Raw genomic sequence first — 60948 nt, forward strand, 5'->3', positions numbered from 1 at the left:
AGAGACGTTAGAAGGAATTTGATGCTTTCTTCTTCCAGATATCGTTTCCTTGGCCCGGTATTATTTGCAGCCCTTGATACTGGCTTAACGTTTAACGTTAACGTTTGACAGAAAAGTTTGGCGATCAAGGTTATAGAGTCCGATAATCCAAAGCCTCGAGCAACAACAGTTTATGCAAGAGTTTGTTCACGAGATATAATCGGTAGCCAGTAAATCCGTAGAAAGTAGATGGTAACAAGGAGGAGAACACATGCGTGGTGTGTGCGTGGTGACTGTGTTACCTGTCCGTTTTCATTTAGGTGCCTCTTAACACGTTAGAGCTTCCACACTACCTATCATGATAGAGGCAAACGTGTCAGAAGTGGTCCTGTGAAAAGACACAATGAAAGATAACAGCTCCTCAGTAACCCCGCATCAGAGACCTTGTCTACTGGGGGGGTAAGGACACACTGTTGTACTTAACCCTGGCTCTGTAAATTGGAAACCCTAGGGGTGCACCACCGACACACAAAATGTCAAACAACAGGTGTGTGCTGATGCACAGGGTTGAAGGAGTTGTATAAGTATAGTATATATACTCTTTTGATCCCGTGAGGGAAACTTGGTCTCTGCATTTATCCCAATCCGTGAATTAGTGAAACACACACAGCACACAGTGAGGTGAAGCACACACTAATCCCGGCGCAGTGAGCTGCCTGCATCAACAGCGGCGCTCGGGGAGCAGTGAGGGGTTAGGTGCCTTGCTTGCTTGCCCTCCGGTTACAGGTCCGAAGGGCTAACCAGTAGGCCATGGCTGCCCCCAGTTGTGAGGAGATCTGAAGGGGGAGGTGTAGCCTATTTGGTTGTTGAGTTTTCTCCAGTATCTCTAACTCCCCACCATAAACTACTAAGCCTGCATATGCATAGACCTACACTAACCTGATGTAAGGCTTTGTCTAGCTATGCTGTTCTTTTTACTTTTGTTGAGGCTAGAAAATGCTAAAAGGCTTTCTAGCTTCCTGTGCAAGGGAATAAAGCTATACAAAGTATCACCAGGCATGATAAATATAGGCCTAGGTAGGCTAGCCTGTGATGCATTGTAGGCCTACAGGCTAAATCAACAGATGCTCCTCCATGTGTAGGACATAGATTAGGCTATTGTGTTTCATCTCTTCTCAGTAAAAACGTCCTACCATCACCAGCATAGAAATTTAAATGTAGGCTTGTGAATCTTAACATTGAGAGCGGCTTTACTGTTTGTGGTTTGTGTTCCACCAGTGGGGAGAGCGAATGACGATGTGAATCTTCATTTTCCGAATTTTGTATTTTTAAAATGAAAATCAAATACGGGTAGTCATTTTTTGATGATCAATTTTCACTTTCGAAACGGAATCGATTGGCCAGATGATCCACTGACCATCTCACTTTAGCTGTAATGATTGTGCGTGCATGCACTGATCCCTGAATTGTATGTAAGGAATTGGACAAGAGAAGTCAAAATGAGCTTTACAAATTGATTGAAGAAATGTGTTGATTATGTCCAAAGACGGTGAAGGAGAATCAACAGGCTCTGATATACTTCACAGCTTTTCTTCTTCTCTTTTGGCTGAATTGCTTTGTGTTTTGTATCCTTTGGTGGTTTTTATATATTTAGCCAAGGACTTTTCATTAATCCTTTATGAGGCTGTTTAAGCCTACTTTAAAGTTACCGTCCTCCATTTTGAGCCTCATTAGGAGATATGAGAAACATATCTGAGGCAACTAAGGAGCTTGACAGGTTTGATATGTGACTGTATCTCCCTGACTTACACCTTTGAAATAATTGTCTGACCTATTGAATAATTGACTAGAACTCCCTTGGGAACACTTCTGCAAAAACTCTTTTTAGATAACATTTTCAAGCTTAACCAATGGTTCTGTTTCTGTGCTTTGTGTGACAGCTGTATACTCCTCATATCATATTATTTAAAATTCTCAACACTTTTTGACCTCATATGAGTGATGCTGTTGCAAGGTAATGTGAAGTTTTATGAGTCGTGCCTGCATAGCAACCGTCATTCCATGAAGTGCAGAGGCTCTCTCAGCAATGACTGTGTTGGCACTTGGCCGCCCATTCACAAAAAGTATGAAATCCTTTCAATGACTGTCACAACAGCGCTGTGGCCCAGAGGCATGGCTCTGCTGTGGCAGGATGGCTAATGTTCACATTCTTCCCTTTGGTAGCTGACTGACTGACTGACAGCAGTGGCTCTCGATAGATGGGATTAACTGGCAGTCACGCTGCGTCTGAGGTATTCACTCTGTGTTCACAGCATTCAGGGCCTCAGCACAGACGTGAGGGAAATACTTGAATTCGCTGCAGACTTCACCAGTGTGTTGGAAGAGGTCATGTCTTTTTCAATCATGACATTTTCCCCTACAGGCACCAAAGTTAAAAGTTAAAGTTGACTGATATTTAGCAGACGTGTTTATCCAAAGTGACACAGACTCGTAACGGCAGGTGAGGGAGTTGACCCCGGGTTGACCGATTATCAGTCAGTGACGTTACCGTTCTCCACCATGTCCGCAGTGATATATAACAATATACAGAGGTTGCTGTCAGGTAAATCTGTCCATAATCTTCCATTCATAACTTTGCGTTAATGCCCTCTGTGGATTAGCACAGTTTTTGATCTGTCTCCGGTGTGTCTGCCCCCCCCCCTCTCTCTCTTTCTCTCTCTCTCTGTCTGTCTGTCTCGCAGTCTCTTTTTCTAAATCTAACATGTGGATGAGTCACTTCCATTGGTATGAATGTGGGAATGATAGGAAAGCCCTGTCACATTTCCGTCAGACGTGTAGAGACACAAAGCTGGAGCTTGAGACCCACTGAGAGGAGGGGTGGGCGGGTGGGCAGGCCGAGATGTGTCCCTGTGCCACCACAAGCTCCTGGCCCCAGGAGGGCGAGAGCTGTCTGCATTTCCTGAGTGTGAATGAGGAGACTCTCACTGTGGCTGCTTCCCACCACCCAGTGATTCGTGTACCCTCAGTCTTGCTTTTCTGCAGTCTCTCTTCCTTTCTCTCTCTATCAATCTCTGTCTCTATCTCATTACCACCCAACTCTCTCTCTTTCTCTCTCTCTCTCACGTCTCTCTATCTGTTTCTCACACCTACAGCATCTTTCTTTCCAATTTATCTTCTGTCATTCACTTGTCTTTTGCTGTTCTTTTTTCTGTCATACTTCTAGATTATTCACTACTATTATGTAATATTACTCTAAGTTTTTATTAACATGCAGGGTCATATTACTGTAAACATGGCCATATTACTGTAGTAAAAATGGTCCTTTGGGAATTATGGTGTCTGCTTATCTATATGTTATTGCACCAAAACACAACACAGCATTTCATGTTGTGTCAAAACAATGACAAATGTAAATTACAGTAGGATGGAATAACTATATTCCTAAAGGGAGATACTGCAAGTGGCCTGTCCAAAATATGAACAGTGGTATCTGTAACACATACACCTTCTAAACATATGATTTGCCAGGCATAAATGTGCCATGTCTTTGTTTGTGTGTTTGTTAAGGCTGAGGAGACATAGATAGATAGATAGATAGATAGATAGATAGATAGATAGATAGATAGATAGATAGATACTTTATCAATCCCCAAGGGGAAATTCAATTCATATCTCATGATGAGATATCATGTTATTTCTCACACATCACAAGTATAGCATACACTTTACTTCTGACCCGTAGCAGCTGAGACACACTCATGATGGGGGTATAGTTGGTGTCTTTCTTCTCTATGGGCTTACATTCAGGAATGGGGCCATGGCCACACTCCTGGGACTGGTCTTTATTCCTAGAACCACGGTGAGGCATCAGGCTGTAGATGGACACTGCTTCTCCTGGAAATGGTGCCAAAGGACATTATCAAATGAGTGGTGCTCATGTCTATTCAGTGTGGCTGTAGGTGTCCTATTCCTCAGTATCTCGCTAAGAAGCTGTTTATTGAAGATGTTTTAAATAGGACAGAAGCCCTGAACACAAATGCAGATTTATTAAGTTCAAACGGAAAGGAAATGTTCTCTATAAACTTTTCTGTGGTAGTCATTTTGTCCAGGAGGAGTATACAGCGACTTTGCAATTCCCATTTGTGAGCAACTCGATAAAAATCTGCATGTTTTTACCTCCTATCGCAAACTAAAAACATTACTGCCATAATGATGTAAACACGCTTCCAGCCTCCTGAAGCACCAGGATCCCAGATTGGTTGGGTATCTTTGTCTTTGGGTGCCCACCTGCCGTGCTGCTTACGTTTGTCACAGCCGGATGACAAGCTTTTGTTGAGGAAGAGCCCTGGTGCTAGATACATCTTGGCGAAGGAAGAAAAATATGTTTTTGATCTTTGAGAGTGTTGAGCAGAAAACGAGGAGGATCTGTCTTCCTGTGAAACACGGCTCTGTGGAGCTGGGGGCAGGATTGAACATTTGTGAGGAGATGACTGAAATGTGTACTTCATAAACTCCCCATGTCAGCAGGTAAAGGAAATCAACCTCAAATCTGTCTCGGAGACAGAGAGATGGATAGCATCTATTTGCCTCTGTCAGTCAGCTGATTTTTACGCTATCAAGGTTTTATATGATGTTGCTTCCATGGTGTCTGTCAGTCCACTGTTTATATGAATGTTGTCATATTTGTAGCTACATCTTAAACTCCCTAAATAAATCAGAAAAAAAAATAAGAATTGTGATTTTATCATTATCTCTACAATGTTACCAGGAAAAGTTTTTATTTCTTGAAGACCTGTTTAAAATCCTTGTTTGAGACAAGATGTGGCACAAATATTCACTGACCATGGAGACTCTGGAGATATGATTTGGGCCACCACTCTAAAACTTGTACCCTAATTGTATCCCCCCATCCCCATAAAATAATGGCAATTAATCCAGGAGCAAAGCAGCCAGGTCCAAAGTCTGCCATATCTGCTTCAGAGCAAGACTGCTGATCCAAGCTTGGTTCATTAGCGCTTACCTCATGGCCATGAACAGCCAGGTCCCTTGCCGGCCCCTCCCAGGCTGAGAGGCCCACAGTCATTAACACCAGAGGAGGAGCTGGCAGCCATCAGCACCACGGACAGCAGCCCTGTGAGCCCCGCATGGCGCATGAGCAGATGTCTCCAGCTCTCGGGAGTGTGTGTGTGTGTGTGTGTGTGTGTGTGTGTGTGTGTGTGTGAGGGGGTTGGGGTGTCGGTGCAGGAAAAGGGCTGTGCAGGGCAGTCCTGATGCCCCTTTAGTATTCATGGTGATGCTCACCAGAGCAGCCTACTCTGCCATGATACAAATATTAACTTGAACTTGCGCCCTCCCTCCCCTCCTCCCGATTGACCCGGGGACGTCACAAAGAGCAGCATTCTCTTTCCAGACAATGTGTTTCCATTGCTCCGTGCTTGTTGCCATGAACACAAAAAAACACAGCCTTCTGATGTCCATGCCTATAAGATAGAGAAAGAGAGATAGAGAAAGAGAGAGAGAGAGAGAGAGAGATGCCTATGAGATAGAGAAAGAGAGAGAGAGAGATTGCATGAAATGTACTCCTCTATTATTGACCCAGTTTCATGATCACAGGGTTTACCCACTACAGGTTAAGTGCCTCTGTGAGAGGCTAATCGGTTAGGCGCAGGCAGAGAGAGAGAGAGAGGGCGAGAGACAGACAGACAGACAGAGAGAGAGAGAGAGAGAGAACCCTGTGTGTTCTGGCTTCTCACATTTGACATCCGGCCAGCAGCCGAAGTGTGTGTTGACGTCGGGCCCCTGGAGAAGAGGACTGTGGGTTATAGTCGGCTTCCTGCCTGCCCGGCCGAGTGACAGCATTCGTGACGGACATGGACTCTCAGCAGAGATCTGGAGGAGGAAGCCCCCCACCCCCAACACCCCTGCCCAGCCCCTTCCTATCTGTGGCCCTCCCCATCAGCTGTTAGTCTGGATCCCCCCCAATCCCACCCACTCCATAACCCCACCCTTCCCCACCCGACTCCACCTCACCTCTCCTCCCCCGCTACCAGCCACCCCCGGGGCTTTTAGCCGGTGCCACTGAATGATTTATGGCCAGAAAGGAGATGTTGCGTCACGGACAGTGTCTCTGTGAATCGCTTGATCTTGCTGGAGTGCATTATTTTTACACAATGGTCTGACCCCTCCAAGTATACTTCTGAGATTGCCACTGCCACACACACACACACACACACACACACACACACCACACACACACACACATACACAAAGCACCTGTATATCCTCCAGCACAGAGCACCACTATGCCAACTTTGTGAATGAACCATCAGGGACTAGATGTTAGAAACAACCAACACAACACATACACAAACATGCATACACACACACACACACACACACACACACACACACACACACACACACACACACACACACACACACACACACACACACACACATAACAACACCAAACCCTTCCCCCCTGCTTAGTAACCAAAGGACACCGGGCTACCTTTGACATACTCCTGTGTCTGCAAATTACTTCCCCTAGGTGTTCCTGCTCATACACACAAACACACACACACACACACACACATAGAGGCAGATGTACATAGTGGTTAAACGAGAGAGAGAGAGAGATTTCATTTTTACACCAACACAAAGGTGGAGGAGGGGGGTAAAAATATTGTGTTGTTTGTTTGGAATTCCCTGGAGAAGTAGCATGTGCCTCCCCCCTCTGCCTTGAGCCTGGCAGCCCCTCCAGCCGGTCTCTTCCAGGGGGATCAGGTGGGAGCGAGGGGGGTTAGTTTGATGATTAAACACTTGCACGCGCACAACTTATGAGCTGCTAAAATGGAGGCTACCAGTGTGGGGTATACTGCTCCTGTTTATTTTACAGCCTTTGCTTAAAGAGAAGGGATTCTACCAAATGCCATTGTTCTGAAAGAATAACAAATCTTCTGAATAGAATACAGTCAGTATGTAATCCAATGTAGGAGGAAAAATAATAGATTTACATTAGAATAGAATAGATTGTATTTCTGGTTGATGTTCCGTGTGTGTGTGTGTGTGTGTGTGTGTGTGTGTGTGTTATATATATTCTGCGTAGGATAAAACCAGTTTTTTTTTTTATTAGCATTTCTTTGTTAATTGAATGTTGATCATCAGGTTCACCATCAGGTTCACACATTTAAACATTCTCTTCTTTTCCTTTGTGAGCAATAGGGAGTGTCCAAGAAACAATATGCCAAATATATCTGTTATGTATGAGGCAGCTCTGATAGGATGTCAGCTTCGTCAATCATAACTCTGTCTATGTGCCTTTTATATGCAATTGTCAGCTGACAAGCCAAAGATGAGAGCTTGTGTGTGTGTGTGTGTGTGTGTGGGTGGCAATGGCAGCAGAGCACATGCAAATAAATGCGGGACTGAGATGAATAGCAACTAAACATAGCCACAGGGCTACCCACCAACAGACAGTTAGGTGCAATCTACTGAACTGAAGGCAGTGCAAAATGCAAGAAGCATTGTTGCTTTTTTGTGAGATTGATTGAACTTGATTACATTCCCAGTCAGTTTATAAAATGTAGATGGGGGCAGAACTTGACAACTGTGCCCATGATATGGAGATCAGGTCAGTAGTCAGTGGAGAAAATCTGCCTTGACCCCGACGGGAAAGAGACTAGCAGTCTACCTGACAGCATCGGGAAGATAAAGTCTCATCCCTGCTGCCCTGTGTGGCTCTCCAGACAAGTCACTTGGCTTTAGCCTCCCCATGCTGTTACCCACCTTTGTTCTGTCAGTTGGAGCATCAGCGTGATGAATGGAACTATTTTTTTTCTCTCTGTTCCATTCTCCTCTTTTACTCTGAAAACTGAATGCTGACTGGAGGATGAATTCTCCTGCAGCGTCTAAGCATAGGTGCACATATTCATCTCTAAACATAGGTGCACATAGTCTCAAAACACACACACCCTATGCTTTCATGTACACGCGTGTTCCTCTGTGGCCTGTTGCTCGGCAACACTTCCCTGATTGGGTTAGGCTCGGGGAGGCAGGCTCTGGCACCGTCTCAGGCCTCAGGATCTGATCAGACTAATGGAGCTGCGGCCACCGCCACACCCACCGGCCTCAGCTCCCTCAGGGCCGCAGCCACTCCCACTCCCCCTCCCCCTTAACGCACCGGGCAGGACGCACAAGCAAGTGGCCACTGTGGCACACAGGCGTACTATTTGTGAGGGATGTCGGCTTGGGAGAGTGTGACGTGTTGGTTGGTCCCATACCTCCGCCCGATTTTACCGACTGAGATTGTGACTGAGAGGGTACCCGACTGGAGCTGCCTTGGGATTGATCCAAATTGTGTGTGTTTTAAGAGAGGCAGCCTTGACAGCAGCCCCCTCCCTCATTTACCCCCGCCCCGCCCCATTGGGGGCATCTCCCTGTGCTGTGTGTGAAAGCCTCCCCGTAGGAATGTTTGTTTTTGACATCCAGCAGATTTCTCCTTCCTCTTCCCCGTAGGTCCACATCTCTCCACAGCACCAGCCATCTGGGGAGCATCCACTGCTTAATGTGCATCTTAAGTTTTTGTTTTTTTTTAACTCGAGGTTGGTCCTGCCTGTCTTAACAGCATAAGAATAGCCATTTGCTCGTCCCTCCGGGCCTCCATTTGCAAGACTAAGTGTGTAAAAGTTATCAAAGGCCAATTTGAGCCGGAGTGGGAGAGTGCTTTTTCCCCCAACACAGACAATAAACACGTCGAGCTTCCCTACTCCATCTTGACCACACATCCTCCAGGGCTGCAAAGATAGACCTATCCCTGGGGGAGGCTCACCAATGGAAAAACAAGGGAGGGAGAAGGGAAAGTAGATAGAGAGAGAGTGAGAGAGAGAAATAGCAAGAGGGAGGAGAGGGGAAAAGGGGGCAGGGGGTGGCAAGGCACACAGGAAAAGGGAAGGAGAGAGAGAGAGAGAGAGAGAGAGAGAGAGAGCTTTGGTGTGACCTCGGTAAAGACCTGCATGAGGAGACTGCTCATTTCCCAACTCATTGCGTTAGGAGTGTGACTGCAGGAAGCTCAATTTGAGTTCATTACCTCTAATCTGGGAAGCTGCGTGCCTCAAACTATTGGTCTGTTTTGCTCTACACTCTAAAAAAGCTTTGGTCTGCTTTGTTGTCTCACAGCCTCATCTAAAGCTTTGTGTGTGTGTGTGTGTGTGTGTGTGTGTGACTGTATCCGTGTCCATGGACACAGGTAGGTACAGCAATGGGAGAAATCATTTCAACAACACGATCCTGGTTAAGAATGTCCCTGAACTAAAGGGTCCCTTCATTTGCGGAGGCAAATGAAACAATATTGAGACTTGTTCTCATTCTACCACACAGTCCAAATTCTTTGCAGCTGTCCCTTTATCTGTGTCACTTTATCTACCCTTGGAAGGTAGGCCTGACAGACAGCTGGTGCTCAGTGGTGAGGTGTGCAGTAGTAGGCCTACTGCTGGAAGCCAGTGTTTTTTAAATAATAGCACTTCCTATCTATTTCTGTTTCATGAATGGATCAAGGAAACACTTTGCATATCACAAAGGAATCTTGGCACATGTGTCTAAGCACATAGTATATCAAAGAAGTAACTATTTTAAGGAATACCCAAGTTAATTCCAACCATTGGAATGAGACCAAAAGGGATTATTGTAGACCAGACAGTAAAAGCGATGCTTTTAAAGACAGGATATGCCAGGCTTTTGAGTTGCTTTGGGTGCTGTAGAAGTTAAAGCTGTCAACACATGGACTCAAATCTGTTACAGCCTCTGGTCCATGTCTGGCTAGGCCATTGCATCTCCACCTATTCCCATTCAATTGTCCTATTTACATATTATCTAATAAACACCATCTTGTAAGTCAGTCATGTTGTGATGCTCTCTCAGGATGCTCCAACTATAATAATTATATTTCTATATTAGTAAATGTTGAAACTTTGTTTATCTTTCTCATATTTAGAATGTTAATTTTCCCACATGACCTATATTATGACTTTGTTAGTGGTCAACCAGTTAAAGAGCATGCTTTTTTTTATTTTAACGTGATGTGCAATGCAATGCCATTATCTTTGTCTCTGAACTGACAACTGAGTCTGCATGCATTATATGCTGAGAAAGCTTGAGACGTTGTCCTTTATGTCTTTGTACGTATGCATGTATGTTTGTTTGTATGTATGTAGGATCAAATATTCAAGTACCTAACATATACTAAACTGGTCTTCTGAAAACAAATATCTGTGAACCATCTGTATGCAAGACTCTTTCAATTCAAATTGTGCATTTACATTAAACTCTGTCAGTCAGTTCTTGGTTCTGATTTAATTGTACTTTTAAGATCACCAATCTTCACACATCTTTGTACATAAAGATACAGACATCTAAAGTGTTGTGTTTCAAAGATTAGACATCCATTAGAGTTTGTGTTGTTTACAAAAATTTATTCATACAAATCTTACAACACTTCTTTAACATTTAAAAACGTTACCCCCTCCCCCCCTAAGGAGTTATATGTGTAAATATGACGATGTCACTTAGCTAATTTTTTTACTTTTCACACATTGTTGGAGATATAGAGAAAACTTCCACATTAAGGCTTCTGGCGCTTTCATAAGTGTGTACAACAGGCTGTGCTGTGAGCTGGGTACCACAATGCTTTCCATCAATGGTCAAGAAACTCTATCAATGCAACAACACGACAAAAAAATGCCCTAATGGACTTCAACATAGATGGGTCCAATATGCATCAAGTGATGGCCAATGCAAACACAGAAACACTTCGCTTGTCACAATTAAATATTCATGAAAACATCCCTGAAACAATTAATACTTCAGCCATTAACACCAGTTTATAAGATTAGATAGTCTCACTATGTTTGGCCATGCTTTTCGAGTCTAGATTATATTATAGGTCAATCCAGGCTTGAAATAAAAGAGGAAATAATGTGATGATTAAATGTAAGCTAATAGTCTGCAGCATTGTAGGGCCACTGAAATTGCCATCCATGTTTTGTGGCGATTTTTGATTTACATTGAAGCAAGGCACCACAGTCAAAGACTGTGTTCTCTTCCATACTCAACATAGTCTCACATACTCACAAAAACAGTCACACGCACGCACACAAACGTGCACACACGCACACAAACACACACATACACACACGCTAGCACACGCCCACGCTCACAGAAAGCCTGGGGGAGAATGCCAAATTGGAGAAAGATTGATTTCATGCATGGGACAATGGGCAAGAGATTGAATTACTGGCTGCAAGAGGTCTAATCTCCATATAAAGCATGTGTGGTATAGGTACACACTGTACACATAGATCTAGCATTTTTGGGTTAAATCAGTATTTATGCCAAATTATAAGATTATCTCTGCCAGCAGACGAATTGATATCAATCCTGGTTCGTTTATAAGAGGATGTCACTTTGAGATCATCACTTAAATATCCCATGGTACACCTTCTCCATATCCCAACCTTTAAAAAGATGAGCTCTCCTTTTCCAATGTGCTCTCTCTCTCTCTCTCTCTGTGTCTCTCAGTCTCTCTCTCAGTATCTTTCTCTCCCTCTCTCTTTCTCTCTCACATTCTGTCTATCTTTTGATCTTACAAATAAACATACAATAACTTTTACAATATCTGAAAAACATGACCAATATCCAAAGCATACAGGGAATAGTACTACATTTAGTCTTCTTCAGCAAAATTAAATAGGACTTCCGATAATCAGCTTTCAGCTGATCTTGAACTAGGCTACACCTCCTGTAATTTCACTGAAGCCAATGCCAATCAATAAAAAATGGGCACGAATACTACCATGATATGTGTCAAAAAGGGGTTTTTTTTCTACTCATACAGAACAAATGCAATATTAAACCATCCTGAAGCTTACTTGACACCTAGCGACTGGCATGCCATCTCCACAATGGGGTCTATAGGACCCAGTTAAACAAACAGGAGCAATAAGAGTCAGGCGATCTCATTCCATCTATTGCCCTTTTCCTGCAAGTTTTCCTAAACTGGAGAAAAAGCCTCCTGGAAAAGGCATAAATGAATCTATCACCATTGCTCAAAACAAGAACACCAAGAGGGTGAGGTGATGAGATTAAGCAGCATGGCAAGAGGGGATGTAGACACAACATGGACCAGAGCTGAAGGATAGTAGGCATGAGAACACTGAGATGAGACCTAGAACTACAAACAAATTAAACCATTATGGAGGCTGACATGCAGGCATGTCGAAGTAAATGTCATACATATGACATGATATGTAGTATATTTGGGAAAAATCTATTTTGCAGGCAAGGCATTAAAACAGCTACACCAGAAATGTCTCTTGGTTAGTCTTATCAGGGTGGACATCCAGCTCACTGGACACCACTATAAACACAAGCAACACAATCACTTTTAGAGTGGGTTGTATGAGAAAAGCTCACAAAAATAATGTGAACATCACAGCAGCTAGCTCGCTACATTCAGCCCAATCCCACAACACAAGGCTCTTTTCAACAAGTAGTCTACATGAGAAACGATGACCTTTTCTACGGTTTCGGAACAGACCATGCTAAAATAAGTTCACTCAGGGCCGGTATAGAGCAAAATAACAACACTACTATCTTTTCTTTTTAAACATCGATTACAAAAATAAGTATAACATTCAGAACTTTGATTGTCTTTTTAAAATCTATTTATTTTCTGCATATAATGACGACTTTTAAAATGTTTCAGGCGTATAACGTTCAAGGTGCACAATTTCTTTTTTCTTCAGCTTTTTTAGGTTGTTTTTCTCAACATATAGCTATATACATAAAACTAAATGATTGGTCCACAAAGTAGAACTGTGCAGTCTCAAGTGCTTCTCTTGTACAAAAAGAAAAAAAAACAATGTTATTATTAAAATATTCATTTTAATGGCTTTACTTCATACATAAATACATGTTTAAAGAACACAGGCGCGATTCACTGATTAGTCAGTTATATCAGGATGACTTGATCTTAGGATAGAATGTACACACGGGAGGGCTGTTAGGGACATTTATCGACGCTACAAATAGGAAAACCGACGTCCTTTGTTTCTAAATCTCTGTCTGTACCTTCTCCCCAAGACTGCTGCAAGATATTTTTTGACGGCCATCTGTTTTCGGTAACGACTGTAGCTGTCGGTGAAGATCCCGTCCGAATGTCTTTTTGATAAGGGTTCCGAATCCTCTTCCATGCTGCTTCCTCCGCTTCAGAATGAAAAAAAAAAAAAAACAGAATTTTACCAAATGGTAGAACAAAAGCATGCAAACAGGTATCTTATCGTCGATTTTTCTTCTCTTCTCTCACACTAAAACTCTTATTATTCCCGATAACTACAATAAAACAATCATGTCTTTAATGTTTAATTATAAGACATCCACGTGAAATTGTGAGGCTTTCCTGCGATATCCACCAGGTTTTAGAATACAATAAACTTTATTGGGGTTTTGTCACCACAGATAACGCTACATCACTGTTGCCAAACCATGGCAAAGACAAAGACAACAGTAGCTCAAATAAATAAAAAATAAAAACGTATAATGGGCAGGTAAAGGGAAAGAAAAGTAAAACAAAGGTAGAACATGGGGAGATGCACGAGACACTGTTGAGTCACCTCTATTTAAATGGGGGTGATGACAGCAGGTAGACGCTTAAAGAAATTCCCTTACCCTACATGAACTGCCATCAGAGAATGCAGATATTTTCTTGCTGATAACTCAACCAGGATGTCCCTCAAGGCTCTATCTAATTCACCATCTGCTTGTCTTTCCGTTCTGAGATAAAACGCCAAACACATATTATGAGTGACCAAAGGGAAATGATAAATATGTCACATTGAATAGTATGTAGACTTAAGGAATGATATACCCTATAATTACATAAAATAACACTTACGATCAAATGAATTTAAAACAGGAACATTCGTTGTTAAACAAAGCACTGCCTTGCCACCCACAATGAGTAGGCTATCCATCGATCTATGTGCCTATCTCCCTCGCTGTTTCAGTCTGTCTGCTCATCAGTCTGTCTGGTGAGATTGAATCTCCGATAACCATTTGGTTAGAATCGCTAAATTAGCCAGATTAAATTAGTTTAAATTCCTGGACCCCATGGCTCAGGCTACTCTGACGCCCATATAACCAGATTAAATAACGCATAACCATCTAAATGTAGCAATAACGAAACAAAACATACATTAACTTTAAGAAACAAAACAAGCAGACGTCAACGGACCAGCAACAAATACGAAAGTGAAATTAAAGTGTCCTTAACTGGTATTGAGAAATGGTATCAAAGCTATATTCACCTCTTTTCCGGAGGATAGTATAGCGTGTAAACATCGTCCGTGACAGGGCTTCGTATGGCAATCTGATCTGTGTCAAACGCCAAATCGCTTAATGAGTTCCCGTCTTCGTCAAATACATCATTTTCAAGTCTGAAACAAGAGAAATGAAAAGATGGGTATGATAAACCACAATGTAATTATTCGGCCGTGATGGATGTCTCATTCGGGACAGTAATCAACATGACATTTTAATGAAAATTTTTAAATGCCGATAAAGATTCTGAAAATTCTTCATTCTCGAGATTGCAATCTCATTTTAATACAGCAAGGCTGTGAGAGAAACTGCAGGAAAGTAGCCTACTACTTTGGAAGTCTGTGAAAATCTCCTCAGGTTAGGAGACGTAGAATAATAATAATAATAATAAAACTACTGTGGGCTCGCCCTCTGTGTATTATGTAGCATTTAGTTGTAGATAAATCTGTGAATACTGACCCAAGCAATGATAATTATGGCATATATCGCTGATAATACAGGAACTAACTTAAAATCAACCAACCAATCAATCAATAAACAAAAACCGCATGCAAGTGGGTTCTTATCCATCATTGTCAAACCCTCAAAAAACCTCCCAAATCTCCCATAAAGCATCCTCATTCGTTTCACCTCGAATCTCCTCCGTGACGCCATTCCACCGTCATCACAGTCAGTTGCATTCATATCATTCTCATTTTAATAAGGGGAGTTCTATCTACAATTCCATAGAGAGATCGCCCTTTGCTTTGCGCTAGCGCAACTAAACTGCGCGTCCTGCGCTATAGGCTTTGCAAATACAAATATGACACTTTTTAATCAAATACACCAAAGAGGTTGATGTACTGCGTTTTACTCACAATATAACACAGACTATCAATTTATTATGAGGTTTCTTGTGTAACAAAATGACTGTAAAGAATTGGAACTTGAACTGCGTTGGTTTGGTAAAGCTTTCCTTTGTTCTATTCAGGATTTCCTCGATCATTTTTAAGTCTTTGAATGAAAGAACAATGCATTACACATCACATGTTTCATGTTTCCATAATTTGAGACAGACAGACAGAAATAATTAAATGTTCATACATACCTAATTTTGGGGTAGGTGAGCCCGATGGGCGTGCAGTGGACACTGAAGTGCATTATGATTCCGTAGATAAGCAACGCTAAAGTCGCTTTACTAGACTTGGCCATGCTGTGAAAGAAGTAATAACACAGTTAAGCAATCGGAAACATAACGTGTGCCTCCTGTAAGCAACATTACCGACCAATGAACATAGAGACACAATAACCGCATATGCATGGACGAGAACACCCATCCTTCATAGGCTAACCGTAATCTTAGAACTGCAATATCAAACGAAAATAAAATCCATTCAAAGGCAAGCATATTCCCGGCAGAGAAGACTCTGGATAAACTTTGAAATGATATATCCACACGTTGGTTCACCAATAAAAACTTTACGGGTATGCATAGGCTACAATCCACTTCCAACCCGTAAAGAGAGGATGAAAATAAAAAAAAATCCAAGAACTTCAAGTTTCCTCATGAAATTCCAGTTCTTTAAACGCACCGAATTATATGTCAAAAAGACTGAAGCATCACGTACCTATTGCAGAGAATGTAGAGAAATGTTGTCGGATGCGTATCGGGTGCGGCTGTTATTTGTGTGAGAGAGATAAGAATCTTTCTCACGGCACTTCTTCCCTGAAGCGCCTCTGCTGTTTCCTTGTGTGCTCGTCAGTTCAAACAACCTCTGCACTTTTATATACAATTCGGGATGAGTAAGTCGCCTGATCAAACCAAAAAAACTCAACAAAATAAATTGTTATCGTTTTCTACATATCTTGCCCACAACTTTTCTCCGTTGGTCCGATTACCACGGATTTTTATCCATGAATAGCGAGTCTTGCCTTTTTTCAGTAAGTCACATTAAGTATGCTATAGACGTCATCAAGCCTTCCTCCCGGAATATAGCCTACAGTTCCTTCCTCGTCGATGAACTGGTCACAGCCATTCACCGCAGATGGAAGTTATCTTGAAAACTTAATTTTCCCACTGAAAAAAAAAAGTTCTTAAAATAAAGTTTTTTTCTTGCTCATATTTCAGGTGACAGTGATGGCAAAGTCATGGGCGTATTTGTGGACATATATCCATTCTATTAACTGTTTTTACAATTAGGCAGCCTAGTTTTGCAAGCACGTTTCTCAGGAAAGTAGGCTATGTGTTTCTCTACGGTAAATAAAATACCTTAAGCCTACCTGAAATACCAATTCATTAGGCCTAGTCTACTATCCCAAACAATTAATTAAACAAATAGCCAGTTGCCTGGTTTGTCTTCATGTACCAAACGTCCTCAATCAGCAATCAAAGTAGCCTACGCTATTTATTAGCCTATAGGCCTATATGCAATTCTTCACCTATTGACCAACATGGTCTTTAATTCTTCTTCACGCTTTTAAATGGAAATTGTGTTCTCTATATTCACAGACCTATATAATTGTATACATGATTGTCTTTGCCTTATTTCAAGTTATATATAATATTCCTTAAGATATTATCATTGGCGGCCTAAAACAGGGCCATTAGTCAACTTGACCTGTGTCCTTTGTATGGAGAATAGTCTTAAGAACATCAAAAAATGTTTCAAGTAGACCCGTGTGAATATTTTATTGTTAATTTCTCTGACTTCTGATAGACTTTATGCTTGATCGCAGCCTAGAACAAATTTTCTACGATTTTTTTTCCAATGATGACGGAGGTTAGATTACGTATCCTATCTAGCCTATATCATGAAGGGGGAATTGGATTTTAGGAAAGCATTTGCATAAACGTTTGATACACTATGACGTGGAGTGACGAATAGTTCTAGTCACAGGTGCCCACTCCTTTCACAAGCGCGTGATTTAATTCAATTTAATTCTATGACTGAACTGGTAGACATGCAGTTTGTTCTTTATGGACAAGGTAAAGAGCGCCATCATGTGGCATCATCGTTGTAGTCCGTCTAATGTTTTGTTGAATTCCAAGTGGGTTCCATTGGTAAATCCGCAGAGCACTGTGCGGAAAGAAGGTCCAGACCTACTATCTGTGTGAAAAGGCCAATATTTACAGTTAAAACGATTATTAAGAAGTCTTAATCAAATGGAACTGTAATCTTGACTGGAAAAGGACCGTCTATCTTGCACCTATGCACAGGCAAAAATTCCCTAAAGATCACTGCTAGAGAGATAAGGTTAAAAGTAGCACCTTGGGGTCACCAACTCTAACACACACAAATATCCTAGAAGTAGCCTCAATGTTCTACAGATTATTTCAAAGTCATGCCAGGAAAAACTCTTTAATGTCAGCTACAGATGTAAATGACCGTCCTTGCTGAATGTTACTGGGACTAATTCATATGCTGTGGTCATATGAAAATAAATGTGATTTTTGCCACTAAAAATTCAAGGTTATATTATGATGGAGGATCTGTGATGTTCAGGGGCTAGTTTTATGCCACCTTTTACCACTGTCTTTCTGCCTCACTGTTTGCGTGCTATATTAGCACATTAGCACATATGCATAACCCCTCCCTCCATGCCACAGCCGAACTGTGGCCACACTTATACCTTTTCTTAAATAGTTATATATATATATATATATATATATATATATATATATAGATATATAGATATATAGACTTTAGAGAATTACAGGCTCAGTCCCTGCCTCAGTCATTGCAAGCGCCTCTTGATTGATTAATCACCACTATGTGGATACTGTTTTTAGAATTGATTTAGATTTGTTAGTTAGTATAATTTGTATTTTAGTATATTTAGTATATTCTTTATCTTCTACTGTCCTTATTGCTTAGTTGTGTTTTTTGTTTTTATATTATATACTTTTAATTACTTTTTCTGCTGTTAGTGAATGTGTGTGTGTTGTCTGTATGCTACTGAGACCTTGAATTTCCCCTGGGGATCATTAAAGTATCTATCTATCTATCTATCTATCTATCTATCTATCTATATCTATCTTTACAAAGAATAAAATCCCCCCTGTAATAATTGCCAATAATTGAGGCCCTTGTGTTTTTTTTATTACTTTATTTTATTCTATTTTTTATTATGACAATTTATTTCTTCTGAGCATAACTTTGCTTCCCTTCAGAATTGGAATTTTCCCTCATTGTTTTCATTGTGAAACTAAAATAAAATGCTAAGAGATCATTTGATAAACCTCTTTTTACTCATCTTTAGTGGGATGGCAATACTGTACATGTGGAGGGTGTGGAAATGTGCAGGTCATTTTGAGAAGAAATGGTAGAATATGGTTAGCTTCAGAGCAGTTCTCAGAGACTGAGCAGTGTTGTTTGACTAGTAAGTCTTGGTTTGCATACTTAACAACATAACGTGCGGTCCATGGAGTATGTTCTAGGGCAGTGTTTCTCAAACTTTTTCAGACGAAGGACCACTTAACCAATAAAAAACAAACGGATGGACCACCTAGCTAAAAAAAAAAGATTAGACCTACTTCAACAGTATATCAGAGGATTTATATGATTTAAACTGGCATATCTTACATAGACAGTGTTACAGAACTGTTTGGATTTACATTCAAGTTGGTTCAATATTGTAAACAAGTCATCTATATTATATTTTACCACGTCTGCTCGCGGACCACTTTGGATAGCTTGCGGACCACCAGTGGACCTCCCCGGACCACACTTTGAGAAACACTGGTCTAGGGGTATGGGGGCTAATATGGGATCTTGTGAAAGGGTCTTTCTGTACCCCAGCACTGCCATATCACTCTCATATTCATTTTGCAACCATATACAAATGTAAAAAGGAAAGTCTGCATGGCATAGAGTATATTAAACAAAGATATTATGAGTTCCCTTTTCTCTCCCTGGAAGACATTGCCAACACCGTCATTATCTCTCCACATAACAAAAGAGTTTTTACTCAACATGGACTGTTGGACCTGCTGCCCTCTGAAAGATGGGCAGCAGGTCATATGGATGAGTAGATGCACAAACAGACAAATATATGCAAGAACAATTTCTTCTCAAAGGCACTCAGCTGTATAGCATGTCATGAGTGTGTGATACTTCCAGATCAATACTATTTATTATGACCAATTTTGTAGGTTTTGTAAAGAGTTTTTTTTTTCTTTTCAATTTTTTAAGCAATTTTTGGTCAGCGTCAGCGATTCCCAGGATACCGGAACACCGGGTACATGAAACTTGGTGGGCAGGTAGCTCCACTAGGCTGAAAAGGAACAGAAGCTTTTTCAACCAAGTTTTATGAAATGCACCTGACATATTTAACTATCTCAAGACCTGCATGCCAATATCTTGTTCTTGTGAAGGTTCTTCAATAAGCTGAATCACTGCCACGGTTTTTGCATGCACAACAAATGTGTGTATTTCTGTCCATAGGGGGCACTGCAACAGACACATTTCAATAGCTGCTTGGAAACCTGTTACCAATTGTGGATATGTGCTTGTGAATCTGTACATTACAGTAAATCAGTTTGAGAACAGCATCTACACACACACACACCTGCAGGCACACTGGCAGTGCACACACATTTGTAGACACCCATACAGTGGTACCCATACAGTGGTACACACACACACACACACACACACACACACACACACACACACACACACACACACACACACACACTTTAATGCCTTTATTTGTGTTCACGTTTTACAATAGATTTCATTGAACACAATGAATTGATACCAGCATTGTAAACCCAGTAGCCTATGCCTCTGGTCACAGTTCATGGGTACAAAAAACAGCAGAATTTTGCTAGAGCCTTTGCTCTTGGCTTAAAGAGACCAGCAATCTGCATACCCCTGACTACTAGTCTGTGGACATTAGGCTTCCAAATATATACACCAAACAACTGTATAACAATGTCTCTGAGTGGCTGATACTTTAAAAGTTGGTAAGATAGGCTTCCTCTAGACTATAGTCAAATGCACAGCCTACTTCAAGAATGGTTACTTCTCTGCTGTCCTCATCAACAACAACAATATGAACATGCAAGGTGAGACGCATACATTCCTGTAGATTTTTGTAAGCGGTGAAGCATATGGAATTATGTGTTCAACTAGTAAGTCAGCAATTCTGTCATGTCTGGCAATGTACAGCCATTCAGAACATAACACAGGGATTCAATAATTAACTGATTATCATGGTGCAAACAGTGGGAAGAGAATGCGTTAGGGTACCAAAGAGAAAGATTGAGTCTAGACTTAATTGATGCTTGACCACTTCCTCTGCTCATGAAGCTGGAGGCCATTAGACAGTGTCTACCCTGTCTAGAATACAACATATTTTCACCAACGTCCATCTTATGAGCAAGTCACTGAGTCAATTGAATGACAAAACGTTTTCCTCAGTGAGAAAGTGGTTCGGACTGAACACTCATACTACCAGAGTGGATATATAATGCAACAAGACTGTCACACCTCATTAAAATGCTGAACAATGATGACAACACCGACAGGGAGCTTGCTAGTTCCTCTCTGTTCCTGGACATGAAACGCCGCAAAGTCCCCCTGGCAAGAGAAGGTGAGCCAAGCTTCCTGGGCTTCAAGAGGAAATCAAACTTTGAGATGGAGACACACTGTGCTGGTTTTGGGGTCTGGTTAGATTGGTCTGACCTTAATGACCTTTGTGTAAGAGTCAGAGTATCCCTGGACTGGGTGAAACCTGACACAGAAACTATAATCGTTTCTGAAGATTGTATAACTGACTGTTTAATCTCAGTAAGGGCTTCTGTTGTGGATACAGGACATCATCTATCACCTGACAATGCACAAAGGTACGAAGGTAAAGCTACAACAACAGCGACAGCAACAACACTGGATACACACACACACACACACACACTCGTGTCTAACCAAGAAACTAATTATCGCAAGTTTGATAGGTCATGGCCTATTGCCAAATGGAGAAGACTTGGGGAGAAATCAAAGAAGGTAACAGTAGTAGTCAAATGCAAGTCACTCAAGAAATGCTAAATAACTACCTAAACTGTGTAAACTTTCCTAAATAACTACCTAAACTGTGGCACTGAGGATGGCGGAATTTTTATGGTATATTGGTCTCAAGGGCCCACATCATCAACCTAGCCCATCACTCATTTGTGATTTGCACTAACCCCCCCCCCATGAAAGTACAATTTTACACTGCTTTAATTACCCCTATCTTCAGTTGAGATGTTCTGAACTGCACCAAATTTCATTTGTATGATTAACCTGACATCCTCTAAGTTTGTGGAATTTCATCCATGGCGGTCATAAAATAAATGAACTTATGTGTACATTTAGTGACTGTACACCCATCAGCTTGTACTGTAGATGGTGGTGTTGAGCGAAGGATTGCTGGTAAAGGATGATGAGAGGAGCTGCAAGGCAGGACTGTCTCACACACACTCTCTCTCACAAACACACACACATACACGTATACATACACACACACGCATGCACACACTCACATCCATACGCACAGACACACACGCATGCACACACACATACATCCACACACACACACACAGGCACACATGCAAGCACGCACACACAGGTACGCACATACAAGCATACGCAAAAGTTGCAAGAGTAGGGGATGGAGTGGAAGAAGGAGAAGGAGACAAATTCACAAGCATGACTTATTTTTGCGGAGAGGATGTACAGGACTGATATTTTGTATCGCTATGCGGTAAATTTTAACGTTTTGTAAAATATATGTACAAGAATTAGAGTTTCAGCAATCATTGAACAACTATATATACAGTATAAACATAGCCATATTGTGGGATGTGTAGGCTACTCTCGGTGAGGAGGAGGAGGCACGCCAACAGTGAAAGTTTTGGTATTCCTCGGCCACTTGGGTGTCTTTTGTCATTGCACAAGTGAGAAAATAAGTGAATATATTTGAATATATATTCTTACAAAATGTTAACATTTTGTAAAATATACATGTATATCTAGGTAAGAATTAGAGTTTCAGCAATTATTAAACAACTAAGTGGAGAGCATGTTATAGATCTGGTTAACATTTGTAGGCCTAAAAGTAAACGCATGCTATGTGGAGGAGGACTTGATGTACAGTAGGGCTGTGCTACGTTGGATCATCTTGATAATTTCTAACCATGATAAGAATTTTCCACTAAGTATCATTACTTGAATATGATATGACCTATGAGCTTTTAGACATATCGCATAGCCCACATGTGAATGTGTCTATGCATAAATATTTGTCTATGCATTTGTGTAGATTTAAAGGTCTTTCATTGTTTTCAAGAGGACTCTATGGAATGAATGTCGTGTGTGTGCATGTGCATATGCGTGTGTCTGTGTGTCTGGGTGTATGTGTGTGTGTGTGTATGTGTGTGTGTGTTTTTTATTTATGAAACCATATTCCATTTTCCATTTCATTGGTGTATTGTATTGATTAAATGTACAAATAGGCCTAGAGAAATAGGTATCCATGATATGTGTGCACATAGAACAGAATAGAAAGCCTTTTTTGTCATATTGTCATTGTGCAGAAAATAATCAAATTTGGACTGCTACCTCACAGGAATGGTGCTGTAAATTAATGAAAACAATAAAAAAGATTAAACAACGTTTGTTTTACTTGAACTATATCATACAATACATTTATCAGAAACCAAGTCTCCCAAAGCATCTTTGCTATGTTGATCAGCAATCTAGTCCACCACAATAATGAGCTCCTATTTATACTCAGCCAGAGCTTGCAAGATGTCTTATAATTATATATTTTTCCCAAGGTATAAAATGAATTAGCCTGTGTCATTATCTCAGGAAAATACAGTTTCATTATCTCGAGTCGAGATCAAGTCAAGATCTTGCGGGGAAAGAAGAGGTCTAAAATAAATGAAAACTGACATCTTATGGCTTCTGAATTAACAAAATAAATTTGGTAAAATATAACAGCTTCAACTCTCATTAAATCTATAGTTTTATGCATTGGCGTCTGATAGCAGTTGCCAAACATACTACAGTATCTGTTAGACAAACATTTTGAATGTGGGAAATCTGCAAACTTCTCTAAGTCTCTCCATATTCATGTCTTGACTCACGATGACTTCATGTTTTTTATTATCCATTAACTACAGAGATGTATCTACTTTTAACTATTATGGACTATTATACTATTAGACTATTATATCCCACATTCTTTGCAATTTCACAGATTGAGGAGCATTATTATATTGTTCCATTTTTTCACAGATAGGCCTACCTCCCCATCTTTACTTTTGAGTGACTGACTAGTTGGGAAATTAAAAAATGTGGAAATTCTCAATATAAGATCACCAAGTGTAAACACTCACAACATTATGTTCTAGAGTGACTTGCATTTTAAATTACAACTACTGTTACCTTGTTTGATTTCTCCTCAAGTCTTCTCCATTTGGCAATAGGCCATGACCTATCAAACTAGCCATAATTAGTTTATTAGTAAGACACATGGTAACAGTCAGGGTGTCATTTGCTATAGATGGCGCTATTATATCACATACAAGTGGCGTTAAGCGTTTCTCCACTTCACCGCTCGATTGAACCATATTCACCAGATGTCTCGTCGAAACAAAACGTGTAGGGGCATTTCAATATACGTTAGATATCCGTGTCTGACATTCTGTGCACAATAGCCCATTGCAACTTACCTCACTTTGCATGGGATATATCTAAACATAGGCATATCATGGCGGCCATATTGTGGGATGCGTAGGCTACTCTCGGTGAGGAGGAGGAGGCACGCCAACTGTGAAAGCTTTGGTATTCCTCGGCCACTTGGGTGTCTTTTGTCATGTAGCCTAGCCTTATTCCAATCTCTACCGGTTCCGGTTTAAAGGTTTTTGTTAGTCATTGCTGATATCCATTATTCTTTTCTGACCCATATACATATATTTTTGACGTGTTTTCCCAATGATTTGGTGATATAGGATATTCAGTTTGACAGAAGGAGTTTATAAGGCTACTTTAATGCAGCCTATTATTTACCATTTCTTGGCGGAGGCTAAGTTATATGAAAACGGGATGGGACCGACCGTGATTTCAAGTTTTGTATAGGTTAACAAAACCACTTGGACTACCCTGAATCCGTAACTGGAGTTCGGCTGTGTCGACAACGTATGTAGCCTAACCTCCAATAAAGGAAATTGTTTTTCCAAAAGGTAAGCCAACCTTATTCTATCGGATCCCAACACTCTTAAATCCGCACCGAAAGTCAAATGGTCAGGCCTTAGGTCCTGGTTTTTGGTGTTAGGCATGGGCTTCCGTAATTAGTCTGTAATTTTAAAAAGATGAGTGGAGGATCCTTATAATATATTAACTCAGTAATTAATAAATCAGTGACTTATTTGTTCATAGTTTAAGTAATAACCCTTTTTTGTTTCACCTAGGTTTTGTCTAACAGTCATGTTTGCTTTGGCGTTGGTTGTCATTTCATCAACGTTTTGAAACGTGGCTTCTCAGTTTAACTTATAGTTGTTGCTTTTAGATGCAGGCTACATGTTACCCAATTTTAATTAGTCTTGCTGTGGTTCAATGGTCTTCTCGCAGTGTTAAAAACTTATGTTCCAAAAGAAGAGATCCCTTCCACTCAGTCACTATGTAGCAAATTGGAGATGATTATCTTCGACGAATGTACTTTTCTGTAAAGGAAACAATGTGGACACGTGTGCCTTGTTAAATTGTAACACCGGTTTGCCACCTTTGTTTGGCGTGTTGTGTTGTTTGTTACAGTGTAGGTTAGTGCAAAAGACTTTGTGTAACAACTTGTGTTTATCAACAGCCAATCTCTACTGAAATGGTTTTATGTCTAGCCTACTGATTAATAGCCTTGGCTAAAACCTAAATAAGTTGTTTGATAAGGAGTTAGGTTGTAATAGTGTGCAAAACAATAATGTGTGTGCGTGCATGTGTGTTTGAATGAATGAATGACAGCACTAGACTGACCTAATCCTGCTCAGATTAATCCCATGAGAGTTCAATCTAGCCCTCCCAATAACATTGTCTCCCTCATGGTGCCCGGTGATGTTCCCAGTGTTCTGGACAGTTCTGCTGCGTCTTGATCTTCTGGACAGTTGTCCTACTCACATGAAACAATTTTATTGTCTAGTCCATGGCCATTTCATTGAGGCCAGTGACCAGTTCGTTTGAAATTACCAGTGTGCTCTTCATGATAGGGTAAATAAAGAAGATGTCTTTCAGGTGGCAGAACTACCTCGTTTTATACTTTTCAGTGCATGGAAATCTTCGACTTAAACCCAAGTCAAGACTCTCTTCTGTCGTCATCCCTGCTCTCTAGTTCTCTCAGCCTTTGACGAGCACAGCAGGTGGCTTTTGTGGTATGAATGGACTCGGAAGGAAGTTTGTGCCCCCTCCCTCCCTGCTCTGATTGGCAGTAGCAGCAGGATGCCATGGCGATTAGACTGCTCCGCAGTGATGTGACCGTGCCAGAGGAATTATGGAGTCACCCAGAATGTCCAGCGACCAGCTAGCCCCCTCATTCTGTGTTCAGCTATCAACAGCATTGCTTTCTCCTTAGCGAGGCATTTAGCTGTTTGAGTTAGTAGCTAAACCAGTCAACACAATGTAGGAATTTCAGTGTTTTGGAGATTGTTGGAGCTGTGTTCAGTTTGCATGGCTTTGTTGGCCCTTACCAGTGGAAACGGTCATTGGCACAGCAATTTGTGGACTTGGAGCTGTGGGATACTTCAGCTACTGTGGTCTATTTTTTCTTTCAACTGTTTTTATTTTTCATGGTGTACCTACATCTTGGAAAAAATCATGTTGGATATGTTGTCGTATGGTTGGATATGGTGTCATGTGGTTTTGTCATATGGTTTTGTCAGAATGATCAATCAGAAATATCTTCCTTGATGGCATCATATTGACTGGCACTGATCAGATTAAACAGAGTTGGTGCCCATCATGTCACAAGGTAGCCATTTCCATTCCTGACTCATGGGAGCAGCAAAAATAGCCTTGATCCAATTTACCAGTTTCATTTAAGATTATGGTCAGCCCCATCACAACATTTTAGCATGAAGGACCATATTAACTGGCATTTTTCACAGATAACACAGTGAAAAATAAAGGGTTGACGCTTGAACCCCTAAACACTTTGTGATGTATAGTGGTTGTAATGTTCCGCACTACTTACTCCAAGTTATACACAATCTGTACTGAGAGCTGTGCACTTCTTTTGAGTTAGTTGAGTGGCATTAGTAATGCACACATGTGACTGTGCCATCCTGCTTCGTGTCAACAAACTGTAGTCTGTGGTTAGGAGGTAGTCAGGCCTGCCTCTGTGTGTGTGTGTGTGTGTGTGTGTTCCCTCACTCTTCACCTCAGACTGCATGCACTCGTCAAGTCTCCACTCTCTACCCCACAGGATGGAGATGAACACTCTGTCCTGACTCGAGGAGTTGTTCAATAGTTACATCATGTCCTTAATTAGGCCCAGTTACCTCTGACTAGCTCTGGGAACTGTCATTAGCTTATCAGCTGAAAAGGCACTTTGACCCATTTTTAGCTTGGTTTGGATTTGCCTGTTGCAACACAGCAAATGAGGCACAAGGAAACGGGAAAGAAATCCCAGTGTAATAAGCATGGTGCAATTCTGTTTCATTTTCAGTAGCTGTATTTAGCGCAAGGCTTCACGACACCAACCGTGCTTCAGCGGCGAGTTCACAACACATGATTGGCACGATGACTGCACAACACAGCACATAATTGGCTCAATGTATACACATGTTGACGTTTTGGCAAGGAAGGGGTGGGATAAGTGTAGACAACGGCCATATTGGCGTTACAAACTAACCCCATGCATTTCTATGGATGATTTTTTGAGTGCTGTGTCTCCTCATTAGAAAGTCTCTGGCTACACTGACTTCTAAGAAGGGAATGGAGTCTCTGACTCCGCCCATGTGTGCGTTCAACGCTACGTATTGCATTATGCAACATTGTCTCGGGAAGGAACATGACCGCTCTCGTCAGTTTTTGGGTACCCCGTAGCACCAAATGGGTGCCCAGTATCTTGAAAATTGATGAAGATGGGAATTCCTATTGTGTTCTTCTAACACAGCGGGTCTGCATATACATCCTTTGCTCAGACACTCATTTCGTTGTCAAGCTGATTATAATCATTCAACATATCGGCAACCTTGTAATTTACCTCTACTTCCAGTTCTGGTGTCTGTGACTGTTGGTGTGTTTGGTGTCTCCCTGTGGTAGGTAGCATGATAAATAAAATGCTAAGTCTTGGCTTTAAAACAGTATTTAAGTGACTACAGCACAAATACTTTGCACTGCAAAATGCTTTTCTCACAGAGTATTTCAGACAAGTGTAATGTTTGACTTGTATGCCCGGACTTGTATGTGCATTTTATTGTCATCTATTAGCTAATCTCTCTCATAAGACGTTTCCCTGATCTTTTACCCTGTACAGTTATTCATTCACTGTTGTGCAAAGTCAAAGCAATTCACTTCTAATTTAAATGAGCACTGTGGAGAGCACTGTCTATATGGCTTTCAGTCACCCATCAGCTGGGAGAGCCCTTTGTGAGCTGCCTCAATGGGAGATCATGCATTTGTGAGGGATTTGCTCAGCCCTTCTTTATGTTGCAAGCCAAGGGCTCTGTCATGTATATGCAGTGGGCCATGTGGAGGGCTTTGCTGTTGGAACACTTGGTGCCCTGGTGACTTAGTTTCTTAGATCAGTTGTGCATTTAGAAATGACTCAGAATGTTGATTACAGATGTAACAGAATATGATTTCCACAGGCAGTTAAGGCACCACTGCTTATGCAGATATTCGATGTAAATCACTGTTTCTGGTTCAGTGTAGTGTCTGTGGGTGACGTTGTACCAGTCCTAATTTACCTGATTGATTAAACCATAACAGCTCAGAAACCGATATGCTTCTCTTGAACATTTCCATGCACTGAAAATTTATTTTTTTTCCATTCATAAAAAATCTGTGCCCTGTGCTTGGACTAGGTGCTCAAGCAGACCCTTGTCTGCGCACTCTCCCTCAGTTGTACTGTGCTTTGCGTTATTTGTAGAAAAAGAATGTGAGATGCAGCTGACTGAAATTTAGTACCCTATATGTGAGCCACGTGGAAAACTGCAGTGAAAAATCTTGCCCGTGAAATTGGCCTGAAATTCCTCTCTAACTTGAGCACATGGTGAGGTAAATCTAGGCCTCAGTATCTCTCTCAGGAGCTGCCTGACCTTGTGCAGTGCATCTGCTTGAGCACTACAGGCTCTGTGTGAAAAGCCTGGAGGAGGTGGACACAACATGACTGTCCTTGAAATCCTGATGCTTACAAACATACGAGCGAGCCCTATTTCTGTGTGGGAAACCTGGGCATTAGTTGTATCCTGATTACTGAAAATGTTCCTAGGCTAAGAAGCAGCAGTTCAGCTGCTTGGTACACTCTTGTCCTTGAGCATTCTTACAAGAGGCTCTGAGATGCATGTCAGCGGAGGAGAGAGTCATTAGCATGCCTGGGGAGGTTTTTTTTAAGGTTGTCAGTGGTCAGATTGTTGGATTTATTGCATTTCGTCCTTCTGTATAAGCCAAATCCCAAAATAAGCCATGGACATCCCTGCAAGGCAGTTGCTGTTGTGTCGTGAGCTGGACAGAGGGAGAGAACGAGAAAGAGGGAGCAGGACCCATGGGTAGGTTAAATGTAGCATCCATGCCTTGTCAGATGCCTCCGGCTCTGTGGTTTGGGCCAGACGGTCACGACACTCCCTCCCTCTTGTACTACTCACCCTCTCAGAGGATTTTTGTTTTTGCCGTTTTTGGCTAGGAGAATGGGAGCCCCATCCCCACCCCATTTTGTCACCTGAAAGAGTTCTCAACATGCAAAATCAAGTGAGCGATATGCACTCTGAACGAACCCTTTAGATTTTTAGCCTCAGCCATCCCGTTCATGGTGACTGCGGCTCGTTAACGCACCTGTGCACTCGCCTCCGCTCGGCAGCACCACACCAGGCTGTCCTGACTGCGGATTAGGTAGTCTGACAGCGAGGATTACCTGCCCTCCGCACTTGGGACAAGGGATTTGCAACTGCGATCCCACCCCTCGTGCACACTCCCCAGTCTCCAGATCCAGTTATTGTGGTAGGGGGCACCATACCCTGGCCAGTATTAGCTGACTCCCTAAGCAGATAAGCCAAGAGCATTGTACAGGATCCGGATCATCAGAGAAGTGGTTTATTTTTCAAGGATGTGTACAGGGGTCACTGAGGGGTTAAGGGTGTCCTCCTTGGGGGAGTCGGAAGTCACAATATTGAGTATGGTCTTCAGTGAGGACACCAGTGAGTGGATGTTAATCTGCAGGATGCCCATTTAATTACTGCAAGGATGCTGCTAATATCCACCCTGTGGATAGTTTAATAAGGCCCACGTGTGCAGCAAGAGAGCAGACCCTGCTATCCTCAGTGTGTGTGTGTGTGGTTGCTTGTAATGCAGACAGTGTGCGGTTCATTGTAGCTGTAAAAATGGGGCCCATCCGTCCGTGTCACTGATGTGTGTACTCACTGTTAATGCTCTCTTTGCTCTGCAGGGACAGAGCGGCTTTTGTGTGCCAAATATCTGCACAACAGCATACACACACACACACACACACACACACACAACCATTCAACCTCTAATACATATACATACACACACATACACACACGCATTTAATCCTAATCTACCCCCCCCTTCTCTTCGGCTCTCTCCCCTCTCGCCACATTCTCTCACTTAATTTCTCTTTCTCCCTCTCTTTCACAGATGGCGCAAAGTAAATCGTCTTTCTGCATACATTAGGCTGTGCTTGTGTGTGTGTGTATGCTGTGCTTGACAAATCCTCTGTTTCCCTCTGAGATGCTTCCCTCTCATCAGCAAAAAAAGACACCTTTAAGTCTTGCCTTAAACCAATATTAAAAGCTGTGTCATACAAGTGCTTTCATTGAATTGAATATATCTCAAGTTGAATGTATCGGCAGGAAGGCTTAAAGCTTGACTCAACATATTGCAATTTCCTGGAACATATTTAAATTGTTACACTTGTCATGTACTTGAAGAATGAATCACATATTAACACCGCCTGCACAACTTGTTTGAACAGCCTAGCTCTATCACTCATGATTACAAAGCATGGTGTGCTTCAATTGCACAATAAAATCTAACACAATCTTTAACAGCTATGAAGGTATTACATGAGTTGTGTCCAGTAAGGGCACTGCTGTGCCATCGTGCCCAGTCAGAGAGAATGCCTCTGGGTAAGGGCTTGAGCTCAGCAGGGGTGCCAGGGGCACAGATTTAGCTGTTGACATGGTAAGTCAATCCTGACCGGGACTGACCAGCGACGGTCAGGGATTGCCAGGGTCCGGGGTAGTTCTGGCGAGGCATGTTATGTTGGCTCCCCACCTCTGCTCTTAGCCATGCTTCACTGGAACTGTGTGAGACCTCCTTATCTCTAGATGTACACAATTATATTGGCTCAATATCATCTGATGTGTTTTTACATCTGTAACTTGTTACAAGTTAGCACATTTTTTCCTTTACTTCTCATGAGTGAATGTCTACATTTGTTAAAAGATTAGTGTCCTAACAATATCAAAATTGCTGAATACCAATACTACAGCAGTCCTAAACAAGTAATAGAATAGGCCTAGACAGAAAAAAGAACAAATGCGGCTTTTATTAAAACCTGATTAAAGCCAGCGGTAAAGCCCCTAATTAAATGCGGCATCGTAACAATTTTAATTTCATAGTATCACAATACTTTTTTTGGCATCACTGCATTGTGTGACACTGTAAAGGTAGGGCTGTGTTAAGAAACTGGCTACACTAAAAAAAAAATGGTGTGCTCTTACTCGCTGCCTAACAATTAATGCCCTTTTCTACACTCTTCTAACTCTCACTCTAATGCTTTCTATCTCAACTCTTCCTCTTGTCTCATCTCTCTCTCTCTTCTCTCTCTCTCTCTCTCTCTCTCCCTCTTCCTCTCACCTTTACTCTTTCCACCTTTCTTTCACACTCTCATTCTTTCCCCCTCTCTTTCCTTCCTCCCTGTCCTTTGTCCTCTCCTGCGTCCCGTCCTGCTCAGTGTCAGGGCCGGGTCGGACAGCGTTCTTCTCTACGTGTTCTGGGCCACAGGGGAGGCCTCAGATCCAGGTCATCACCAACAGCACAGGCCGGCTCTTGCTCTAAATACAGAGAGAGCGTCAGGGACAGAAAGAGAGAAAGACGGAGCATGGTGCAGCGTCCACTCTGCCATTGTGTCCTCTCCCTCTTCTCATGCCTGCGGTCCATCTCTCCTCACCAGATCCACTCCTTTCTCTTCTTAGCCACAGGGGCTGCTTATTTGCACCGGGTGGCTGACTGGTAGTGGATGATGCTGCTCTTGTTGTGCTTGTGGTTGCTGTTGTTGTTTTTGTTGTAGCCGAGTGGAGTAGTCTTTCTTGTCTTATTAAGATAGGAATGTTTGTTGGTCCCAATGCAGGGAAACTAAAGTGTCAGCAGTAGTGATTACATGGAATAAAACCACTTGTTTTCACTCCCTGTCTCATATCACACCACACATGCTTGATATTTGATATAATCACCAATGCAAACACACACAAATGCTCTTTCTACCTCTTGCTCTCTCTCTCTCGGTCTCTATCTGTCTCTCCCTCTCTCTGTCTCTATCTGTCTCTCCCTCACACAGACGCGCGCACACACACACACCGAGTGCCTCATCACTCATGCTGAATGTCCAACAACTGAACTGAAATACCCCTCGGTCTCTGACAGGGCCACCTGTTTTTTTTTTTTGAGGCTCTGTATTCCACCACACATGTGCTGAACACAGCAGACAGACTCCGAAAACACATGCATGCACTCACATACAGCAGCTCTGTCTGCTGACGGGGTTTGGCACAAACCTAAGTAAAATGGATTGGGGCTGGACCCTTGAAGCTTATGCTGTCATCTCCACCGACCGGCCTGTTAGAATGACAGTGCCATATCAAATTCAACACGAGCAGGACAAACATCCTTCTCCTAACACTGATGTGTCTGGGGTTCAGGTTTCACCGAAGAACATATGTTTCAATGGGGCGTGTGTGTGCATGTGTGGGTGTGTGTTTTGACAGGATCTCTGGACTTCAGAACATATGCTGGATTATTGTGGTTGTGTAAACAATTGCCTCCCCTGTTTCCTAGAGGTATTCCAGAAAGCTAAATGCAAAGCGTAACACTTAACAACTTGTTGTCCATGGAGACGTGCATGGTGTATGACATTTACTTGTCACATCTCAAAGATGGTCTTTCTCTCCATCCCAAACCCATTTGGACAATCTGGTAGTTGTGTAGTCAGAATGTTCAATAAATGGTTTTCGTACATGCAAATCTAGACAGCAACTTCACAAGAGTTAACTCTTTGAGGACAGTATTTAACAGTTTAGCATTTGCATGAATTGCTGAATTTTTGTCTTTCCGATTATATTTTGGAAAATATATGTTCATTTTGAATTTGATTCCAGAAACACGTCTCAAAGAAGTTGGGAAAGGGAGCATGTTTACCTGCACCTCCTAATTTAACAGTATTATGTAAATGCTTAGGAAGTGAGAAGCCCGAGCGCCGCTGTAGGAGGCAGCTCACTGCGTCGGGATTAGTGTGTGCTTCACCTCACTGTGTGTACACTGTGTGCTGAGTGTGTTTCACTAATTCACGGATTGGGATTAATGCAGAGACCAAATTTCCCTCACGGGATCAAAAGAGTGTCTATACTTATACAAAAGAGAAAAAGTGTACACTGATGTCCAACAGGCTTTGAGCTGTTTTCTTTACCATCTGGTACGTGTGACAAGAGATGCTATCTTATCAGCATGATGTGTACACAAAACCTGCCATATTAAAAAGGGAGTGTGCACATTGTGTCCATCTAAAGTTATTTACAGATGAAAGAAACAAATGGAAAATGGAAAAAAGAAAGGAAACATATACTTGCCCACATCACTAAAAATAATTCTGTGGAAATGCATGGATTCCAGTTGCTGCTACTAAATCCATGCATTTCCACTGAATTATTTTTGGAATCTGATCCCTTATCATACCTGTTCATTCTTACTTGTCGCCGACTTATCGTGACTAAATTCAAGATGGCTGCAAACGCTAAACTTCGAAGATACTGTCTGCATAAATCGCCTTGTAAGTAAACTACCAGTGCTTTTCAAAGTTCTCAATGTCTCGTTTTAAATGTCAGGGCCCACGGAAGTCTACCAATGAAGTGTGGAGATACATTGAGCCCTCGTAAAATGGTGTAAAACAGTGATTTATTTGCATGGCTAGCCCGATGCCGGGCACCACCATTTGAAAAAAAGCTGTTGGTAGCATCGGCTAACTAAGCCAGATTTTGGAGTGCAGGGGACAAGCCGAGATGGGCTATGAGACATACGTTCACACTTGGTATCATGTTTCAACACACTTTAGGTCAATATCACACCGGAATTCTCCTTTAAGTTCCATCAAAAACTTTGCAACATTTTGCCCCTGTTTAACTCAACCCAGGTGTGTTTTACTATAGTCACAGCTGGTGACAAGTCTGAAGCCCCTGCTGCTGGTGTTTTTCAGTGCTTTAGTTCAGTTTCCATTTAGTGGTCTTCTCCCTAATGGTCTTCCCTTTCTCTCACTCAGGCTTGACTATGGGTTGTGTCAAGAGCAAAGAGGACAAGGGCCCTGGGACAAAGTACCGGCCCGCTGACTCCAACTCCACCACTTTGAGCCCACACATGGGCCACTATGGTCCAGACCCCACCCAGATGGGCCAGTCGCCGGCCCTCAAGGGCCCTGTCAACAGCTACAACAGTCACCCCAGTGTCCTCACCCCCTTTGGAGGTTCCTCCAACTCCAACGTCATCACTCCATTCGGTGGGGCGTCGTCCTCCTTCTCCACGGTTGCTGTGAGCAATCCCTTTCCAGGTGTTGTCACAGGTGAGTGGTGTGTTGGGCATCTCCATGTGGAGGCATTGCTGTGTATTAGTGTAGAAGTTCACCCTTCTTAGCCACATACACACTTAACACATACACAGAAGTAAAAATATTTTTCATTTTTCTTGATGTAGCCAAATGGTCTGTGTTTGGGGTTCTGGGCTGCAGATCACTCAAGGCCATATGGAAAGCCTTGAGAACTGCAAGGAACTGCAAGGCCATATAGAAAGCCTTGAGAACTACAAGGCCATATGGAAAGCCTTGAGAACTGGATGAAAACAACACAAACTTCAATTTTCAGACTGCAATTTCATAAAATGCAGGCCAAAATAAATTTTGGTATGTACATATTTTCTGAAGCTGTGAAGTCTGTTTTGGATTCTGAAGGGAAAGCTGGTTTAACAGTTGACAATGAGTGTGTCCAATAGATATACTAGAATGCCAGACTGCAGGTGGTATTGTGAGTGCTGTGTTGTATTTGGCTGTTTACTGATAACGGCTCCCCAAGCCACTTGAGTCATTATGTACCAGGGGTGGAAATTAAAGGCACAGTCAGGGATTTTTCAAGAAGTCATGTTTGTTTGTGTTTATTTTTATGTTTACATTCATTAGCAGATGCTTTTGTGCAAATAAAGGTACATTATATTTTAACCAAGGACCCAACAAAGCATACCAGAGAGGTAGCTCACCCCTACCTTCAGTATTCCCAGTCAGTTATTCAATGTAGGTTTTTGTTTTTTCGTTTGGGGGACAGGCAGAGTTTTTTTTACACAGTGTGTTCACGGAATGGGCAGTTAGCAGTCCTGAGGAGACGATTGCTGAATGTGACAATAAATGTTATGGGCTTGAAATTGCGTATAATTAACACAAAGTAATTCATTATTTTGTATCTGAAATACAGCCTACTAGCCACTTTTAGGTTTTGCCAGCATTTCGCTGGCATGTGCCAATTTCCATCCCTGTTATGTACGCCATGGATGTATGTTTACTTACACTGATGTCTTTTATCCATCATGCCAAGGTAGCTGACTTTTTTGCATGCGTGTTATATTATGGATCCTTAGTGTGAGTATGAGAGGAGGATGCAAGACACCTCAGGCCTCATAGTTGGGTCACTATTGTGGTTCCTTAGGGCTGAGCTACACCAGGCGCGTAACTGAAGCGTTCCGTTCGTGTTGTGTCTGCCGCAACAATTAGCTTCAATTATAATCAATGGAAGTAGCTACACCAGACGTGACAGTGGGGCGTACGTTCGAAAAAAATAGACCATTCATCTAAAATGGATTTTACGCGTTGCGAACGGAACGCTTCAGTTACACTAAGGTATGAGCTACACCAGGCGCGTGAGTATGAGAGGAGGATGCAAGACACCTCAGGCCTCATAGTTGGGTCACTATTGTGGTTCCTGGAAGCCTCTGTTGTTAGCCTGACGAGCCAGACCCACATTAAAATGTAGGGTCTGGGCACTCACCGTTCGCAGTGCTCAGTCCGAGGGGCGGGATAATCGGTTGTCTTTCAAATTCCCTCTGCACGCAATAGGACACCGTTGAGTCCCATGCGGTTTCCCACCAGCGGAGCTAGTTGGCTAGTTCAAACTTTTGCCATCTTAAAACAAGCTTAACTCGTGTCACACTGTTGGCCAACCGCAACATCCATCTTCTTTGTTTTCAAGTAGCAGGGAATTCAAGCCAAACCATTGCAACTCTGCCATCAATCATTATGTTAAGCCCGCCTAACGACTCTATACACGATTTGATTGGCCTGATAGAAGTTTAATTTTTCGAGCTCACAAGCCAACAGAGAGTTGCTAGACTAGCCCTAGAAGCAAATGTAATTTGCTGCCGCTAGGGTGCGTCTAGATTTCTAGGCTACTCTGTCATATAGCACTGTTACTGTATGTCTTTTCATTATGGAAAGCTATTGTTTGGAAATTGTAGGGAAAGCTATTGTTTGTACCCTGTGTTGTGTTCCTATTGGGCATACTGTTCCTTGTGTGGGGCTCACAAGGTGACCAAGAGTTAAATCACAGTCTGTTCCCGTAGCCTTCTTTGGGTTTGTGTTCCCCTGAACTGGGGTTGTATCCAATGCTTCTCTAGTCTGGGGTTGTATCCAATGCTTCTCTAGTCTGGGGTTGTACTCCCGACTGAGTTGTCCTGCTGCCACCCCGAATCCTAATCCTTAGTAACTTGTGACACGCCATGGTGTTGTGAGAACTAGGCCTGTCCCGGTAAGAATAGTCTTTTGTGGCATAAGAATGATGTTGGCACATACTACATACGTTTCGCTGTAGAGAGAAACGATTGTCACTTCGTAATTGTAATTTGCAATTCCAAGGTGCTGATTTTACCTGTAAAATGAGGTTGGCAGTACTACGGCTTCTGGTATCAAATCTAATTATCCTAAGTTTAAGTTTCTTATGAAATCTATTATTATGTCTTATTTCCATTTTCATTTATGTTGATATTGTACAGCACTTTGTAACTTTGTTTTGAAAAGTGCTATATAAATAAAGTAGCAGTAAATTATTAGGGAATAATTATTATTATTATTATTATTATTATTATTATTATTATTATTATTATTATTCTTCCTGGAAGTGGAGTAGAAGTCAGTGAGTGCATGTAATATGCCTCCAGTTCTGGGATAAAGGTTATAACCGCCACAGGCTGCGGCCCCCCATCTCACGGATAATCTAGTCCCGCAGGGCTGGTTAGGTCTAATCCCAGCCATTCAATCTCCCCCTGCAGAGGAAAGCATAGCACAGCACATCATAGCTTTTCCCAGCAGATTAACACTACAGCGCCCAGCGTGCATCTCCACGGACTGTCCTGGCATGTTGCTGCAGTCCAGCTCGTAGAGACGACATGTTCAAGCCCACAGCAAAGTTACAGAGATGAACACAACTCAACACCACACTTCCCAGCACAGCACCACATAAATACTGTAAGATCAAGTCATCATCACACACGTCACAGAGTTCCCCCTCTCTGAATACACAGGGTCATTGATGCATAGCATAGTACCTGAGCCGTCCAGTGCACTCTTCTTTCCCATTTATACCCACTGGAGTGCAGTTAGTATAAGTATAAACACTCTTTTGATCCCGTGAGGGAAATTTGGTCTCTGCATTTATCCCAATCTGTGAGTTAATGAAACACACTCAGCACACAGTGAACACACAGTGAGGTGAAGCACACACTAATCCCGGCGCAGTGAGCTGCCTGCATCAACAGTGGTGCTCGGGGAGCAGTGAGGGGTTAGGTGCCTTGCTCAAGGGCGCTTCAGCCGTGCCTACTGGTCGGGGTTCAAAACGGCAACCCTCCGGTTACAAGACCAATGTGCTAACCAGTAGGCCACGACTGCCCCAGTTAGCCAGGTGAGTTGCACCGCACCTGTCTGGGCATCACTTGGACAGTGTTTGTTTGGCCTTCATGTGAATTGGAATGATCAGCAAATCTACTGAAGAGGTTTCAAAGCCAATTCAGTTCTTTGTAAAAATTAAGCTCAAAGCAGCAGTGCTGATTCGAGGAGAAAACGGCAATGATCAAGGGTCCCCTTGGCAGGGTTTGTGGATATCTGGCCTTACGTGGGTTTTGCGGCTCATATCAGGAAAGTTTATCACCAAAATTGTTACAAGTTGTATAATAGAGTACACTGGGGATGTGAGGTAGACACATACTGAGTAAACATCCTGAAGATTCTGATCACTGAATCAACAGTAGCTGAGGCTTTATATGGAGCTCTTTTTTTTTTTGGTTCTTTTTGATAAACAAGCTCTCGTAGTCATGATGCTGTTTGTATGTCTGACATGACAAGATGTAATTACGCTTTTTTAATTACGCAGTTTTGATGATTTTCTGTAGGTGGTGTGACATTCTTTGTGGCCTTATACGACTATGAAGCCAGGACGTCAGATGACCTTTCATTTAAGAAGGGCGACCGCTTTCAGATCATCAACAACACGTAAGTCTGGACGCCATTTCACACGCACACCCTCTGCCCCCAGCAGACCTATTGTTTAGACCAGCACGCAGATTGCACAACTCCATGTGTTTGGGAGATGATCTAGCAGCCGGAATGGGATGGGCCTGGACTGTAATGCTTGTTTTTAATCCGTCGTTGTGTTTCGGGCCTGATGTGGATGAAATCTGTCTGGGTTAATGCCTTTTGCTTTAATGGGCCATCTGGTCACGGGGCAACCTAGTTTGGAATAAACAGAGTACACAAATTGTCTGAAATAAACAAATTGTCAGCTGAATTGTGTGACACGTTTGTAATCTGTGTGCTTTGTTTATTTCTTCGGAGCGTAGTCTTTGTTCTTGCTGACCCATCTTATAATACCGAAATGGTTTAGTGTATTACTAACATGAATGCTTTTAAGTGACCTGTGAGTGTGACACTCACTCTCTCTCACTCTCTCTCTCTCTCCCCCTTTCTTCTGAACAGAGAGGGCGACTGGTGGGAGGCGCGTTCTATCAACACGGGGAAGAAGGGCTACATTCCCAGCAATTACGTGGCTCCAGCCGATTCCATCCAGGCGGAAGAGTAAGCACCCTGACACTCCTGCTCTACACCCCCCCCATATCCCCCCGACCAATCGGCTGGCCTCCCTGCCTGCTCCTAGCAGTAATTATGTGAGCATGATGTGGGCGGTCACACGAATAGAGGGCCGGGTGACGGTGGCAGCAGTGACAAGCAGGCCGAAAAACCAACGCATGACTGGAATACAAAAGGGTTTTTTTCTGTGGCTCTGAGATTACACCGGGCATTCCATTAGCACTCTGCCCCACCCTGATGCCCCCATGCCCCGCCTGCGCTCCCACTTCCCGGGTGCGCTGTCCCACTGCCACACAGAGCTCCGTCTCTCTCTTCCCATCTCTACGTCTCACACACCCTTTCTCTCATTCTAACCCCCTCTGTCCTCTCTCCTGTGGTCTGATTTCTGTCTGTTATTCTCCAGATAACTCTGGCTCTCTCCTCTGCTTGTTACCTTTGCTGCGGCTCACTTGGCCTGCGCTGTTCTTTCTTGTTGGGGTTCCCTCTCAACCTGGATAACTTGAACAAACCTTGACGTCTCTGGAATGTGGAAAACATTTTGGGAAAATATATTTTACCCAACCACATCACAAGCCCTTTATTAAGCAACTTTGTAGAATATTTGTCTCATATTAAGATTTCTGATCTACTACCAAATGTGTGTATTTTACAGTTTCAATAGTTTCTGTCCATTCATCACAGGGCCCTGTTATCAGATTAATTATGTAGCACTCATAACAGAAAAAATCAGGCAATTTTGCACAATGTTGTGACATGTAATCTTATTGCATAATCACATCACTCTATTAAATAGACCTTGGACTTAAACAATTTTTTTTATTTTTGAAATATATTTCAGATAAATCAAAATGCATTTCATTATTTGACATTACAGCCAACAGTTAGGCTACCAATTATTAGATTTAAATAATGTTAGCGTCGTGATGGATAGGAATCTAGCCCCAAAACAGAAACATGAGCAGACACATTTGTTTCTTGATACTGGCCAGGTTTAATGCTACTGTTGCAATCAGGAAAACGTAGCCTGAAGCTAAGCGCAAATCAAAGAACACAGGACATTCAGAAGGAGGATTTGTCATTTTGTAGCATAACGTATCTGTGAAAATAACACCGTAAAAAAACTGTTCTACATGTTAGTTTGGTATGCCAGACTTAACTGATGCATAAAGCTTCAAACCTGAAAATTTCCCAAGAGTTTTCCAAAAGACATTGACCTTTGAAAGTACAAGGTAAAGGTAGGCTATTCTAATGTCAGTCAGAGAAGCAGAGTTTTCTTTTTCGGTCACATTAGCATCATATCAGTTGTTATATTGGAGCATTGCTCAGTGAGGGGGATTTTGTGTTGTGTCTCAGATAGTTTTGTTGCTTGCTACTGCTTCCTGGAAATGATCGTTTGTATCATCTGCCAAGTGTCTCACTTTAAATGGAAAAGAGAAGAATGGAAAGATTGGAAAGAAGGGGATTTGATAACTGAGAGTATATCAGACCTTAAACGCAGGTATGAGAACAAATGATAGAAAATGAAAAACTTTTCTTGCAGCCTAGGAAAAAGGTCAAAAATCTAAATGAAAAAACAAGAACTGTTTTAGTTCACAATAATACAGTAAGCAGTATAATTTGATTGCCCCCTTCTCTCTCTCTCATTCTCTTTTACTCTCTTCACACCTGTCTCTGTCTTCCTCCATCATTATCTCCCTCCCTCCCTCCGTTTCCTCCTCGTGAGCAGTGCCATCGTGACTCATGAGCACAGGGGAAATCAGTCCACACTCCTTATGTGTGATAACAGTGAGTTTTACAAGCCTTCCCCACTTGGCCCTGGCATAAGCCACGGTCCCACTCGTTGAGACATCTACACACACACACACACACACACACACACACACACACACACACACACACACACACACACACACACACACACACACACAGCCGTCAGACCTCTGGTTAGTTAGCCAGACTGCCACCTCTCAAGACTCTTAAGCCGTGAGTCGGTGCAGTTAGCTGTCACTAGAGGCGTATGGCTGAGGCTGAAGCTGGTGCTGACCCTTTGGCCTGCTTCTGATGCCTCCACAGATGGTACTTTGGGAAGATGGGCCGCAAGGACGCCGAGAGACTGCTCCTAGTCCCTGGGAACCAGCGAGGCACTTTCCTGGCGCGAGAGAGCGAGACGACGAAAGGTGAGAGAGTTACACCTGCTGCCCATTTTCACACCACTGATGCATCACCTCAGATATATGTGCGGACACACACACACACATGCGCATACACACACATTCAGTACATGTTGCACTGTCTACAGTGTATTTACCTGTTATATGTTAGTGTATTGATATGTTATATCTTTAAATAAAATTGGTATCCTAAATATATTTTGTATTTTTCCGTGAGTGGATATTTTGCTAAAGTTGTGTGTTTTTATGAGACCTTCTCCGTTCTCGCCCTTAGGAGCGTTCTCGCTGTCCATACGGGACTGGGACGAGGTGAAGGGGGACAATGTGAAACACTACAAGATCCGCAAGCTGGACAACGGAGGCTACTACATCACTACCAGAGCCCAGTTTGACACACTACAGAAACTCGTGAAGCATTATACTGGTACAGCACACCACACACTCTAGGCTTTTACATACTGCAGTTACAGACAGTCATATTGGCCTGACGTTCAGTACCTATTAGGAGGATTTCACAGGGAAATGCTTTGTTGTCGCCACACACACACACACACACACACACGGTGGAGGCAGACCCCAGCCTTTCCAGTGAGGGGTGACTCATCTCTCGGAGTGGCAGGAACAGGTGCCCCACATCTGCCGAGAGGCGAGTCGAATGAAGAATGCCACAGCAGGCATCCGACGAGCCGTTTGAACTCCTCTTAATGGGGCTCAGCGAAGTCCGACTCTGCCTCGGAGCTTTCATGTGGGAATGAGGGCTGAGCCCAAAGCACGCCACCTAATCAGCGGCCCCACATGTGCTCAGCTCCATCCGACACGGTGCTCTGTCCAGAGAGGCTTTTCATGGGAGGGCTTTCATGGCCTAGAGCTACATGTCATTTCTTGTCATCATTTCAGACACCTTGACTCCTCTCCGGAGGGCTTTATTTTTCTCCAGCCATGCGTTAATGCCTGCTGTTTGCATATCTTGTGTAACTGAAATCACACCCATCCCCCCACAGAACTAGCTCCTGTTATTATCCCAGCGCTAGCTGCATAGGAATGACCAGTGGGACAGCCGGCTCTCTGACATACACGCCTACAAACATTGTAATTAACAAAATTATAGTCTTGGATTGTGTGAGGCCCAAGGCTAGTGATGGGGAAGTCAATTGGCTAAATTTGTTTGTTTGTGATTTATGCAGATCTTTTTCAGCCTCTCTTTCCCCAGCATGCTTGCCAAGTCAAACAATTCATTTGGAACTGAAATGATCATTTAGATCTCATTTACTTAAGTGCCACTATTACTCAACATTTTTCTCTCTCTTTCTCCCTCACTCCTGCAATTGCTCTCTCCCTTCTTTTCTCTCTCTCTCTCTCTCTCTCCCTCTCCTCTCCTCTCCCTCTCTTTCTCTTTCTCTTTCTTCCCTTCGGTCAGAGCATGCCGATGGCCTGTGCCACAGGCTGACAACTGTATGCCCGACAGTGAAGCCCCAGACCCAGGGCCTGGCCAAGGACGCCTGGGAGATCCCGCGGGAGTCCTTGCGGCTGGAGGTCAAGCTGGGACAGGGCTGCTTCGGAGAGGTGTGGATGGGTAAGAGCCCCCGGCGCACGCACGCACACACACACACTAGCATCAAAAGATTCTCCTTAGCACGCCAAGCAGTGCTCCAAGAAATGTGGACAGACACACACACATGCCACGTACATGGGCAAACTCATCAGCACCAACAGCTCCTCCATAGCACGCAAATTAGCCAAGCTGCGCTGCTAGCAACACACACACACATGCTAACACACACACACATGCTAACACACACACACACATGCTAGCACAAACACACACACACACATGCCACATGCATGGGCAAACTCATCAGCACCAACAGCTCCTCCTTAGCACGCAAATTAGCCAAGCTGCGCTGCTAGCAACACACACACACATGCTAACACAAACACACACATACACATGGTCCAATCCAGGTGACAGCTTAGCTTCCACTTATAAACAAACAACCAAACACAGTCTCCCCAGGCAGCTTGTGCTTGTGCGTGGTGGCACACTTCTCATGTCACTCTGCCTGGCTTCCCCCGGCGGGTAATTGCAGGTTCAGATACTGGCGCTCGGGGCTCGCTGCTAGCTAATGTGGCACGCCGAGCGCCCTGCCCCCTTTCATCACGCTCTTCAAAGAGCCTGGAGCTGCACGCCCCGACCTGCCAGCACCTACATGTACACTTACGCAAGGCCAGCACTCCACTCCTCCAGGAGGGTTTTGGTGGACCTGATGGACAAATGTGTGCTTTTATGTTGCCTTTGTTTATTGTCTGTGTTTGTTTATTTTGTATTTTTACATTGCTTCTTAAATTTTTTTACATGGTGATTCACACAGTCTACTTAGAAATATTGTATTAGTATTCAAGCACTGCTCTCTCTACTCACTATTGAACCGGTCCCATCCTGTATCCCATGCCATGTGATCAGTCTCTCTGCACCTCACCCTGTACAGTACATCTGCATCTTAACCTGATGGGAATCCTGTAATCACTAAATCTGTGCAGGCACCTGGAACGGCACAACCAAGGTGGCCATTAAGACCCTGAAGCCGGGCACCATGTCCCCAGAAGCCTTCCTGCAGGAGGCCCAGATCATGAAGAAGCTGCGGCACGACAAGCTGGTGCCCCTCTACGCCGTGGTGTCCGAGGAGCCCATCTACATCGTCACCGAGTACATGGGCAAAGGTGCGCCGCACATCCCCTGGGCATAGCACACGACACCCAACAGACACGACACCCAACAGACACGCGAGGGGCCCGCACGCGACCCTTCCCTTCCCCCCCTTCCTTCCCCGTCTTGGCCTTTCCAACCAGTCATGGTTTGATTAGCACCTGCCTTTGACAAATGATTGGTTACATTTTCTAATGTCGCTATTTAGAAGGCCAAGTTTATGCTTTTGCAGATCATGCAATTTTTGGGATGTTTGTGATAGTTAACGTTTCTGCAATAAACATAGATACTAGAGTAGCATGAATCTGTCTTTCTCAGGTCAGTTTCACCACAGATCTAAGTGTTAGGGGAATTCACTAGAGAAAATCAAGTATGTTTTAAGCCAAAAATGCACAACACACATATTTGTCTTTTGTATGGTATCACTTTACCATTTGCAAGTGCCATTTGTAACAGTACTTAAACACGTGGAAATTATTGTCTTTTGTGAGCGACCATTTGCTGCCATTTGTAGCAGATAGGGGTTAAGTTTACAGTCCCATGCTTGTCCTTTAAGGCTCCTGGGAACTATGCCTCGGTGGGAAATAAGCTCTGTCTGCTGTAATGTCAGCAGTCACATTCCTCTCAACACACATGGTAGTCTCTCCCTAGCGCCAAAACCAAACTTGCACGCATGGGTTGGAAAAACAATTCAAATGGGCCCATGTGGGGGAAAACTCCATATGCCTCCCCCCCATCTGAGCTGATCGTGAAAAGGATGTCCATATTATTGTGAGTCTTTGTTTCTAATGGTGTGTGATTATGTGTTGTGCAGGGAGTCTGCTGGACTTCTTGAAGGAGGGAGAGGGCAAATATCTAAAGCTGCCTCAGCTGGTGGACTTGGCCGCACAGGTAGGACAGCAACAGCAAGCCTTGAGGCTAATGTTTGTGTCTGTGTGGGTGGGTATGACTGTGTGTGTGCGTGCGTGTGTGTGTGTGTGTGTGCCTGCGCCATGTCCCATGTGATCGTTAGAAGTGTCTGCATCATTGCATGTGACATTTCTTTAGTAGAGCAAGGTGAGATTGAACTTCACAAGATTCTTTTTGTTGGCTTCTCCTCCTTGTCTCTCCTCATTTCTTAAAAAAAAAAAAAAAATCCAAAGTGGTGCATCTTGGGCTTTTACCTTTCCCTCCTTTCATCTCTCAGCCTGTCCCCTTCCCTCTCTCTCTCTGCTCCTCCCACTAGTCCTCTCCCTCCTTCTCTCACACACATTTCCTGCCCCCTCCCCTGAGCACTCTCCACAGCGCTCTTGTCCTCCTTTCTGTGTGTAATGCTTTGGAGCACTTAACTGGCTCTCCTTCAAGGCCACTTCCCCTTAATGTGTCGAACTGCTTCTGTGAGGTGCTCTCTAAGCAGTCCTCTCCTGCCCCCCCCCCCCCTTCCACCGTGCATCTTCCACACTGAGCCCCCGTCATCTAACTGAGCTGAGCGCCAACTCGGCTCTCAGTCCTCCTTGTACAAATTTAGTCAACAGTTTGAAGCCTCCCTAAACCCCCCCCCCACCACCACCACCACCACCACACACTACCACCACCATTTGCGTAATCTTTCTGCCGGAAAGATGCATAATTAAGTGCTTAGCTAAAAACGTGTCACCGTCACAGTTCCGTTCTGTTGTGGTGTTTTTTTTCTTCCTCTTTGGCTCCTCACCAGCCACTCATTGAGAATTGGTGGCAGTGCAGTGCAGTCCAGTGCTATGCAGTGTTATGCAGTGTGTCTGGGGCTTGGCAGGGAGTGCCGTGTCTGAGTGGCCCTGTCCCTGAGGTTTATCCCACGGCCGAGTGTTTAACCACCTGCTCAGGCTAATTGTCAGCACTCTTTAAGCCATTAATGGAATGAAATGGAGCAGGCATAGATGAAGGCGTGAGGGGATGGGGATGGGGGCAGGCCAGGCCACTGCTCCCAAATTGCCTGCAGATTTTGCTGTGTACTCTCAAAAATGCACTACAAACAACGGCTCTCTGCTCATGTTCACAAGCTACATATGCTCCATATGGATTACTTTTAATAAGAGTTACACAAAGAACCACTGGGCTGGCTGGCCAGTCTTTAAGGATATTTTTTCATAGAGACAATTGAAGCACACTCTATCTGATTTGTGGAGACTAAACAGGTGTAAGTCAGGTTGATGTAAAGAGTGTGCTCACTAGCTGAACCAACAACTGCATGGCTTCTTTTAGCATGGATAGTATTTCCTAGAGAAGTGATTGTTCCTCTTGAGAATTGAATTATACTCCTCACCACTTACAAATTACATTTTGCTTTCATTACAAAGTTGTACTGACATTTATTTATGTTGTCTGATATTAATGTCATCAGTATATTGCATAAATGTCATCTGTAATTGCCCAGTAAACTGATACTCATTGAATAACCCAGAGGATATCGATAGTAGATCCTGGCAATACCATTTTAAGACTGGGCAGAGGGTTTAGCTTGCCTCCACTAATGAAGGCTGGCAGGCTGAGGTCCTAACGACTGGCCTCCTTCTGTTGCAGATTGCAGACGGCATGGCTTTCATCGAGAGGATGAACTACATCCACAGAGACCTGCGGGCAGCTAATATCCTCGTCGGGGACAACCTCGTGTGCAAGATCGCTGACTTTGGCCTGGCCAGACTGATCGAAGACAATGAATACACCGCCAGACAAGGTTACCTCCATGCTCATGCTGTCATGTTCGGACACACACACACACACACGCACACACTGACACACACACACTCACTCTCATTCCCCGTGGAGCAAACTTCACAAAAACACATGGGCTAAACCACTATATTGTTGAATAAGAGTTGTTTGATGCTAGTATTGCAGTCCGTTGCCATGTTAAGTGTGTTTGTAGGGAGAGTCTTGGCTCACTTCTTCTCCCACTCTTTCTATTTAGCGTTGAATTCTGCTGACACCTGCTGGAGATTTGATGTATTACATTTTGAAAAGAACAAGTAGTATTTATGTGGCTACTGTTCTCTGCATTTTCTGTTTCTGTCAATATATTTCAAATCATTTTTAAAATTCTTGCAAAATATAGTGCTCGAGTTAGTAGTGTTTGTATTGTTGTTGTTTGGGTACACAAACAGAACAAGGGTAGCCAGGCTTTCTCATAGCCTGGCTACCCAAAAGGCTTTCTCATAGCCTTTTATAACCTGATGCAATTATGTTTTGCTTCATTTTTGCTTTATTTTATTTTTATATGTCCAAAATATAAAATGTAACAACCAAAAAATACTATCCTGAAGATATCGTTGCTACCATATCTTAGTGTAGCTGTTGAGCTCTCTGATCCTTCTGTATTAATGGACGTTGCGGCCAGTGAACACTAAGAAATCACACCCTAATCTCTCGCCTCTCACAGGAGCCAAATTCCCCATTAAGTGGACGGCCCCTGAGGCCGCCCTGTACGGTCGCTTCACCATCAAGTCAGACGTCTGGTCCTTTGGCATCCTGCTGACGGAGCTGGTGACCAAGGGCAGAGTGCCATACCCAGGTGAGTGGCTTCTGGGTAGCGTAGTCCTGTCAGATGGTCAGCTTGATGAGACAGCTGGCCTTTCTACATGTAGGTCATGAAATAACATGTTTAATGACATTCAATGACAAGTATGCAATTAATCTCTGTTAGGAGTCAACACCTGTCAACAGGACGTAAAATTCATAGCATGGCTGATGGGTTTAAATCAGACCACTCTGCCTTCCCAAACTGCCTATTAAAACAGGGGTGGCTAACCAGTCCAGCATGACGAGACAAAAAAAATTCCACACCTCTTAAAAGAGCCACACAACAAAAAAGATGCCCACACTAGGCCTACAACAGCAAAAGTGACTGATAGGCCTACGCCTAATGAGATCTCGGTTACAATTTATAGCTCTTCTCTTTTCCATTTAGAGTGAGACACTTGGCAGATGCTACAAATGATCATTTTCAGGAACGAGTAGCAGCAAAAATACCTGAGACGCATCACAAATTCCCCCTCACTGACTGACTTATTAGCAAGAGTGATGCTCCAATATAACAACTGATGTGATGCCAATGTGACCGTGTTCAGGTAATTTTCTAAATGAAAATGAAGAAAAAGAAAACCAATCTGCTTCTCTGACTGACATTTAAATAGCCGACCTTTAACCTTTACCTTGTACTTGTGAAGGTCAGTGTCTTTTGGAAAACTCTTGGGAAATTTTCAGGTTTGAAGCTTTATGCATCATTTAAGTCTGGCATACCAAGTAACCAAACTAACGTGTAGAGCAGATTTTTTTTATGGTGTTATTATATACAGACACGCTACAAAAATGACCAATCCTCCTTCTGAATGTCCTGTGTTCTTTGATTTGCGCTTAGCTTAGTATGCTTCTGCTCATGTTTCTTTTGGGACTAGATTCCTATTCATCACATGATGGTAACATTATTTTAATCTAATAATTGGTAGCCTAACTATTGGCTGTATTGTCAAATAATGAAATGCATTTTGATTTATCTGAAACATATTTCAAAAATAAAAACACTCTTAAGCCCAAGGAGAAGTGAGAACATATTTGAGCAGTGGCGAGCCGCACAAGAGAAGAGCTGCATGCTGCTCGCGAGCTGCAGGTTCACCACCTCTGTATTAAAGCTGCAGTTGGCAAGATTTTTTTCATCATATTTACTGAAACTGACACTGCTCTGACAGAACAACATAAATCAGCCTGTTTTAGAAAAAAACCTGCACTTCTACCTCCATCTAAAGCCTGTTGTTTGTTTTGCAAAAATCCACAGCTCCCTGTTATTCTGGTCCAATCAGAGCAGGGCTGTGTGAGATCTGGTGTAGTCTGGTGGGCATTGGAGCACAAATTCGATGAGCGGGTGCTCTGTGGTAGTGGGGAAGGGGCATGCGAGTTGTAAACATTAAACATCCCCTCATTAAAGTCCCCTCAATCTGTCAAACTTGCCAACTGCAGCTTTAAAACATCTACAGAGCTAACACATCTTGACATTCATGGTACAATGCTGATGGCAAAATCTCCAATCTTCCCCCATTTCGAGCTTTTTCTCTAGACCTTATACTTCTCTCTCCCCATTCTTCACTTCTTTCTTATGCTCCCCCTCCCCCTCCTCATTTTCTCTCTCTCTCCCTCTCTAGGTCTCTCTCTCGCCACCTTCTATCTGTTGCTCCCCTGCTGTGTGTCCCCCCCCCCCCCCTTCTTCTTGTCTGTGGGGCCCCCTGCTGGCCTATTGTGGCGGTGCTCAGAGTGTCGTTAAACCATGGGGCACTCCTACAATGGCACACTCTGAACGGGACCATCTGGCTGGCAGAGGCCGGTGGGCACCGGCTTGTTTACTGCCATCTGTGGCCGCCATGCCGCCGTCCTTAGAGAGGTGCCAGAGCGCCAGAGGCACCCCAGACCTGTGCCGTAGATGATGTTTGCCTCCTACCGAGCCCACTTGGCTTTAGTTATTACCAACGCTCTTCCTCGAGCCAGTTAAATTTCACACCTGTGTGTGTGGGCAGTTTGGGCAAAGAGAGGCCGACTCGGGGCCCAGCGGGTGGACACACTGGCCCCGTGGACATGTAATGAACAGACACACATGGTCTTAAACACCTCTCCTTGTGTCACCTCAGTCTCTCTCTCTCTGTCTCTCTCTCTCTCTCTCTCTCTCTCTCTCTCTCTCTCTCTCTCTCTCCAATTTAATTCATGTAAGCTTTATTAGCATGACAAATATCTTTGCATTGCCAAAGTCGAACATTTAAACCACAGAAAATCTGCTTGAAGTACAAAATGGCACATTCAGATGCATCCAACATAAATGGCACATTCATATGCATCCAAGATCTCTCTTTTCCTCCTCTTGTCCCTCGTGTAGTTTCTTTCTTAAATCTCTCTACTTACTTCTGTCTCCCTCCCACTCATTTCCTCTCCTGCGCGCCCTTTGGGGATGGTCTCTCATGGCACTGTAAGCTGGGAAGATGCGAAGAGCGGATGTTGTGGATGACTAAAGCAGAATGTCTTTTCTTGGGAAGGGCTTGGTGCACACTCTGCTGGAGGTTGGGCTTTGGTTGTGGCTAAAGCGAGCTGGTCATTAATGTGTCCTCTCTGGGGCCAGCAGTCTGTCACTGAGGCGCCACTATTAGGCTCCGCTATGTTTGATAGTCTGTAAAGGGTAGCACTTGGCTCCATTTTCACTCCTGCAGGTTCTAATTAAATTCAACTGACTAAAGCCAAATCAAACCCAAACTTGAAATAACTGTTTATCCCTGACTCAATTCAAGGTAGGCATAGTAACAAGACTGAGCAGATAAGACATTACAGGACAGGCAGCATGTAAGCAGTACATGATGGACAGTTGTGACCAAAAGAACTTCCAGATGAAATGCCACTGTGAGCTTGCTGTGCTGTAATCTAAGGGAGTGTCTGTGTGTGTGTGCCGTAGGCATGGTAAACCGGGAGGTGCTGGAGCAGGTGGAGCGAGGCTACCGGATGCCCTGCCCGCAGGGCTGCCCCGAGTCCCTGCACGAGATGATGCGGAACTGCTGGAAGAAGGATGCGGACGAGCGGCCCACCTTCGACTACCTCCAGTCCTTCCTGGAGGACTACTTCACGGCCACCGAGCCGCAGTACCAGCCCGGGGACAACCTGTAAGAGCGCCCAGCGCAGGGGTCACCACCACCACCCCAAACATGGAGGAGAGGGAGCGGCTTGGTGCAGTGATGCCAGCCCCCTTGTTCATAGAGACAAGTAGCGTGAGCCAGGGTCCCAAACCACTGAGACGCTGTGGTACATTTCCTCCTTCAGAGACCCCCAGCCCCCAAAAACTTAACCTGTCCTTGAATTTTGGGAGATTTATTTTGTTTGCTTTCGTTTTATTTTTGTTTGTGTTTCATGTGGATAAAGTCAATGTCAAGGGTGTCCTTGTACTCTATCCATAGTACAGTTAGGGTCTGTTGCACCTGACCATTCATTTCATTGCAGTTTTTGGATGGATAAATGAGGATAAGTGAGGATAAATATGTTTTGTAGAGAGGAAGCTCTGTGTTCGACACCTTTTGATCAGCCAACTCTCTCTCTGTCCCATGTCATACTAAGCAGCGCATTGTGTGGTTATCAACATTAGTCTGCTGTAGACTAGGGTGTGGGGTTCTGAAACAAAAAGCAATGGCTGGTTCACAATTGCACAAAAGTACACTTACTTTTTATGAAACTTTATTTCATACTTCATAGAAACTTTATTTCAGTTTCTATTTTTTTGTATTTTCTTCTCCACAACAGTAAAATCTTTTTTTTTATTAATGAACAAGATGACAGATCGAGGTTAATATCAGTGTCATGTAGTCATTTCAGTTGATTTAATTTTTTTCTCCCTTTCTCTTCTGTTTAGTTTCAATAGTGAGTTTTATCAAGTGACCAATAACTGTGGTAGATCATGGGAGATCATGTCCTTGCGACTGGTGTGTGAGAGAATGTGTGAGGGAGACAAAGATTAAGTGTCGAATGAATCAAGGAACAAGTGAGGACAGTAGCCATTTTGAATGTATTCTGAATAAACTGTGGGACATGGGTTTTTGAGAGCATATGCATTTGATTTTTAAAAGGGTGATCAATGGGATAGAGGTGCAGCGATTTAGTGTTGCGTGTCTGTATGTGTTTGCTTTTTCTACACTGGTGGCAAGTCATGAGTGAATTTTTAAGAAAAAGAAAGTTGTATGATTTTTCTTTCTCAGATTTAAAAAAAAGAATATTCATGATTTTTATGACAACTTGAATCATATCATAGAAAAGCTATTGAAGGGCTGTGCAGAAAATGTGTTTTTTTTTTTTTTTTTTTTACATTTTGATTTGGTATAATTGTATTCTGCAGCTAATATCTCCGGTTACATATAACTGAATGACACTAAATTCTTAGTTAATTTACATAATTGACCAATGAGGAGTCAACAATACTGTAGGAAGATGGCAATGCGTTGAAAGTATCATGGTCCTTCTGCATTTCACTGCATCTTTCTAGTATGTTCTTGACTCTGTACTTACCAGTTGCCCAATGCCTCCATTTTGTGTCATCGCTGAGAGAGTGGTCATGGGCTTATCGGACACACTCATTTTTTTTAACAAATGTTTGAAAAGTGTCCATAAACAGTGTTTTCAATGTAATTTGCCAAAAGTAAATTTAAATATGGTTCCTCTGGTCCCATCTCAAAACGATGAGACATATCCAACCAGAGGTCACCCTTCAGTGTTCATAGGAGAGTGGGGGTTGACCACATGCCCAGTGCTGTTGCCCAGCCCAGTAGGTTTACCCTCCGCTCATCTTAAAGCTTCCGCCACAAAACATTTGCACTCCCACTTCAAGTTGGTCTGTGTCACCTAGGATATCTCATTGCTCATAAACAAGCACAGATATCATGGTAGAAACATCCTCAGCCTTGTCCCATCACATTCCACCCTGATTTCATTGCCATCATCAGCAAAGTAAAAGTATCTGCAACATCTAGAGTATGTCTACCACCAGTCAACATACTGTAGCTTACAGCTTAGTTACTGCTTTTAGGATTACAAATGGCCTGTCTATTGTGAAGTTTTATCTGTGACTAGGTTGCAAGAAGGTTATGAGAAAGTGTTGGAACTTGCCTTGTCACATTGTTGCAGAGCTGTGAAATGGCTTCCCCAATGTCAAATGTACTCCTTGTTTTTGTGTAATGCTGTGGTATGTTTTCAAGTTGGATGAGTCAAGTCACATCTTGTGTTCAGCTCCTGTGTCTGTGCACTGTACGCATTGTTGAAAGTGGAGTTGTATGAGGTGGATTGCCGGAAGGAACAAAGATGGATTTTCTGTAGGTTTTCACTACCTGTACTGGAACATGTGTTGTGCTGTAGTCTCTGTAGACAGAGCCTGTGATGCCTATGGGAGATGCACTGGGCAAGTCTCACCATTTTGGTCAAAATAACCCAATTTACCACTTTTCCTACTGAGGGAGGATTTGATTTTAATTTTTTTTTGTCTGACTGTACTGTGACACTTTAGTCTTCAGGGAGGGCTGAAATGTCGTCTTAGTAGAGATCCATATATCAGCCCTCTTTGTTCTCCTACCATCCATGTTTCCCAGACATAATCCCATTTTCAAAAGGGCTACGGTGTTAAATTCTTTGTTTTTTTAGAGCTCTCAAAATAATGGAGTGGAAGATGCTGGAACAGAGCCCTGGGAGTCAAGCTTGGAGAGTAAGATGGCTACACTTACTAATCTGAAGAAATTGTACAGTGACAAATAATAAACTTTTATGTAATGCTTTTACCTGCTTGGTTGGTTGTTGACTTTTCCTTTCTGTCCATATATAGCACAGGTTAGAACACTGGGTGGTGGTAATGTCTAGGTTACCGGGTAACCATGGTTGCCCTAATGAGGGAAGGAGACGCTGGCTCTTGGCCGATATGAATGGGAACTGATAATAGTTTATTGATGTCCGCGTGTCCTGTTCCACATCAGACCATGTTCATGTTCGACTAAAAGCACCATCACCGGTCAGGATAATGGAGCCACATTTATTCTGAAGGGTACACTGTGTATGTGTGTGTGTATATGTATATGTATATATATATATATATATATATATATATATATATATATAATTTCCTTTTTTATGCCTTTAATGACAGGACAGTGAAGAATGACCGGAAGCGAGTGGGAGAGAGAGTCAGGGTGGGATCCGGAAAGGACCACGGGGCGGGAATCGAACCCGGGTCGCCGGCGTACGGTACAGGTGCCCCAGCCAGTCGCGCCACGGCCGGGGCCAACACGGTTCACTGTATGACATCAAAATAAACATTAAACAAATGAGTGTCACACTGAATAGGGAAAATAATTTATTGCCGTTAACACATAAAGTCTATGAAAAATGTAGTTTATATTCTCTAACATGAATTCATTCATTCTTTCCATGACATCAAAACAAATGATCAACAAATAAGGGACACTGAATATGGAAAATAACTTATTTCCATTAACACATAAAGTCTAGGAAAATGCGGTTTACATTCTCTAAAATGTATTCCTACATTCTTTCCAGTTCAGTGTGCCCTAGGAAAGGGCTCTGCAGAAATCCTCCGCCCACCTTGTCCTCCTCAAGCGTCCTCGTGCCTGTGGTGAGATTAAAGGAAGCTGCATGTAGCTCAATGTTGTCTACGGTCTGTGCTCATACAAAATACAATAGTAAGCATCAACTTCCAGAGCAAGACAGTGATGGTCTGCAAAGGAATATGCATGGCATGGAAATGCACTTTTGGTACACAAGCATCTGCTAGAGTAGAGTAAATACACATTGTCATCCTCTATCACGTTCAGCCCTCGGGTCCAACCATCTCCAATGCTCCTGTCTTCTGTCAAACTGATTTTAAAACGTTTAGTTTCAAATGGAAGTGTAGCTGAAGAATGTGAGTGGCTCTCACCTGGCTCTCTGCTTGTAAAGTCCCAGAGCCTCCTCGGCCACATACTGGACGAAGGCGGGGTCCTGCAGCTCCAGCTCGCCTGGCACTGTCAGCGTGAGCTTTGGGGAGTTCAGGATGGTCACCTCCACCTTGGTGTTGCCCCCTGGTGCATTGTCACCCTCATCATTGTGTGTCTCCACCTGTGATGATGTTATAGTGGACATTTACAGTAGAGACAACCTAGGTACAGCACAGGGGCAGTTATTACAGTAAGTAGGCTACACTCTCGCTCACTCTTGAGCATGTTGGACTATCTTCCTACTCGTGTTTGCCCCATCTGGGAACTGTCTAATGTTGCGTTCCTTTACAAGTTTATTTTATTTGTGTTCATGGCAGCAAGAACTCAGAATCATCTTCAAGTGAATGCAAAGTGAACAAGCAGAGTTTTCCTCATTTCCCATCTCCTTCTATGTGTGTCATGCCTGCTCTCTCTCTCTCTCTCTCTCTCTCTCTCTCTCTCTCTCTCTCTCTCACCGTAGTGATGCTGAAGATGTTCTCTGGGGCGCTGTTGTTGTTGGCCAGCTCTGCCACCCAGTCAAACTCAGTGGCCATGTTGCTGAGCCAGCTGACCGTGTCATCCGTGTGGCGCTGCACAATGTCCAGCACCTCCTCGTACTGCTGCTTGGACACCTCCAGCAGCTCGGATGCCTCACCGAGCTCAATGTGCAGCTCCCTGACATTAGGGCAGTCTAAACAAGTACACACACACACACAGAGAACTGGTGTCAGCATGCATGCAGGACTGAGAGGGTAATGGCAGAAAAAAACAGTAGTGTCCATGCCAATATGAGGGGGATAATTCCTTAGTTGTGTGTGTGTGTGTGTGTGTGTTTCTGTAGCTTGTGTTTGCATTACCTGACAGCACGGAGCCCTGGCAGGACTCACACTTGTGCTGCAGCTGCCAGCACTCAGAGGACTGCCTCCGGAGAGCTCTGCAGAGCTTCCTGTTCTGCAGGAAGCGCGGGAACAGCTCCTTCTCTGCCACACAGACACACAGACAGACAGACATTCAATCACATCCATTACACCCAACATCAGTTCGAGAAAATCAGGGGGGCAGTCCTCCGGGCGTGGCATCTGGAGAGCCAAAGCTCACCTCTCTTCCTCTCCTCCTCCACTGCATCACTGATGTCATCAAACACCTGCGTGAGCACGGCACCAAACTCCTCCACCACGCTGCGGCCAAAGTCAAAGAAGGACTCCATCACCTCCTCCAGGCCCACACCCTTCAGGAAGCCCGAGTCCAGGTCCTCGTCAGGGGACGGGAGGACGATCTCCGCCTCCCTGCCCTGAAGCTCGGGGTCAAAGGTCCTGCGGAGGGTGCTGTCCAGCCTCTGATGCATGCGCGAGGTCAGCACGACGCAGCGGCCCACCAGAGTGCCCACCTTGGAGAGCAGCGAGCTGAAGGAGTCCTCGATGCGCACCACGTCCTGCTCCGAGCCCTCGACCGTCCGGTTCTGTCCCAGCTGCTGCTCAGAGTCGCGGGGGTTGTAACGCGTGGTGACTCTGTGGAAGAAGTTCCCCACCTGCAGGATTTAGAGAGATACACAGGAAAAGAGAAGGATTATATAGAAGCAGAGAGAGAAGGAGGGAGAGAGAGAGACACAGGAAAAGAGAGGGATTATATAGAAGCAGAGAGAGAAGGAGGGAGAGAGAGACACAGGAAAAGAGAGGGATTATATAGAAGCAGAGAGAGAAGGAGGGAGAGAGAGAGACATTCAGAGTGAGTCAGGAGACCAGGGACCCAAATAAAGACAGTGCCCACAATATAAATGATTTATTGCATTGAATAGCTGGATAATACAGCTACGAGTATGGTGTGGCATGGCCAAGTACCCTGTTGGCAAAGGCTGAGAAGCTGCGGCGACAGGTTGAGGTGTAGAAGGCTTTGCAGGCATCCTCCAGGCAGGGCCGACATTCTTCCCAGAAGGTCTGTACAGAGTCCCTGCACTGCTTCTCCATTTCCCCCAGCTTGTGCTCCATCTCATCAACAAGCTCTTCTGCCCCCTGGTGGTAGAATTGGTTAATGTTGTAAAAACCCACCCCAGAAAATCCTGAGACTGTATTTTATTCAAGGGCAAGAGAAAAAAGTGAAATATAGTTGAAACGAAGGCTTCAGAACAGAGCTTATTAACATGCTCATTTGGGATGAATTCTAAAAGCTCAGTCAGCCTTGCAGATAGTGTTGTAGCAGGCAGCTCACTGCGCCGGGATTAGTGTGTGCTTCACCTCACTGTGTGTTCACTGTGTGCTGTTTGTGTTTCACTAATTCACCGATTGGGTTAAATGCAGAGACCAAATTTCCCTCACGAGATCAAAAAAGTATATATACTTATACTTATACTTATATAGTCATATACTTATACTATATCAACTGAGTTGTATCCCTAACCTTCTTCTTGTCGTTGGTGTGCTTGAGGGACTTCATGAGGTGTTCGTGCTTCTCCTCATTCTTGGCCATAATGTCCTTCATCTGCTTGACCCCATATAACGCCTTCCTCACCGCCTCATCCACATACCTCTCTCCCTCCACGGACAGCTCTGAGAGGTGGGCATAGAATGACACAAAGATATTTTTGACTTTTTACTTTCATTATTTAATGTTCCTTAATGGTTATTTCACATTTGTTTGTTTGCTACTTTCCCTTCTTAATCTACTTCCATGTGAAATATTATTGCAGCAAAACAACATTATAAGAGAAAGGGAAAAAATTCATAGATGGAAAGAATTCTGAAAAAAAAAAACAGATTCTGATTCACACCAAAGATGCTTAGACTTCTACATCATCAGCACAGTATTGCATATGGACCCTTTCAAGAGAGTTCCATTATCAGCATCATAATTGGCCCCACAAGACTTCCTTTTTAACATTCCATATGTTATCTTAAAGCAGAGGAAGTAGATTGGGGCCCAAATAGAACGTTCAAGCATTGTTTTTGTTTGCCTAGTTGAAAGGGTCTATAGGTCACAGGTTACAGGTCAGTGGGTACTCACGCTTCAGGGTCTCCTCTGAGATGCCCACTGTGGACCCGTCCCGAGCACAGTGAAGGACTCCCAGAGAGGCCAGCAGGACAAGAGACACAGCAAGTGCCCTCATCTTCGTTTGTCTGCTTCTCAAACGTCCTTTAAAACACTAGAAATGGACAAACAGACAACCCTGTGTGAAATGTTTTTGAAAAAGTAATCCTAGCTTATCATTGTAGTTTTGCCATTTTTTTTTTACCTCGAAAATATTTGTGAAAAGTGAAATGAGTAATGTACAGCAGTGCATGTGTGCTTGAGATCTCCAAACAGACAGGAGTGCAAACACTTAAACACATGCACACACACAGATCACAGCTCTGAATTAAGCCCTGAAGATAGTCAGGCTAGTTTTCCATAATGAGCTCAACTTCAGAAGTACAATAAGGGAACTAACCACTAGGTGGAATGCCTAAGACTAGGTTATCAACAGTTAAAGGAACCGTATGTAAGAAATGTATTTCAATTAATCATAAAATGGCCCTGATATGTCACTATACATTAAAGGAGAATTCCGGTGTGATATTGACCTAAAGTTTATTGAAACATGATACCGAGTGTGAACGTATGTCTCCTAGCCCATCTTGGCTTGTCCAGTTGCTGCTACTGGAAGAAACTGGAATCCATGCATTTCCACCGAATTATTTTTGGAATCTGATCCCTAATCATACCTGTTCATTCTTACTCGTACCTCGATCGTGATTAAATTCAAGATTGCTGCAAACGCTAAACTTCGTGAAGATACTGTCTGTATAAATCGTCTTGTAAGTAAACTACCAGTGCTTTTTCAAAGTTCTCAATGTCTCGTTTTAAATGTCAGGGCCCTCGGAAGTCTACCAATGAAGTGTGGAGATACACTGAGCCTCGTAAATGGTGTAAAACAGTGATTTATTTGCATGGCTAGCCCGATGCCGAAGCACCACCATTGAAAAAGCTGTTGGTAGCATCGGCTAACTAGCGCCAGATTTTGGAGTGCAGGGGACAAATCGAGATGGGCTATGAGACATACGTTCACACTCGGTATCATGTTTCAATACACTTTAGGTCAATATCACACCGGAATTCTCCTTTAAGAAATCATGTTCATTTCAAATACTTATATCACTGACAACAGTAATCCGGCCAGGATATTGTAATTTAAAAAGTAAAGTTGCAGCCCTCAACTCATGTTGATGTTGTCATGTTGTGTTTTGGCCTGATGCGCCACCCTCCACCTTTCTACTAATCACAAAGTCAGTAGTGTTTCGGCATCTGGGTTGCCAGCTCTGCCAGTCAGGGGGGGGGATACACTGCTCTACAGTAATTTGAAAGTGATTGCAGTACCAGTTTTGGCCACAATCTTACATACGGTTCCTTTAAAACAAGTTGAAGTTTGACTGAAACGACTTTAAGTTTAGTTAAGAGTTTAGTTCAAATGCTGCTCTGTCTCTTTATTGACCGAATGTCTTCATCCTTTATTTTCTTTTTCTGCTCTAGTATTCCGGGAAAGATCTGGCCGTGAGATTAAAAGCAGGTATGCGCCACAGATTTGAAACAAAGATAGGAATTGGACTGTGAAAAGTATGGTGCGTCCTGAAAAGCACAGTCAATCAGCAGACAGGAACACTCCTGAGATATCTGCTATTTATTTGTTTTTGTCATCCATCCACCTCTAGTTGGACCTTTTGTTTTTAGAGTGTTAAATGCCAGGGCCAATGTTACACTTAGTTATTGTCCACGTTAGCTTCAGGTGGCCCTGTGAATACTCGGCTTTATCCCTGTGCACAGTGCAGTGCTGATGTAACTGGGATAAAGGGGGCATACCACATGACAATAACTGTAGCCTAAGCAGGGGGCACATGTGGTCAAGTGTGTGAGAAGTAACGCCAGGGGTAAACAGCTTTGTGGGGCTCTGTGGCGCATTTACCTCCAACTGTCCAGCCTTGTGTCTAGGCCAGGCCATATGTTGCAGTGTGGTGAGTCATTTTAAAGCCCTTAGCACATTGGGAAAGTTCAAGGCAAAGGCGAGCATGACCAAGCTATTTCCTCCTGACATCATCAAAGAAAAAGAAAGTGCCACTGTTAAATGGGGATGTGTTGTTTAGCTCCCCAGAGCACCACTGGTGAGGGTGACCCAGTTTTAGCAAGTTACACAATGCTGAGTTAACAGGTTGAGAGAGGGACATGTTATTTTATCCTGCCCACACTGCTGAAGTTATTAAGAAGTTGAAGACTGTGTGATAGATAAGAAGACTGTGTGATACATAACTAGACACACATGGAGACACTGTTTCAATGGACATCAGTGTGCACTGTCTCTTGTACTTATATTCAATGATTAATTTGTTTATTTAGTGCCTTCAAGTTGTTACATTGATTTCTGCCATGTTATGACAAGTAGCTCACATTTTAACAAATGAATTAATCACTCTTGTGCTGATAAAAACTCTGCCATCACAGTATGGTTTGAGAAATGTTCAAAGAATGACAAATGTCAAAACAACTTTTCAGTTTGTTGATAAAAAGTTCTGATTAAGAGAAACCTGGGCATAATGTGAGCTATAAAAAAACAAACCATCAAACTAAAAGGAAATTATAAGAATTGAAGTATAATGACTAGGATCTATAATCTGCCTAGCAAAACACAACATCAGACCAAGTCTTTGACAAAAAGACAAACAAACGACAAACAAACTATCAGGTGTAAATTACATCTAGCTTAAGGATAAAGGCAATGTTTAAATGAATTGGAATCATATATAATCTATTACTTCACTCACCAGAGGCAGGGTGGGACTCCTTGTGTTGGAATGGAGGCTGAGTGTGTTGTTTATCTTTACCTGGAGAGTTCTATTTATGCGCTGTACAGCCAGAGGTGATCCAATTAGAGTATTTTCTCTGCTAATCCAGCAGTCAACTGTCAAACACACATTTGTTCTGCATTCCCTTAAGGCGAATATTGTGCATATCGCAGCCTACACTATACTGTGAGTATGTTCAGGTTCGTTGAGTACTCTCCTAAGACTATTTCATCATTCACATGGGTTTATGTAACACATAACCCTTAAGTCCCCAACAGTTTTGCAAAAGAAAAATAAGGTTTGGCCACTGGACCATTGTGTTATGTATGCAGTTAGAAGGTATTTAGAGCACAGCCTCACAAAAGCCTAGAAGGAATACATTGAGGTACACAGAAACTGCACAGGAATTGCTAGATACCTATTTCAGCATCAGTCACTAAGCTTTGACAGGCTACATACTTTGGACAGCTGTTGTGCATTAATGTCTGGCTTTCCATGTGCATTCTGGTGTATATTTATGATCTAATTTTAAGTGAAAATCTTGATCAGTGATCTAATTTTCACTATGAAATGCATCTCGAGTCTGTTTAAAATAAACCGCCCCATATTCCACCAGTTAATGTGAGATAAATGACTTCCATGAGAGATTTGTACCTTCTTGTCTAACAGACAATGGCAACCCCATCTGGCCCTCGAAGATAAAGAGTACAGCTTTAATAAGCGAGCCCTAAACTTGGTCAGACATAAGGTTAAGAAAAGTGTTTTATCCTGATATGTTTACATGTGTAATTAGGCATGAGGAGCTCCTATTTTTTCAAATACTATCAGGGTTAATTTAGAGCATGCATTTGGTCATTGGA

At 43.1% G+C, this 60948-nt stretch overlaps 3 protein-coding genes across 5 annotated transcripts; 1 reads left to right on the forward strand and 2 right to left on the reverse strand.

The window, feature by feature from the left end:
* Positions 1-12898: 12898 nt before the first annotated feature.
* adcyap1b (adenylate cyclase activating polypeptide 1b) lies at positions 12899-16326 on the reverse strand. 2 transcript variants are annotated; one of them, XM_048262413.1, is made up of 5 exons: positions 15960-16326; positions 15440-15544; positions 14340-14468; positions 13702-13806; positions 12899-13239 (listed from the first exon to the last, which is right to left on the reverse strand). In XM_048262413.1, exons 2-5 carry the CDS (start codon positions 15541-15543, stop codon positions 13056-13058), a joined length of 522 nt encoding a protein of 173 aa, XP_048118370.1. In that variant the 5' UTR covers position 15544; positions 15960-16326; the 3' UTR covers positions 12899-13055. The 2 variants fall into 2 exon arrangements, with proteins under 2 accessions (XP_048118370.1, XP_048118379.1); XM_048262422.1 differs by lacking the exon at positions 13702-13806 and having other exon boundaries at positions 15960-16325.
* Positions 16327-23937: 7611 nt separating this feature from the next.
* yes1 (YES proto-oncogene 1, Src family tyrosine kinase) lies at positions 23938-50525 on the forward strand. The gene is made up of 12 exons (XM_048246727.1): positions 23938-24562; positions 34078-34374; positions 38235-38334; positions 38818-38916; positions 41002-41105; positions 41374-41523; positions 42517-42672; positions 43638-43817; positions 44618-44694; positions 46342-46495; positions 47198-47329; positions 50243-50525. The coding sequence occupies exons 2-12, from the start codon at positions 34086-34088 to the stop codon at positions 50449-50451; spliced, it is 1650 nt and encodes a 549-aa protein (XP_048102684.1). The 5' UTR covers positions 23938-24562; positions 34078-34085; the 3' UTR covers positions 50452-50525.
* A 3127-nt stretch (positions 50526-53652) lies between these two features.
* clul1 (clusterin-like 1 (retinal)) lies at positions 53653-60278 on the reverse strand. 2 transcript variants are annotated; one of them, XM_048255593.1, is made up of 10 exons: positions 60068-60278; positions 59215-59336; positions 57282-57420; positions 56679-56827; positions 56123-56293; positions 55383-55812; positions 55142-55264; positions 54761-54975; positions 54248-54426; positions 53653-53939 (listed from the first exon to the last, which is right to left on the reverse strand). In XM_048255593.1, exons 2-10 carry the CDS (start codon positions 59248-59250, stop codon positions 53924-53926), a joined length of 1458 nt encoding a protein of 485 aa, XP_048111550.1. In that variant the 5' UTR covers positions 59251-59336; positions 60068-60278; the 3' UTR covers positions 53653-53923. The 2 variants fall into 2 exon arrangements, with proteins under 2 accessions (XP_048111550.1, XP_048111558.1); XM_048255601.1 differs by lacking the exon at positions 59215-59336 and having other exon boundaries at positions 60068-60277.
* Between the last annotated feature and the right edge of the window lie 670 nt (positions 60279-60948).

Source organism: Alosa alosa, chromosome 1 (genome assembly GCF_017589495.1).
Source record: "Alosa alosa isolate M-15738 ecotype Scorff River chromosome 1, AALO_Geno_1.1, whole genome shotgun sequence".
In the NCBI taxonomy this organism is placed as follows: domain Eukaryota; kingdom Metazoa; phylum Chordata; class Actinopteri; order Clupeiformes; family Clupeidae; genus Alosa; species Alosa alosa.

Bases quoted from the DNA above. Each gene is read 5' to 3' on its own strand.
- adcyap1b (XM_048262413.1), bottom strand. From the start codon at position 15,543: ATGGCCAAGTCTAGTAAAGCGACTTTAGCGTTGCTTATCTACGGAATC. The intron at 14,469-15,439 runs GTATGTATGAAC...CTCTTGTTTCAG, and splicing joins CTCACCTACCCCAAAATTAG to ACTTGAAAATGATGTATTTG. The intron at 13,240-13,701 runs GTAAGGGAATTT...TTCATTCTGAAG, and splicing joins CTGATGGCAGTTCATGTAGG to CGGAGGAAGCAGCATGGAAG.
- yes1 (XM_048246727.1), top strand. From the start codon at position 34,086: ATGGGTTGTGTCAAGAGCAAAGAGGACAAGGGCCCTGGGACAAAGTAC. The intron at 38,335-38,817 runs GTAAGTCTGGAC...TCTTCTGAACAG, and splicing joins TTTCAGATCATCAACAACAC to AGAGGGCGACTGGTGGGAGG. The intron at 47,330-50,242 runs GTGAGTGGCTTC...TGTGTGCCGTAG, and splicing joins GGGCAGAGTGCCATACCCAG to GCATGGTAAACCGGGAGGTG.
- clul1 (XM_048255593.1), bottom strand. From the start codon at position 59,250: ATGGCCTGGCCTAGACACAAGGCTGGACAGTTGGAG. The intron at 57,421-59,214 runs GTAAATGCGCCA...GTCCATTTCTAG, and splicing joins ACAAGGCTGGACAGTTGGAG to TGTTTTAAAGGACGTTTGAG. The intron at 56,294-56,678 runs GTTAGGGATACA...TTCTACCACCAG, and splicing joins ACACCAACGACAAGAAGAAG to GGGGCAGAAGAGCTTGTTGA.